The sequence below is a fragment of the Rhipicephalus sanguineus genome, unplaced genomic scaffold, assembly GCF_013339695.2.
Source record: "Rhipicephalus sanguineus isolate Rsan-2018 unplaced genomic scaffold, BIME_Rsan_1.4 Seq866, whole genome shotgun sequence".
Taxonomy (NCBI): Eukaryota; Metazoa; Arthropoda; class Arachnida; order Ixodida; family Ixodidae; genus Rhipicephalus; species Rhipicephalus sanguineus.
The window spans coordinates 1-60,001 of NW_023616164.1; the positions used below are offsets into that span (position 1 = coordinate 1).

The 60,001-nt window shown below is 47.1% G+C and overlaps 1 protein-coding gene across 1 annotated transcript; it reads left to right on the top strand.

Annotated features, from left to right (window-relative positions):
* Window positions 1–10,935: 10,935 nt before the first annotated feature.
* On the top strand, window positions 10,936–56,830 carry LOC119378544 (transient receptor potential cation channel subfamily M member 2; the record flags this gene model as incomplete). Its single annotated transcript, XM_049411774.1, has 7 exons — window positions 10,936–11,134; window positions 31,901–31,952; window positions 32,883–33,127; window positions 40,924–41,051; window positions 42,634–42,825; window positions 44,193–44,521; window positions 56,565–56,830. Coding segments are annotated over exons 1-7 (1,411 nt in total), but the record flags the coding sequence as incomplete, so codon positions are not given.
* Between the last annotated feature and the right edge of the window lie 3,171 nt (window positions 56,831–60,001).

The window sequence follows — 60,001 nt, forward strand, 5'->3', positions numbered from 1 at the left end:
TGACCATATGGGAACCTGAACAAAATTTTTTTCTGCTTATTCACAAGCGAGTTTATCTCTAATGTTTAAGACATCAGCGGTCTAATCCCGGCTCGTTGCATTGCACTGTTAACTGTGTGACACTACTCCGTGAGTGGAAGTGATTGTGAAATAGGTTCGCAGATGGCTGTGTGCAGTGAGTAACACACCAGATAGGCTACATAGTTTGGCGACGAAATATTACAAGTTTCTCCTAAATACTTGGGAAATATCTAATAGAATTTGTTCATTTTTTCTCTTGTTGATGGCGTAACCCCATGAGCTTTTGAAGGAGGCGGAATCATCATTCTTGTTTTAAAGTGTCAATTTATTTCCGGCGACCCAAATTCGTGGCCTAATAGCGGCTTGAAGGACTACAAGCTCGCGGCTTGTGTTGGTGATATTCGGGTTAGGTTTATTTCCCTGTTGGATTTGATTAGCTGGTGTAAAACTTCGGCTGTTACTTGTCAAACGACATCTACCTCACCTTTTCTTCCATATTCAATATTTAATTTACTAAAGAAATGAAGAGTACCCCTCACAAAGTGCGTGCATCAGCTGATGAAAACAAAATTTTTGGCCATGTTGAGCATAGCTGCTTCTCATATTTTGCAGTGTCTATAGGACTTCCGTTTTGGATTATTTATTAAGTTGTAATGTTTGTATTGAGTGGCTGCTGCGATTTTGCTTAGAGTTGCGAAATTTACCGCAAGTGTGACGTCCAAGGCAGTTTGCGGCAGGAATGTCCTTAATTTTCACCCTTAATTATTCTGTCACTGTTGCTCCCATTCAGGGCTGGGCAAATATACTTTGAAATTGTATCGCGATACGATACAAGATACTCAGGCAAGAAGTATTTGAGATACAGATACAAGATACTACAACACTGATTGTATCCGATACGATACATTCCAATTGTATCTTAAGATACTTCGATACATTCGCAAATTTATTATTATGTATCTACATGATGTCGCAATAAACACCTATGCGCAAAAATATTCGCTTGAAAATTTATTAACTGCGACCAGTTTTGTTTCATTTGAATGAAATTAGTATCTCAAAGGTTCTTTACTTCTTGCTCAAGGTATATTATTGTACTTTCCGAAACAACTTATTGGCGCTGCTTTAGCTGCTTAACGTGACAGCTCTTTCTTTATACACTTCGCTGACAGCGGTTTTTGCCTGTCGCCTTTGTAATTGATGGGAGTCGCTGCTCTGCTCGCGATCAGCTAGTGGGCTGCCACCTAATCACAAGAACTCCAATAAGAAGCCTCCGCACGATGGTGCAAATACCGCTGTGGAGTTTTAACTTGCCCGTAATCGTATTACGGTTTTCGCAATCACGGATCACCAGACAGGTGTACGTCACCAGGAACATGCATGTGCTGCCCAGAAACGTTTCAGACGCATTTTACATTTGTCCAAAGCACCACAGAACACCGCTGCTATTCACACTATTGCGATTACCTGGTGAATAGTAACAGTAAAATAATTTAGGGAAGCTTAAACAAGGAAAACAAACATATCTAAGTAAAATAGAAAAGCGGTTCTATATCAAACACAGCGAATATAAGTATAGAAACAGGATACAGGCGGCACCTCGAAGAGCTAATAATAATTGTTGCGTTTTAAATTCCGCAACCAATATATGATGAGAGTAGCTGTAATGGAGGGCTCCGGAAATTTCGACCACCTGGGCCTCTAAAACCTAAATATAAGCACGGCCTCTAGCCAATTACGGCCACCGCAACCTTCGGGTCAGCAGTCAGGCATCATAACCACTAGACCACCGCGGCGGGTAAGGCCTAAATGAGAATTAAAACAGTGGCTATGGAAAGTAGCGTAAAACGGCTCGTTAGGATGCTCATTAGAAAAACGGAGCATTTGGTACAAGAATGTTTTTCGAATACCTTTTGCTAACATATTTAAGATGGTTCTTAAGAATTTACGTTACTCTAATGCAAACTCAATATCGCTATTTTACTTAGTAGTAAGCAGAGTTTTTGTTACTGTGTACTCCAGGCGCGCCCGGATCCTCATATATTTGTTCTCAACATCGTCTTCACATAACAGTAAATTCAAATGGAATACAAGTATGTGGACAGAAGCAGAAATGACGCGGACAGTAAAAAGTAAGAATAAAGCAGAGAGTTTACCTTGGCAGCACGTTAAAGACATATTGCACTAATCAGACCGAGGAAAAAAACAATATAGAGACATAGGTAATGTATGGGACGGAAAAAAAGGTCAACAGAGAAATAACTTGTACCAGCACTCAAATTATGATCTTAAAAACTATTTGAATAAAAGGAAAACAGATGTACGCCAAGATAGCGCCTGTTAGGTGAATGCTTGTTCTGTTAGATCTAGCATCGGTACCGGTGGTGCTATAGCTGTTAGAATCTTGTTTGCATATAAGTCAACCTCATTGCATAAAAGTCGAATTTACTTCCACGAGATCCTTCAAATCACGTCCACATTTCTCGAACGGCCCACAAGTCAGTGAAAGCACTCTTGTGTTTTTTGAGAACGACGGGCTTGTGCGAACGCCTCTGACTCGTGGTGCAATCCCGCACACTGCAGGGAATGCACTGCATCTCTTCTCTCTCTCTCTCCCTTTTTTTCTCTCTTCCCTCTTCTCTATTTCTCGTCTTTCTATTCCCCTTCCCCGATCCCCCAGTGTAGGGTAGCCAACCGAAAGTGTTTCTGGTTAACCTCCCTGCCTTCTCCTTTTTCTGTTTCCTTCCTATGTGCGAAAGCAACGAGGCGCAATGCAATCCCTCCCCCCCCCCCCCCCCCCCCATTCTTGCCTTCTTCAGACTTCGTAACGGATCACCGCGCAAGAGAAACTTCGATAACGACACTACAGCGGCATCAGAATGTGTGCGAAAGGTGCCGCACGCATTGGAGTACGCGGCACAAGACAGTGGCTAAGTATCAAGTGTCATAACACTGGCAAAACTAAAATGAAAAAAAAAAAAAACAAGAGACAAGAGACAAGGAAACAAAAGGTCGGCCGGGCGTAGAAATTGCCGCGCTAGTTTGTCGAGACGCCGCGAGAGCCACCACGTGACCCTTCTTCACCAATAGGGAACGCTCAGAGCTCATCGCCTATCCTCGTTGGAAAACTCTGGCGGAGAGATAAAAGAATGCCACTGTCCTTAGTTTTATTCAGGTGGTTTAGTGGCAACAGCACCAGCTTGAGAAGCGGAATTCAGCCAACGTTTATTGTTTCGCACGGTGGTGCTGCGATCTCAGTATCTTGTATCTTAAGGTACACAATACATTCTTCAATGTATCGGAAATACAGATACTGATACATGACTTGCGAGACGTATTGCGATACAGATACAAGATACCCAAAGAGTATCTAAGATAGTATCTAAGATACATGTATCTTCAATACTGCCCAGCTCTGATCCCATTATACAAGTGGCAGTTTCACGATGTCGAATAAAAGCCTATAGTTTACCTGTACTTTATACCTGTAATGTTCGTTTATTTACAAGCAAACAATTTGCCTTTGTGCACTCGCAAGTAGTACATTTTCGAGAATGTTTAATTTCACGACCATGAAGGCGCTGTACGGAATCTATCAAAACGTTTTAAGTGGCGACTCAATGGTTTCTACAATGTGAGCTCAGTAGATTTTCACAGATAGAAATTTTTTAGATTTTAACTCGACAGCGTTGAACAGCTCGTTTCGCAGAAATGGCGGTGTCGGCGTTGGCGTCGTTGGTTGTGCGCGAAAAATCCAGATAAAGTTTTCTGGCGAAAATTTCAGATAGATGCAAATTAGTAAAAAAACAAAAAAGATCGGTTAGAGTGGGAATCGAACCCAGGCCTTCTGCGTGGCAAGCAGGTGCTCTACCACAGAGCCACGCCATTCCTTGGAACTGCTTCCGAAAAAAACTCTACATGAATGTCATGTGATGGGAGGAGTGTCTAAAACGCATGTAATGTTGCGTGACAGAAGCGTAGAACCGCGCCAGGCGTCAAGACTTGTGAATTGCACAGCGAGTAAGGGGTTCAGATGCCCACCCATTACAAAGCGCTCAGGCACATTCAATCATAATCATCAGCAAAAGCATCTACAAAGCAAGTAGCTGCGCAGATTCGCGTGTTGCCTTATGGACGCGTAGTGGGCAGTTCGCTGATTCGCAAAAGGAAGAATTATGGCGTAGTGGGCACTTCGCAACTGTACATGCCGTAGGCATTAGGACAGTTTTATGCGGCCAATGTCACTCGCACAGATGCTCCTTCTTTGCAGCATGGTTGAGGTTTCCACCGAAAAGCGGAGCGAGGCTACCGATTGAGAAGGCACGGGGCCCGATTTCGCTATCGCGTTCTACTCTTGAAGCGAAGCTCAAGCGTCCTCCTATTTTTGACCTTGTGGTGTACCTCCACGAGCGTGGGATGAGGCTTTTTCCCGTGTCGAAAGAAAATGTGATTTTGGTTATTAGTAAAACTGCTCCTAAGCCGTACACTCTAAATATTTTCACGCGTAGTAAGCGTGAAACGCGCCCCTCGGCCTCCTAAAATTCGTTTTATGTACCACGTGACTCAAAATACGCGTTGTTTTCCTCCACCCAAGCGTGACGCCGGTCGAGGACACGCACATTCGCTGTATTTTACGCGTGATGCGGGATTCTACGCGTAGAACCGGAAAACTCACGCTGAGGAAAGTTTGCGACGCCGATCGCGCTTCCCCTCATCACGCGTATATATATCCTAATACAATCGCCAAGACAGCCGTGCATGCGACGTCGCCGTTACTCACCTCTGATTTGCTGCTGCGACTTGCGCCTGCTTTCATTTATTTTTGTTTTTCACGCGAATGCCTTGAAAGTGGCGCTTGCTTCGATATGCTTTTGGCGGGGAAACGGGGTTAGAGTCGTTGGAGTCATTGACTTAGCAAGCTATTTGTGCATCGTCTCTGCCTGCCCTTCGAGCGTGTACTGTGCGGAAGGTTCGCTTTGTGGTGTTGAAAAGTGGTGAAGTCATGAATAACTTGACATGATTGACATGCGTGGTGTGCCGCGCGGTAGCTGCAAGAACACCGAATGCGACTGCCCGGAGTTCTCGCGCGACACGGCGCCACTCATTGCGAACTCTGCTATTCCGGCCGGATGGTGTGCATACTGCGGGCACTCGCCTGCCATTCACGGCCGCTTGGAATACCTGGGTAAGCAAATATTTCGAAATATATTTGCTCATAATATTTTACAACTATTTTCCCAACAGTGACATTCTTCCTATTGACCTCTGACTTGACATTAGTATCAGGCCAAGTTCTCTGTGTACAGTATGACGGAAAGAAAGGCGAAAATTTAGGGCTATGTATTCACGTACTTTCATTTTCGACATCTCCATTTCGTGTCATAGCGGCGTAATTTTGGCTCGAACACTTACATCGGAGCCAACATTAACTTTAGATGCCGGATTCGTAGCGATGTGACGTGGTTACCTTGAGTAATTGCTCATAAAGTATTTGTAGTAAAGAAGTGATGTCGCATTCAGTCCGAGAGTTTCTGTTTCACTCGGGTCGTGCGATCGACCGGGAAGGATTACAAGAAAGAAGGAAGGAGTGTTGCTCTCGGTGCCGAGGCTGCGAGCCGTTTCTCCTTCGCCGTCGGGTATCCACCGGTCCCCGCGTCTAGCGCTCGTTAGCTTGGCTTGTCGGCCAAATTTCGTGGCCGCGTCGCGGTTCGCGGCGGTGGCCATTTTCGGGCCAGGAGGCGGAACGCCGGTAAAGGGGCCGCCTGGCGCCTCGCGTGGTGAATAAACAGCGCCTGCTTCCTCCGTCCTCCGCAGAGCGCCTCGAAAATGACCAAAAATATATTGTATGCCGTAAATTCATGTAGTCGATGCGTACATTACGAAGCATCAAAATTGTGCCATATCCTGCAAAACAAGCGCGTTAAGGCCACAGTAAAATTGTGTGTTTTTGCTGCACGTCAAGGCTGAAGTTCGCTTTTTTTATGTGAGTGCGCAACGCATGAGTCCATAAGTATTATTTGAAACCGCTATTGCCAAGAGACCGGTCTGGTTACAGGCGAACTATTTATGCCGCAACCTCGCCTTTTATAGTAAGATACGATTGCGTCACCTTCAGGAATTTCAGGCTACTGGGTGGAGTCGCATTTTCGAATAGTGGCCCCAATGTTCGGGGCCCCAAAGCTCTTGCGTGGGCTCGCTTTGGGTCAAGCAGGAGTTATAGAGTTTTCGAATAGGGTCTGCGGGATTTGGGCACTCCCCCTATTCTAGGTCACTGTGGTCTTGGCTGAGAGCCGTCGCTTCGAAGTGAGTGCCGTCATGTTTGTTTGACGCAAAGCTTTTGGGTAGGCTTTGGGGCTCCCGCTAAATTCGCGAAATAGCGTCCCCAACGCCAAACCGAAGCTGTTTCGGTCTCCGCGCATGCGCAGCGGCCTCGACGCTATTCCTGGGGCCCCTATTCGAAAACCCCTAATATTTGCGTTACCGTAAGGAGCTAAACGTTTACCTTACGGTCCACTACGTGAGCCAGTGCCTCGGCGGACGCAGAGCCATATATACCCTTCGGGAGAGTTTGGGCGATTGTTTCATCTCGCCGCTCTCCGAGCTCCGCCCCAGCGCCGCCCTCTTCTCGTGACGTAAACCCCTCTCCTCGCCGCGGCGGCGGGCGGCGTGGCGACAGCGCCAGACAGCGCGGCGCGGAGACGCCCGGCGCTGCCGCGACAGAGAGACGCCCCGGCGCGTTTGGGAGCGCACGTGCGGTTCGGGCTTACACGATCGCTGAGGAGCGCGCGTAGGTTACGAAGCTCTTGTGCGAAGCCGCGCGTATTCATGGCGACTGCTCCTCGCATTCAAGCGTGAATTTGTTGCGTGCGATGGGCTGCTGTTGCGCGGTTGGCTGTTCAAACAGCACAGCTCAGGGTTTCCGCCTTTTTAGGCTTTCGAAGGAAAAGAAGCGACGACGCCTTTGGATCAGAAACATCACACGCAGCAAATGGACCCCGACCGACCTGCTCCGTGCTATACGAGATACCTACCTGAGTATTTAGCTTGAATATTGCTGGTATTATAAACAGCGTACCATTAACACAAACTTATTATTTGTTGTGCGATGGGGCCCTTTCAGGCGTACAAACTTTAAAAATAATTTTGTCGCGCTGAAAAAAAGGCGTTTTATGGTTCGCGTTTCGATCGCTTGGGCAGATTGAAATTCTGCAGCGATCACGCTATAAGCGTCAAGCGTGATGTGTTGCGTTTACGTAATTTATCGCGCGTTCTGAGCACGAGCTTGGGATGTTACCGTGATGTTGTGAGGAAAGATTTATTTCGATATCGCAGGTTAGTGCCGCCGCGCGTCAGCTGCGGCGGTTACCTGGCATGTGTTGTACGTTATGTGGTCTGCGTTTCTGTGGCTGTCAGCCTATGGTGTCATTTAGCGCTGTGTTGCCGCTTGTGTACTTGCTACCAGTTTCACGCTTATTCGCGCATGTAAATTAATCTGCGCCCTGTGCTAAGCGAATGTGCCTTGCGCTTTTTGGTCATGCAGGTATAGTGCACAATGTCTGTGCTCATGCAGGAAGCTCTTCTACTATAGCAAGGGGCCCTCATGTGCTCGATGAAATTTCGTGATTAGGAAGTATAGAGCGCGAAGAAGTTGAGCATAAAAATGATTTTGTAAAGTAAACCAACAGATGTCCGCTATCAGACTAGCCGAACGAGGTATTGTTTTCATTTAACACGCGCCCAAGGGGGGCCCTGCACCTGTTCTGACGAAAACCTTAGATGCCTCAGCAAACGCGAAAATTGACCGCCGTCGTCCGTGGCGTCGGCGTCCCGCGTCGGCGGCGTCAACACGAGGGATGTCAAAAATCATCACGTAATGACGTGACCATACGACCAAAGATTGTGACGTCATCAAGACGTCGAATAACGTGACTTCACGCGATGCCGTCAGCACATGACCAATGTGGGGTAGAAAGATTGCAGTGCCTCCGATCTTGGAGGCAGTGCAAGACAATGTTAGGTCACAAGCTTTCGAGGGGGGGGGGGGGGGCGTGAGGAACAGTACTCAACTGAAGAAAAGGAAGACGGCTTTCGCGTTCGAGAGGTCTTAGGCGAATGCATAAGGGACCCTGTGAGTTCTTTTTTTTTTCTCTTATTAGAGAGTTTTAGTGCCGGGGACTCCAAGCCGCTTCCTTATTCACCCTCTTACGTTCCCTTGTACACTCAGCCGCGCCCCATGGACTATACAAAGGAACGCAAGGGGCTTACGTACGCAAGGCACTTTGGGGTCCCGGTACTAAAATTCTCTAAGAGGGAATTTTAGGGCTCGAGATCCCCAAGCCGCTTGTGTACGCCCGCTTTTACGCTTTTGTGGCCTTAATACAATTACGTGCGCTGGTATCTCTGTTTCTTTAAAATCAGAGCTGTTTAAGCTTGGAGAATCCCGTTAGTGGCGAATAAAAATTGTCATCATCATGAACCGGCACGCAATCCGTCCTCTTCTTTATCTTCTGCTTTGCTGCCAGAACACGTGCACAGACTTTTCCGGCGCGGTATGCAATGAATCTCACGTAACACTTCTCACGTGACATGTTCCAAAAATCACGCCTGTTATATATGCGCGTCACAGAGTCACATCACGCAATACCAATTTTGGTGTATATCAATCTGGCGGAACGGCGCCATCGCACCATGAGCGTGGCACGTAAGTCATGATGTACATGACACGCGTGTCATGATATTCACATTAACTCCCGTTATTTAGTTTCGTCACACAGTCATGTCGCGCACTACCAATTTTGGTGTATATCAAGCTAGCACAACGGCCCGCCAGCGCACCATGAGCGTGGCACGTAAGTCGTGCTATACATGACATGCGTGTCACGATTTTCATAATAACTCCTGTTATTTATGTTCGCAATACGCTCTTGTCTAGCCATACCAATTTTGGTATATATCAAATTAACGAAACGGCCGCAAGAGCACCAATACTGTGGCATGTAAATCATGCTGTACATGACATGCATGTCATGATTTTCATGTTATGACCAGTCATTTACGTTTGTCATACAGTCACATTACGCCATACCAATTTTGGTATACACCCCATGTACGAAACGGCCAGGAGAGCACAAATTCGTAGGCGGCTAGATAGGTAGGTAGACAGATAGATACGCTCAAAGTCGCAGAAGTTCGCTAAGAAAGTTTCGTTGCATATAAAAACCAAGATAGACGCAAACGCACAGGTCTCATAGCTCGAAAAGTCCCGATGATCACGATACTCCCTCATGCGAATTCTGAGCGCAGCTTTGTGTTGAGCAACGCGAACTGTGTTTGAATTTCTGGCTATCCGCGTATTTGGGTGCAGAAGATTGCAGCAGGTTTCTTTGTTGTATAAGCTATGTATAAAAGTGTATGATACTGTGATGTCCTTTCAGCTGCTGCCATTGTTCACAAAGGGGGCGGAGGATCCCTCAAGCCGTCATTACGGCTTTTCCCTCCGCCTCCTGTTACACTGTACTGTGACGAAATAAAGCAATCAATCAATCAATCAACATTCGTTACATATTGCCACAGAAACTGCCAGTGCTGGATTGCTACGCGCACCACTCTGTGGATTGCAGGCGTCATCGCCATCCCCGTCACGACAAGCGAGACAGTAGCAGCGCACCCACCAGCCCTGCATGCGCACGAGCTCTGACCGAAGGGCGAGCACGCATGACGGAGGAAGAAAGCGATGTTAGAGGCCAGTGGCTCGTGATATCGACAGAATCCACGTTCGCTGTCTTTCGTCTTCGTTCGATCTATCGGTTACGCCGACTACGCCAACGGCGATGCCGAACAGCGCAGGAACAGACGCCTAAGAGCTGCGCTCTAAAAGCACAGCGTGTATCGTAGAACGTCGGGGACTCGAATCGGCGTGCACAACTCAGTTTCACGATGATTTGGACACGCGTAATTCACTCCATATTCTTCATTAAATTTGTCCAACAATGTTCTTGCACAATTTCGCTTTCGCAATTTGTTTAGGAGCGCTAGATTTGACGAATGAACAGCGCGTACATAGCCTCAGCCGTGCGCCCGTCGCGCGGAAAGACTATATATGGCGGACGCCGGCGGAGCGGAGGCGTGGCGGTGACGTGAACAGCGTCATCGCCGCGCCGCGACGTCACTGCCCCGCCCATTCGCCAGACTCTCCCCATCGACGGCTCTGGACCGACTTCCGGCGCCAGCGGAAATACGCTTACACCTTCGAGACTGTAACAGGCGTGATGGCAATCTCGGAGGCAGCAGCACGTGACCTTTGTTAGTAAGTAAGTAAAAGTAAGTAAGTAAGTAAGGTGTTCCTATTCCCTTTTAACACAGGACAGGCGTTTTAAGTGCCGCAGGAAGAAAAACCCGTTGCATCCGTTGCAGGCGTACGCTATAGGGGCGCTCGTGGTCTGACCGCGGTAGAGTTTTAGACCGCGGAGAAAAAAGAGGGAGAGGGTACGGAACCGGGTTACCGGACCACGCGGCGGGCATCTAGTCAAGGAGGCATTGCCCAAGAATACTAGTTGTCATCTTCACTTATGCCAAAGTTTCCAGAGCAGATTTATTCAGAAACAGCGTATTCAGTCGTCCACTGCCATCTCCGTTGCTTTAAATATTTTGTTTGGCCATACACGAGGATGGCACAGTTTTGCAAATCAATCAAACAGCGTCAATTTGAAGCCGCATCGACACGCGGCGCAGCGCAGCCTTTGCCTCGGGGCCCTGGAAGTACTGTGGCCGCCGGCCACGGTCTGTGTCCTTGTGGTGGGTCAGACACGTGTGAAGTGTTCTCTTGGGCTAAGTATAGTCCCTAGCAGTCTAACGCGAGACGCTCGCGTGGCATCTTAACTAATTAGTGTTACTACGCATACGTCCACAGCACCTATGGCGGCGTCCTCTGGCGGAGGCGACAAGGAAGGCGGTGTCGCCGAGCTGCCGCTCATCGCGCTGCTCGTGTCCGGAGGCGACGGCTGCGCGCGCCTTGTGCTCGAGCACCTGAAACGACAGCTGCCCGTCGTGGTGTTCGAGGGAAGCGGAGGACTCGCCGACCTGCTCGCATTCGCCTACCGGGAGGTCCACGAAGGTGCGCTGCCCTTCCTCCTATCTCCTCTTTGCATGTAGCCTCCGAGTCACCTGGTACCGTGTGTATAAGCCATGTGTATGCAGCATCCTCTGCTGGCATGCCTGCGCGAAACACGAAGACATTGTATTCGCACATTCTAAGCTGATTTCGAGGTAGTGTTGCTGACTGACGTTCTGTAATTACCGTGACAACATCCGATGCAACGTCAGTCTGGGCGGTTTAGCAACACAATAGGTAGACACGAAGCAGACTGTAGTGTTTATATTAAAGGTCCTGCTACACTTTTCCATTTAATGATCGAATGGCCTCACATCGGAGTTTATTGCTTCTCTGATCGTTTGCCTTAACATTTTTGAATCCGTCCAGTACGAGCGGGTTAGATAGATTTATGGCACGTTTCCCAGCGCTTTCTCTCTTCTTTTGTTCCGACCAGCGCGCTGGAAGCTACACAGGGAGGGACGATACGGGGGAAAGAAAAAGCATGCGTCAGCTCGTGTAACGACCGTTGTAGATGTTTCCTTTATGTTGCGAGAGCAATTGTATGAACAGTCTCCGGCGTTGTTGTGCCGTCGCCGTCATGCTCCATGTAAGTCCAAATTGATAACATCCCCATTGTATGGTCCTACGCGCGAGGTAAAAGCATTGCAAGCGCTCGGGATCGAACGCGGCTGAAGCAGGATGAAACGAGCTGACCATCTTCGTCGCACGAAGGGTGCATGGGATAACATCGCCCCGCGTGCGAGGCCTGCAGTCGACGGCCCATCAAGCAGAGAGAAAACACCCCGGCCGTGTTTCGGTAGGGGGGGGTAGACTGCGTCGCTCGAGCAGCAACTGCGAACTTTGCTGGGTGCGGTCGCGAGCGCTGGCGCGCGTGCTGTCTCGACAGGCATCAGGAGGACGGCTTCTAAGCTTGCTGTGCTCTGTACGCTTCGCGTTTAGAGGGACCGACAGCACGAAACCGCCTTGGTCCTCGGAGCGGCCGTATTCCCTTGACCCTTTGAGGGACGAATTTTTCGCGAAATCCAGTCCAAAAATGTGTATTTTTCATTGCTGAAATAAATTTCTTCAGGACGATTCTATTTGAGACAAAAATTGTCTAAATTTTTTTTCGTGACCCGTAAAGTGACAAAAAAAATGTTCGTGCTCTAACACTAAAAACTTTTCAAGCGTGTGATAGTCCTTTGAAGCATGGCTCGCCGCGCACGCTTTTCAGATGTCGCTCCTTGATGGTCATCGGAGTCCTGAACTCGTCAAAAAATCCTTTTCTGACAAACTGAAATGCAATGAATCAGATTCTGATTCGGCACTTGGGGGAATAGTCCGCATCGGAAGAATCGCTGCTCGGCTCACCGGCAGCAGAGCAACCGGCGCGCGCTTCCATAGCGTAAGCGAACTGCGTCAGTAGCGCACGGAAGAAAACTCTATGGTTGTGCGCCCGTCCGGAAAGCAAAACGAGTGAAAAAGCTTCAGTAATCCTTCGTCTTATCGCCAGCAAGACGTAGTTGGTTTTTCCGAGACCCCAAAACGGGAAACGCAATCACGGGCGGCGTTGTTTGTGTAATTTAGCGCCGAACGGAAGCAGACGTAATCGCGCCCGGGGAGCAATAAACGAGGAGAGTAGCAAGCGGTCACTCTTTGAGAGATTAGAAACCAAAACAGCCATCAGCTTCGCGGGCGCAAGGAGCGAAAACCACCCGAAGGACGAAACCGAAACTATTGAAAGCCGCCGCGCCGCTTTGGAAAGCAAAAAAAAAAAAAAAAGGAACAGAGAGACATTGGCCCACGGAGGTGCATCGGCGCATTAAAAAAATTCCACGTATCCCCGAAGCGTGGCAGCACATTCCAAGCAAGAGAAATGATCGAAGAAGGCGCTCGTTTGAAAACCAACCACTCCGCGGGCGCGCTCGGTTGCGCAAGCGATAGCCGGCGCGCCGTTTTGCGAAGCATAAAAAATGCAACAACGGAGAGACATCGGCGTATGAAAAAAACGCCAGGCCTGCGCGGAAAGCGCAGCACAGTCACAGCGAAAGCTGGAAGAGCGGCATTTCTAGAGGCCGTTATGCGTTTTAAAAAATAAACGCTATGCCGTACATGTAAGACGAAAACCCTTTGGTACCAATAAGCTTCTGCTGTACACGTACGGCGAAAACCCTCAAGGGGTTTAAAGCAGCGCTTCGTTTAGTTACGCGAGATCGGATTCAAGAGAGAATTAGCTGCTATTCTTGCTTCGTACTACATTCCAATTTGTTGCTATCGCATTCATTGCTTCGCCCTTGTGGCGAAACTATGATTTTTTTCTTTGAATGCATACGCACACTTGCGGTATAATGACGAGTGCGCCGTCGTGGCAGCACCAGGGCTTAAAGTCAGCGGGGGGGCTCGAGGGGGCCCGGCCCCCCCCCTTCAATTTCTTGAGGGGCTGTATGTATGTGTGTATGTATGTATATAGGTCGCCACCCTCAGAGCCCCCCCCCCCCCCTTCCAGTGAAGGGAGACTTTAAGCCCTGGGCAGCACCCCTTGTCTGCCGTGATACACGTGCAGCACAAGAAGCGCTGCTGTTGTGCGAAAGTCTGACCGAACTCTGTCAGTAACTGATGCGCAGTGGCTTTGTCCTGAGTCAGCTTGACCGCCGGATTATGGCCAAATCCAGATAGTCCATTTCGAGGTGAATTGAATTAGCCAAACAAAAAGCGATGCTGGCCAGCCGTCTTGATCGCGAGGCGCGTATAAGAGACAAAACATGCAATTGTAAGCGTACCGGTGGTTTTGGAAACGATATCTGTCAGTACTGTCATAATGGGCTCAATTCCAGATAGGTCACCGACTCAGGCACGCAGTGTTTGAAATATCACGGGTGTAGTATGCCGCGTGCCACCTCACATGAACGTAGGAGAAATTGAAACAACAAGCACGCGACTGATTGAGAATTGAGTTAGGTACTTATTCAGGGTTCCATGAACAGAGAAACATGTATGTATTTTTTTATTTATTGAACTCGAAACAAACAATGTAAATATTGCCGAGGTTGTTTTCGCCATCATGAAATCAGCCAATGAGCGTGTTTGTCCCGACGGCTACGCAGTCGCCCTTCGGCTGCGTTGTTTGCCGAGAGGAGAGAGCACGATATTTGGCTGTGGAAACGAAGTGATAAGTTCCCTGCTGCGTGCAATGCTATAATATTTGGCTCACATGTTTGCAGCAACAGCCTTCACTACTGATCGGCAGCGTTTTCTGACTACGTTCAAAAGCGTCGCAGGCCTCCTTTAATCCGCAAAAAATCGCGATAATATAATGTGCTCGCGTCTGCAGTGTGTAGCGAAATAGGTGAGTGGTCGTTCGCTCGCACAGTTTATTTCTCTTGGGCAATTTATTGGGCAATGTTGCTTGTAGTAACGGCCACTGTCTGAAGCGGCTCGAGAAGGAAATAAAAAAAAATACACGATACTGCCTAATGCGAATTCTGAGCGCAACTTCGTGTCTTTTTTATCTGATATTTAACGTATCGAAACCATGATATGATTATGAGAGACGCCGTAGTGGAGGGCTCCGGTAATTTAGACCACCTGGGGTTCTTTAATGTGCACCTAAATCTGAGTACATGAGCCTCAGACATTTTCGCCTCCATCGAAAATGCAGCCGCCGCGGCTGGGATGCGATGCCGCGACCTTCGGGTCAGAAATCGAGCGCCATAACCACGAGACCACCGTTGCGGGGCCAGCCTCGTGTTGGGGGCAAGGCCAGCTGTGTTTGAAGTTTTGGCTTTCCGCAGTCATAGCAGTGTAACATTCGTTACATATTGCCACAGAAACTGCCAGCGCTCGAGTGCTACGCACACCACCCTGTGCATTACAGGCGTCGCGAAACGCCGACAGCCCTGTTACAAGCGAAGCCAGCCGCAGTGCACGTGCCAGCCCTGCATGCGCACGAGCTCCGACTGAGGGGCCAGCGCGCGTGACGGAGGAACAAAGCGAGGTTAGAGACCAGTGGCTCGTGATATCGACAGACTCCGCGTTCGCTCTCTTTCGTCCTCGTTCGCTCTATCGCTTACGCCGACGCCAACGGCGACGCCGCTCAACGGAGGAACGGGCTCCTAAGAGTTGCGCTCTAAAACGCCAGGCCTGCGCGGAACGTGCAGCACAGTCTTACCGGCTGGAAGAGCGGCCTTTCTAGAGCCCGTTCTAAACTCTCTTGGGGCAACTAGGGAAGCATCCACCACGCCATTATTCGTGTTTCTGCGGATAAGCGAGGTACCCGCTACACATCTGTAAGGTATTATGTGCACTTTGTTGATGTTGCATGTGGCTGATGACGATGAAGAATTATGGCTGAGCACTTTGCAGTGGGTGGGAAGCTTTAAGCCACACACTCGTTGCACGATTAGCATTTTATGATGTCTGGTTGTTATTTTACTCTTCTGCCATATTACATAGGTTAACGCGATCACTGCCCGACATGGCACATGTATAGTGTCTTTCTGCAAATGAGTTTCAGTCACCGGCGTGGCTCTGTGGTAAAAAACTCTACTGCCACGCAGAGTACCTGGGTTAAAATGCCATTCAATCCAGGTTATCTTTTTCTCATTTTATTTTTTCATGTCTATCGGTTTTGCCAACGCCAATGGCGCTCAACGCAGGAACGGGCGCCAAAGAGCTGGGCTCCAGAAATGCAGGAATTTTGCACTAAGTTACGCGAAGACTGGCACAGTGAAGCTGCAGTTGATCTTCAGCTCGTCGTGCTGCAGCACGGGAATCCAATGCCGGCGGATCTGGCGTGCTTGGCCGAAGCAGCGGCAGCCAAGATACGGCGACGGCCAGATCCGGAATACGCACAAAGCTTGCCGCAAATCGCTGTCCCTGAGCCACGGTGTAAGAAACTGTGGCGGTTGCTATGGCGACGACTCGGCGGCGGCTTGGCTATTTTTAGCAATGTTGCCACCGGGTTGTTTTATTAACGGACGTCTTACTGCGAGCTTTAACAGCTTCGCTGTTGAAAAAAAATAAAAGAATATTCGGTCCATTTACTCCGTGAAGATGGTCGTACAACGAAGCTGTCTATGCACGATGATCCCCCTTGCGGCATCCGTTGCAGTGGCCTTTGCCGCAGTGGCGGCAACCCTTCGCTGCCGTATTGCCTCAGCTTCGTGAGCTTGCAGTTCGGAGTCGTCGGATCCAGGGGCGTAGCCAGAAATTTTTTTCGGGGGGGGGGAGGGGGGCTCAATTATACTTTATGTATGTTCGTGCGTGCATTTGTATGTGCGCGTGTATATATACGCAAGCAAAACCGAAAAATTTCAGGGGGGGGGGGTTGAACCCCCCGCCCCTGGCTACGCCCCTGGTCGGCTCGTCGGCTCGCCGGCTTTGCGAGCTCGCAACGCTGCGCCTTCAGCGTGGTACGTCCGTACACGCGAGTCTATACGATTGGCTAGCGAGCTCACATGTAATCAGGAAATCGTGCGCTTCTATATGATTGGCTGGCGAGATCGCGTGATGCCGTGAATCCGCCGCTTGATTTGAAATGCGCACGCTTACACCTGATTGGTCAAAGCGAGATCACGTGACCTGCTGGCTTAGCCAGTCCGTCCCCTGGCCAAACTACGCTCGGAGGACGGACGAGATAAGGTATGCATCACTGTGAAAGTTAAAGGCTGTTAAGTGCCAACAAAAGCGATATTATACAACGAAAACTCTGCCGGCAATTTCGCAGTGAACGCCTTTAATACTGCACGCATGTATTTTAAATGCGAAGCATTTCTTAGCGAACTTCTGCGACTTTGAGCGTATCTATCTATCTATCTATCTAGCCGCCTACGACTTTGTGCTCTCCTGGTCGCTTGGTTAATCGAATGTACACCAAAATTGGTATGGCGTAACAGGATTGTATGACAAACGTCAATGACAAGTCATAACATGAAAATCATGACACGCATGTCATGTACAGCATGATTTACATCCCCGCTCATGGTGCGCTGGCGGCCGTTTCGCTAGCTTGATATACACCGAAATTGGTATCTTCGGACGTGACTGTGTGACGAACATGAATACCACGAGTTAACACGAAAATTATGACACGCATGTCATGTAGAGCATGACTTACGTGCCACGCTCATGGTGCGCTGGCGGCCGTTTCGCTAGCTTGATATACACCAAAATTGGTATCTTGGGACGTGACTGTGTGATGAACATAAATACCACAAGTTAACAAGAAAATTAAGACACGCATGTCATGTACAGCATGACTTACGTGCCACGCTCATGGTGCGCTGGCGGCCGTTTCGCTAGCTTTATATACACCGAAATTGGTATCTTCGGACGTGACTGTGTGACGAACATAAATACCACGAGTTAACACGAAAATTATGACACGCATGTCTTGTACAGCATGACTTACGTGCCACGCTCATGGGGCGCTGGCGGCCGTTTCGCTAGCTTGATATACACCAAAATTGGCATCTTCGGACATGACTGTGTGACGAATATAAATACCACGAGTTAACACGAAAATTATGACACGCATGTCGACGTACAGCATGACCTACGTGCCACGCTCATGAGGCGCTGGCGGCCGTTTCGCTAGCTTGATCTACCCCGAAATTGGTATCTTCGGACGTGACTGTGTGGCGAACATAAATACCACGAGTTAACACGAAAATTATGACACACATGTCATGTACAGCATGACTTACGTGCCACGCTCATGGTGCGCTGGCGGCCGTTTCGCTAGCTTGATATACACCGAAATTGGTATCTTGCGACGTGACTGTATGACGAACATAATATCACGAGTTCAAATTCAAATTCTTTATTTTTTCCAAATACATTTGGAATGGGTTCCAGGGCTAAAAGCTGCGGTCTGCAGCTTGACAGAGGCCCGGAAACCAAAAAACACAAGGCAGGGCTTGACATCGAGGCACACGTGGCGCCCGTCCTTGGTGCACATACTAAATCTTGAACAGAAGACATGTCAGTAGCTAACATCGTTGAAGTAATATGGCATCAGCATAGTTAACAGCGAAATGTGTGAATAGCGAACAAAACGTTGAGCAGGATTGTTTTTAAATAGAAAACAGCAACGTTACAGTAATAAATATAGGACTAATGGTGATACTGAAATGTAGCTTAATTATACAAAAGAAGAAAAAACATATTGAAAAAGGGAAAAATACCCACAGTTTGCATCTATATAAACACATGCGCATGCATACATATGCACATATACGCATCTGTACAAATTTAGATACACATGTACGATACATAGGGAAAAAATATTCACTGCATTAAACATGCATGCATGCACATATATGCACACATGCACATACATGCACACATGGACATCTGTACAAACATAGATGCACATGTACAATATATAGGAAAAAAATATTCCCGGCATGAAACACAACATGAAGCACAAATGAAGACTGAGCGAGTTAGCTACTAAATTTATGCCGAACATAATGTATATATTTCATTAGAAATTGTTTTTGCTTGTTGCCTAATGATGAAGTACTCATATTGCCACGCCCACTTCTTGTTTTGATGTATTCGGGTTTGACCGGCAGGGACGGTTATCAACGCTCGACGCTGTCCGCGAAGTAGTGTTCTAGAAGCGTCGCGATTGTAGTAGATCGGTTTGTTAAGATTGCGCCCCGCACGCGAATGTTCCAGTTTTGTCTAGAGATAACGCCGCCACCAGCGATATTGCTGGAAAGTTCGATAGCGCCTGTATAAAAGCCGACGCTCTTGATCGCTTGTCAGTTGATCGACGGACGACGCCCTGTTCGCCGCTATCATTGTACAGCGTGCATTGCTGTAGTTCTAGTTCTCATTTTCCGGCCACAAGTTCGGCCAAATAAACAGTTTCATCCTACAAACGCCGACTGCTGTGTTCGTCGACGTCACGACCACGTGACATCTGGTGGAGGTGCTGCTTCTTCCATGATCCAGACGCCCCCGCGAAGCGCTGACCCAAGCCCAAGCCGCGAGGAGGACGACGGCAAAGAAAACCCGGATCGTCGAACAAGCCGCAGGCAGAAGGGACTGCAGCCAGAGTACGGGCTCCTTCCCGAAACACCAGGCAGCCCCAGGTCCCAACACCGACCGCAGCGACGATGACCGACCCCGTGCAGCCTGCGCCGATACTTCTCCGGCAGCCCAAGGAGCCGCCAACTTTCCGCGGGTCGTCATTCGAATACCCGGAAACCTGGCTCGAGACTTTCGAAAGGGTCTCAGCGTTCAACAACTGCGACTCCGAGGACAAGCTGCGCCACGTCTACTTTTACCTGGAAGATGCAGCAAGGACCTGGTTCGAGAATCGGGAGTCCACTCTTCGAACCTGGGACGCCTTTCGCAGCGCTTTCCTGGAGATGTTCACAAGCGTCGTCCGAAAGGAAAGGGCCGCAGCCTTGCTGGAGACACGGGTCCAACTTCCAAATGAAAGCGTGGCCATCTTTGCAGAGGAAATGACCCGGCTATTTCGCCACGCTGACCCTGCCATGCCCGAGGACAAGAAAGTCCGCTTCCTCATGCGAGGAGTAAAGGAACAGCTCTTCGCTGGACTTATGAGGAATCCCCCGAATACCGTCGAAGAATTTGTCTCCGAAGCAACAACAATCGAGAAAACGCTTGAGATGCGAACACGGCAATACAACCGCAGCTTCTCGACCACAAGCTACGCCGACGTTCAAGCACTAGGATCCGCCGACCTGCGTCAGACGATTCGAGCAATCGTGCAAGAGGAGCTGCGAAAAATCCTACCTTCGTCGCAACCTCAAGTGGATTCCATCGCCGACGTCGTGCACCAGGAGATCCAGCATTCACTCGGTGCGCCTCAGCTAGCAGAGCCGCAGCCGCAAGCTATGAGCTATGCTGCTGCAGCCCGCCGTCATGCTCCTCCTCCACGCCCACGCCAAGACGACACACCGCCGCAGTACCGTCGCCAGACGCCGCCAGCGACGCCCTACCGTCCACCTGTCGGCCAGACGCCGCCGCCGCCACCGACGCCCTACCGCCCACCTGTCGGCCAGCGCTACACCCCGAGGAAGACCGATGTCTGGCGTGCCCCTGACAACCGCCCGCTCTGCTACCACTGCGGGGAGGCCGGCCACACGTACCGCCGCTGCCATTACCGTCAGATGGGGCTACGCGGATTCCCCGTCAACGCGCCGCGCCCGCAGCCAGGCGAACGGCCTCGCGACATCGACGACTACCTCACAGGCACACAGTGGCAAGAACGACGACCTTCCCGCTCACCGTCGCCCGGCCGCTACATGTCACCGCACCGCCGGCAGTACACTGGCCCAAACCGGGGCCGGTCGCCTAGCCCGTATCCGGAAAACTAAGGGCAGCAACCGATGGAGGTGCGGTTGCTAAACGACGAAATGCTGAAGATCCTCCGCCGTCGACGACGACACCGCGACGAAGTTCCGAGCCCCCGCCGCACGCCGAACGACGTCGACGTCCCGAAGACGAAACTTTGCGACCGGAAGCAGACCTGACGACGCAACGCGGAAGCAGCGGTGCAAACCGACGTAGCCGTGACCCGACGCCGCGACGTAACCGCAACGCAAGACGGCGGACTAGCGACCTCGACGTTCTGATCGACGGCCACAACGTCACCGCTCTCGTCGATACTGGAGCCGACTATTCCGTCATCAGTGGGCCGTTCGCAGCAAAGTTGAAGAAAGTTAGGACTGCTTGGGAAGGCCCCGAGATCCGTACCGCTGGAGGCCATCTAATAACGCCGATTGGTGTCTGCACGGCGAGAGTCACTATCAACAACCGGACTTATCCTGCGAGCTTTGTAATCCTACAAAACTGCTCCAGGGATGTGATACTTGGAATGGACTTCCTAAGTGACCACGGCGCCGTCATCGACTTAAGAACCAAGTCGATAACCCTATCGTCGGAGAAAGTGACACCACCGGATACGAACCCATGTCAACATGCCCTGAGCGTGCTCGAGGATCAAGTCACCATTCCTCCTAGATCCAGCATCATAATTCCCGTCGGCACCGAAACGGCTGAATGCATCGAAGGTGTCATCTAGAGCGATCAGGGTTTGCTGCTAGACCGTGACATTTGCGTCGCAAGAGGCATTGCTCGGCTGTATGAAGGGAAAGGAAGCGTGATGCTAACGAATTTCAGCCAGGAATACAGACACCTGAGCAGGGGCACGACGATTGCATATATCGAAGAAATCTTGGCCGTCAGCGATGCGTTTGCCTTTTCAGATTCTGACGAAGCTACGACGACGATCCCTGAGCCACCCTTCGACGTAAACCCAAGTCTTCCCGCTCGCCAACAGCAACAGCTTCGACGCCTTCTGCAGGAATACAGGGACTGTTTCTCGTCGTCGTCGCGGCTCCGACAAACGCCCCTTGCTAAGCACCGCATCATAACAGAAGAAAATGCTCGACCACTCCGTCAGAGTCCCTACCGGGTTTCGACGCGGGAACGGGAGGCCGTGAAGAAACAGGTCGACGAAATGCTACGCGACGACATCATCCAGCCGTCCAACAGCCCGTGGGCGTCTCCCGTGGTGTTAGTGAAGAAGAAGGATGGGACCCTACGTTTCTGCGTCGATTATCGTCGCCTGAACAAAATCACAAAGAAGGACGTATACCCTCTCCCACGGATAGATGACACCCTGGATCGACTCCACAACGCGAATTACTTTTCGTCGATGGACCTCAAGACCGGCTACTGGCAAATTGAAGTCGACGAGAGAGACCGAGAAAAGACCGCCTTTATAACGCCGGACGGCCTGTTCGAGTTCAAGGTCATGCCCTTCGGTCTTTGCTCGGCACCTGCGACTTTCCAAAGAGTCATGGATACTGTATTACCTGGCTTGAAGTGGCAGACTTGCCTTGTTTACTTGGACGACGTCGTTGTGTATTCCTCGAACTTCGACGAACACCTCCAGCGACTTCAATCCGTACTTCAAGCAATCAAGAACTCCGGGCTCACCCTGAAGCCAGAAAAGTGCCGCTTCGCGTACGAGGAGCTCTTGTTTCTGGGTCACGTGATCAGCAAGACTGGAGTGCTCCCAGACCCGCAGAAAACAGCTGCCATCGCCGCTTTCCCGCCACCCACCGACAAGAAGGCCGTGCGCCGATTTCTCGGCTTGTGCGCCTATTACAGACGCTTTGTCAAAGACTTTTCACGGATCGCCGAGCCACTAACGCAGCTCACGAAGACCGACGTCGAATTCAGGTGGCAAACAGCGCAAGTCGAAGCATTTCGTGAACTGAAACGACGCCTGCAGACACCTCCGATACTTGCGCATTTCGACGAATTCGCCGATACGGAGATTCACACCGATGCAAGCAGCATAGGACTCGGCGCCGTCCTTGTGCAGCGGGCGGGCGGACTGGAAAGGGTTATCAGTTATGCTAGCCGGTCGCTGTCTAAAGCAGAGGTCAACTATTCCACAACAGAAAAGGAGTGCCTCGCCATCATCTGGGCTACGTCAAAGTTTCGCCCCTATCTCTACGGCAGGCCCTTCAAAGTTGTGAGCGACCATCACGCCTTGTGTTGGCTAGCTAACTTGAAGGACCCTTCAGGTCGCCTCGCACGGTGGAGCCTGAGACTTCAAGAATTTGACATTACATGTCGTGTACAAGTCCGGAAGGAAACACTCCGACGCCGACTGCTTGTCTCGTGCCCCCGTCGATCCACCAACGCCCGACGACCAGGATGATGACAGCTTCTTGGGAGCCATAAGTACCGAAGACTTCGCCGAACGACAGCGAGCCGACCCTGAACTGAAGGGTCTAGTGGAATACCTAGAGGGCAGGACCATCGTTGTCCCAAAAGTATTCAGGCGAGGATTGGCATCATTTTCTTTGAAAAACAACGTCCTCGTAAGAAGAACTTCTCTCCGGCCCGAGCCAGCTACCTTATCGTTGTACCTTCGGGACTGCGACCAGAAATTCTGCATGCCCTGCACGACGACCCGGCGGCTGGACACCTCGGACTTTCCCGAACGCTCGCACGAGTACACGAAAAGTACTACTGGCCGCGCCTTGCCGCCGACGTCACTCGCTACGTAAGGACGTGCCGAGACTGTCAGCGACGGAAAACACCGCCCACAAGACCAGCAGGCTTCCTTCAGCCGATCGAGCCTCCTCGGCGACCATTCCAGCAGATCGGGATGGACCTCCTGGGGCCGTTCCCAATGTCGACTTGCGGAAATAAATGGATCGTCGTGGCTACCGACTACCTCACCCGCTACGCCGAAACAAAAGCCCTGCCCAAAGGCAGTGCCGCTGAGGTAGCCAAGTTCTTCGTTGAGAGCGTCGTCCTTCGACACGGCGCCCCAGAGGTTCTCATCACCGACAGAGGTACGGCGTTCACGGCTGACCTAACTCAGGCGATCTTGGAATACAGCCACACAAGCCATCGCCGCACCACCGCGTACCACCCACAGACCAACGGCCTCACCGAGCGTCTAAATAAGACCATCGCCGACATGCTGGCCATGTACGTCGACGTCGAACACAAGACGTGGGACGCCATCCTTCCGTACGTGACCTTCGCGTACAACACGGCCGTACAGGAAACGACGCAGATGACGCCATACAAGTTGGTCTACGGACGGAGCCCGGCAACGACGCTCGACGCCATGCTACCAAACGTGACTGACGAGGAAAACATCGACGTGACCACCTACCTACAGCGCGCCGAAGAAGCACGACAGCTCGCCCGCCTACGGATAAAGAACCAGCAGACGACTGACAGCCGTCGCTACAACCTTCGACGACGCCACATGGAATACCAACCCGGTGACCGTGTATGGGTATGGACGCCAATACGCCGACGAGGACTTAGTGAGAAGCTTCTTCGACGATACTTCGGACCGTACAGGGTACTTCGACGCCTCGGCGCACTCGACTATGAGGTTGCCCCTGACGGCATTACGAACTCTCAGCGGCGTCGTGCGCGACCTGAAGTCGTCCATGTCGTGCGCCTTAAGCCGTTTTTTGCGCGTTAGCGAGCCTGGGGACTCTATTTTTTCCTTCGTTATTGTAATTTATTTGTGTATGCACCTGTTTTGTTTTGTTTTTTTCTCTTCTATGTTCTTTCATAAGCATCGGGACGATGCTTTTTCAGAGGGGGGCAATGCCACGCCCACTTCTTGTTTTGATGTATTCGGGTTTGACCGGCAGGGACGGTTATCAACGCTCGACGCTGTCCGCGAAGTAGTGTTCTAGAAGCGTCGCGATTGTAGTAGATCGGTTTGTTAAGATTGCGCCCCGCACGCGAATGTTCCAGTTTTGTCTAGAGATAACGCCGCCACCAGCGATATTGCTGGAAAGTTCGATAGCGCCTGTATAAAAGCCGACGCGCTTGATCGCTTGTCAGTTGATCGACGGACGACGCCCTGTTCGCCGCTATCATTGTACAGCGTGCATTGCTGTAGTTCTAGTTCTCATTTTCCGGCCACAAGTTCGGCCAAATAAACAGTTTCATCCTACAAACGCCGACTGCTGTGTTCGTCGACGTCACGACCACGTGACAATATTGATGATTTTAAAATTATTTGACGTAGTGAAGCTAGCGTGGGTTTCCCTATATCTTTGTATCGATTAAGAATTGATGGCAGGTTGTGTTTTAAGGACTGCAGTTTATAAAAGGTACGGAAACGTGGTATTAACCATAAGTCAGTGGAGCGTGTGCGAGGATTACTGTACTGCTGAAGCGATGCAATTGAGGTGATAAAATGCTTGATAGCGGGCGAAGACACATAAAATGAACGCATAATACGAAATGCATACATCTGATTTATTTTCATGATGTTGTACGACTCGAAATAATGTTCTGTGGAAGACAAGTAATCAATATTGGCGATGTTGCGAACAGCTTTCTTTTGTAATATGTAAATTCTCGCAATGTTTCGTTGTGTAGTGGTCAGCCATACCAAACTGCAATAATTAATATGCGATGCGAAGAGTGCATGATAAATTTGTATTTTCACTTGCAGTGGAAGAATAGTGCGACAACGCGACATAGCTCTTGCACTCACTGAAAGCTTTTTGAACAAATTGTCAACGTGAGTGTCCCATGAGAGATTCGAGTTAAATGTAACGCCAAGAATTTTATATTCATTAACAACTTCAATCATGTGTCCGTCGCAGTAAATAACTTGCTCTAACTTAATTGATTTATTTTTGGCACGGAAAAAGAGTACTTTGGTTTTAGTTGGATTAATTTTAAGGCAGTTAGAATGTGACCAGAATACTAGTTTTTCAAGGACGTGATTACACTTTGACGCTAGAGCTTTTTCATCAGGGCCAGAGAGCAGGATAGTGCTGTCATCCGCATATACAATAAATTTTGAGCTTGCATCAATACTGACTATATCGTTAATATATACGTTAAAGAAAAGTGGACCCAAAATACTACCTTGCGGCACGCCGTGTTTTATAAAAAGGGGTGATGAGCGATAATTGCCAATACACACACACTGACTCCTGCTTGTGAGATATGAACGGAATAATTCGAGCTGCTTACCGCGAACCCCGTAATCTGATAGTTTTAGTAGAAGGATGTTATGGTTCAGTGAATCGAAAGCCTTACTATAATCAACGAAGAGACCGAGAGTTACAAGCTTATTTTCAATGTTATGTAGCACACACTCTTTCAGAGTTAATAAAGCTGTTTCAGTGGAACGCCCTTTCCTAAAACCGAACTGTGCGTCAGAAAGCAAATGTATTTTGTCAAAGAAGTTAGTCAGTCGAGAAAACAATATTTTTTCTAAGCCTTTCGAAAAAACTGGAATCACAGATATTGGTCTATAATTTTTCGCGTCATTCTTATTACCACCTTTGTAAATTACAGAAACCTTAGATTTTTTCATTGCATCAGGAAATTCACCTAACTGGATAGCGAGATTACATATGTAAGCGAGGACAGGTGTGAGGTGTTCTATAACGTATTTTATAGGCTTTATCTGCAAGTTATCTATATCTAAAGCCTTGCTGTTCCTTAGACCTATAAATGTTCGAGAAACATCAGCTTCACTTATATCGTGCAAAGTGAAGCTATCAGCTGGGCAATTTATTGTCGGCCGGATAACCTCTAGGTTAGTATTTGGCAAGGCATGTTCTAAAAAAACTTGGTTGAAATGATCCGCAAGCGCCTGTCCGGCAGTTTCACGGTTATCAAGCCTTAGCTTTAGGGGCGCCTCCGATTTGTTTTCACGGCCCAGAACCTTATTTAACGTTTTCCACACGACTTCTGGTTGTTGCTTTTTAATATCAGAGAAGAGTTGCTGATAATATGCTATCTTTGCTGATTTAAGCTCGGCATTAAGTTTACTTCTGAAAGTCTTAAAATCTTTCAGATCCGAGGACATTCTTGTACGCAAGAAGGTGTGAAATAACTGATTTTTTGTATTGATAGCTTTCTTGTGAGCTGGCGTGACCCATGAAAATCCCAGTTAACATGAAAATCATGACACGCATGTCATGTACAGCATTACTTACTTGCCACGCTCATGGTGCGCTGGCGGCTGTTTCGCTAGCTTGATATACACCAAAATTGGTATCTCGTGACGTGACTGTGTGACGAACATAAATAATACGAGTTAACATGACACGCATCCCTTTTACAATACTGTATTCTTGTGCGTGCACGGCGCGCAGATATAATAATCAACGCAAGCCACGCGGTAATCAAGATATATTGCATAACAGCAGGGAAAAAAAAGCCGGCAGATCCCACGCATTGTGGGAATCGATGTAATGCGAAGCAGCCAGCAAGGAGCTGCATACATCGTCTTGTATGTCATTGAGGAAAATGCGTGTCATGGTTTTCATGTTAACTCCTATTGTTTATGTTCGTCACACAGTAACGTCGCGCAATACCAACTTCGGGGTAGATCAAGCTAGCGAAACGGCCGCCAGCGCACCATGAGCGCGGTACGTAGGTCATGCTGTAAATGACATGTGTTTCATGACTTTCATGTTAACTCGTGTTATTTACGTTCGTCACACAGTCACATCGCAAGATACCAATTTCGGTGTATATCAAGCTAGCGAAACGGCCGCCAGTGCAACATGAGCGTGGCACGTAAGTCATGCTGTACATGACATGCGTGTCATGTACAGCATGACAGCAGCATGTACAGCAGTTGGTATTGCGCGACGTTACTGTGTGACGAACATAAACAATAGGAGTTAACATGAAAACCATGACACGCATTTTCCTCAATGACATACAAGACGATGTATGCAGCTCCTTGCTGGCTGCTTCGCATTACATCGATTCCCACAATGCGTGGGATCTGCCGGCTTTTTTTTCCCTGCTGTTATGCAATATATCTTTATGCAATTATTTTTAGGCTATCAGAAGAGAGAAAGCAACGCATGAGCAGTGCTGGGCAGTATCGAAGATAGATGTATCTTAGATACTATCTTAGATACTCTTTGGGTATCTTGTACAGTGAACTCCCGTTAAGACGAACTCGGTTAAGACGAATTCTCACTTATGCCGAACAACAGAGAACCGTTTGTTTGGTTTCCCATAACTGTACTCTTCTGTTAAGACGAACTTTCGCGGTGATCGACAACGCTGGCGATTCTGCGAAACGAACACTGCAGTCTTGGTGGAGCCACGGCCGCTGGATTTTTATCCAGCGGCCGTGGTGGAGCATTCAGGCGACCGAGAAAAAGCAAAAAAGAAAACAAAAGCGCTTGCCGGAGCAAAGACGCGAAGCAAATCGCGACGCGGAGGGCGCGAGATAAAAAAAAAGAAAGAACTGTCGGCGGATAAAGCCGGTATCCCCCTCACCCCCAGCCGGTGGGTAGGGGAGGTGCGGGCTTTATCAGCAAACAAAGCAACAAAAAGAGTAGGGGGATTTACAACTGGGACCCTAAGCCATTGCGTCCTTTTGCATCACCCCCCTCCCCTCCCCGTTCTTCGGTTCTCAGCTGGAGTACAAAGGAAAACAGAACACAAGAGCTTGGGGCCCCTCGGCCCCTCCGCCGCGGTAAGAGGGGCAAACGCAAGGGGAGTGAAGGGGAAAAAATAAAGAAAAAGCGACGCGAACAAAAATTGTCTGTACGTTACAATCGAGTACGAAACCGAAACCACGTTTGCGGCGCACTCCCTTGACAGGGGTCAGGTGCATTGTCATCGCCATCATACAATAGTGGCCGAGCACATTTTGTGGCCGGTTCGCGTTGGTTCGCGTAGGACCTGTGCGCGATGTATTTGTTCCCAGTGAAGTGCAAATTGTGATGAGTCATTTTGATTATGGAAGTGCACGACAAGGGAAGGCTATTTTGCACACTGAATATAGCTGCGTCGTGTCTTTTTCGTGTGCGCGAGGCTTGTGACCGTGAGTAGCGCGATGGGATATCTTCAGCTACACGTCGATCTGAAAAAGTTACTACGGGCCGAAAACGGCAAAATATACGGACCTCGAAGAAAACCTTGCAGGCTTTCTTTAGCAACTCAGCGTATCATGACTTTGTCAAGGCAACAGCACGCCACCGAGGCGTATCCAGAAGCGATCTTAGAGCCAGCAAAACAGGCTCTCAGAAGAAAAGGAACTGCCAGGACAATCAATTTACATTATTTGAAGGAAAATTGTGCTTCTCTCTCTCTCTCTTTTGTAATCGTCAACATAGGAGCGTGCTACAGTTTTATCATTAAAGTGTGGTAGCTGTATCTTCATGAAATTTTTATTTTTGGACCCGCGAAATCAGGTGCTCGTACGATTCGTGTAAATACTCTGCTTGTAGTTTTTACCTAGATGAGTCAAGTAAATGCTTTTTGTTGTCTTTTTGCCCCCATTGTAAGTCTACTCCGTTCAGTGTTTTGAAATAACATATTTGGATGCACTTGGCCTGTTAGTATGTCTCTTTTTGGGGGCACTCCTGACAAGCCGAACTCCTGATAAGACGAACAGATGACCGCGGTCCCTTCCAGTTCGTCTTAACGGGAGTCTACTTATCTGTATCGCGATACGACTCGCAAAACGAGCATCTGTATCTGTATTTCCGATACATTCAATACCTAATGTATCATGTATCTTAAGATACAAGATACTTCTATAGAAACACCACCGCGCGAAACAATAAACGTCGGCTTAACTGCGCTTCTCAAGCCGATACTAAGCCATTTGAATAAAGCTAATGACACAGACATTTTTTTATCTTTCCGCCCTATTGGTGGAGCAGTCACGTGATGGCGCTGGAGCCATCTATAGTCGGGTACAACTTTAGAAAAAAGGAGAGGCCCCGCCCATATGACCGAAGCGCCGCAGCCGATTGCCTCCGCGGCAAAGAAATAGTCCCGCTTCTTCTCCTTGAGCGGAGTCACCGGCCGTCCGGCTCGTGACGTCAGTCTAGAGCGCGCGCCCATTGGTGGAAACGCGTGTGCATCCGCCTTTGAGGTGCAAATGCCGCTTTTTTCTAAAGTTGTACCCGACTATAGCCAAAAACATGTGCGCGAATGCTCTATGCCCATCCGACCATTTGTTTCCCCGATGTTTTCTTTCTTTTAATTTGTGTCGGTGCCATGACACTTGTTCGTAGCCATTGTTCTGTGCTGCATACTCCAATGCGTGCGGCGTCTTTCACTCAAATTCTGATGCCGCTATACTGCCATTATCGAAGTTTGTCTTGCGTGGTACTTCGTTGCAACGTCTCAAGAATATGCAAGAATGGGGTTGCTTTGCGTCTCGTGGCTTCCACACATCAGCGATTTGAAAGATCTCGCGGATGTAAGCTTGACTTACATACGATGAGATCGACTTATATGGAAATGAGATTCTAACAATCGTCGCACCACCGGTGCCGATGCTAGATGCAATAGAACAAGCATTTACGTAAGAGAAGATATTTTGGACGCACCATATTTTTGTTCTCCCTGCAAAATTATTCAATAAGTTATTTTAATGATAATTTTATTGTTAGCACAAGTGCTTTCTTTGTTGTTCTCCGTTTGCAGCCCATACATTACCTAGGCCTCTGTATAGCTTTCGACCGTCTGTTTACTGTGATATGTCCTTTGTAACCTGCTGCTAAAATGTGTTCTTTGCTTTATTCTTATTTTTTAACTGTCTCTGTCATTGCTATTATTTACATATCCACATTCCATGTGAGTTTATTGTTATATCCAGGCGATGTTGAGGTCAAAGGTAAAATAATCTGAGCGTGCCTAGAGTATACAGTAACAAAATTCTGCCTTGGTTTTAGTAAAATACGAAATTGAGTTTGCAGTATAATAATGGAAATTATAAGAAAAAGATCTTAAAGGGGCCTTCCAACACTTTTTTTAAAGCACCTACGTCGGTGCCGACTGCATCAACGCGTAGTGGCGCTCGCCAGAACTATTGCGGGCAGAAATGACGACACAGAGCGCTGGCCTGTGATTGGATAAATGTAATGTTAGAAGTGACCATGGCGTTGCATCAAAAAAGGGATTATTATTGGGTTCCATTTTTCTTTAGCATGTTTTTCACTAAATGCCGAATAGGCTGACGCCCTTAGGCTTTTTTGGCTTTAAAACTGCAGCGCCAGGCAAAGAATGCGCCGAACGCCACGGTCACGGAGGAAACACGCAGGGGACGCTCCAGGCGCCGTTGTCTGAAGAAACTGAAGGAAAAAAAAAATGTCAGACTGTCAATGTAGACGCCATCGCAACAAGAAAAATCACTAAAACTGCAAAACACGATAGAGGCGTTCGTGAGCTGCCTTGTTTCGCACGTGCGGGTCGCTCTTCATGCACCATATTGTTTGTTACTATCGCAACGGCGTTCTCAATACTTTGGAAATAACGGGCAACATGCTATGCAAGCTTCCCGTACGTAGGATGTTTCAGTTAATTTCATTGGGGCGCCATCAAACGTCACAGGGCGAGTGAAACGTGGTCAGGTGACCCCGCAAAAATCAAGTTGAGGGTAGGCCTCTATTTTATTGCATTTTGAGTTTTGTAGGCTGAATAACTTCGGACTGTGCGCTCCTATCGCTGCCGTTCTTGCTGCACTAATCTCTTCAGCCTTCAGTCTATGCAACCCGCAAGTAAAAAATGTAAAACAGTGAGGTCTGGAAAAGCGTTGGAGGGCCCCTTTAAAGATGTTACGATGGGGACTTGAGAAACATAATACCAAGCACTCAGTTTTTCCCATGAGTATACTCACGAGCCCTTTTATTCCATTTTCCATAGGCACTGAGTTTTCTATTGTCTGACCTTAAATACATCATGTTCTATTGTCATAGCTTTTAGGGGTGCCGCCTGTATCGTGCTTATACGAAGTGTTTCACGTAACTGGAACCAAATATTTACAAAGACTTCGTCAACCACGACTGAATAAAATCACCCACATGGTTTACTGTCATGTATGGCACTTTCGTGCACACTTTCCTGAATCTGGCTGATTTTCTGGTCTGGAACCAGGAAGAAATTATTTACCTTTATATCTGGAACCACGTATTCGCTTCATGGTATAGCAACAGAGAACAGTTGCGAATTTCAGCTCTTGAGTTGCGACCACACGACGAGTCCTTGCCACGAAAGCTCCTGGACTGATTCACCTGTGACATCCTGGTCTGTGAACACTTGGATTTGCGTTGCTCGCCACTTTCACCACACCGTGAGCTCGTTCTGCAACCTCCACTTTGGTTCCCAATCCTCAAGGATGGTCTATTCCGGTGTTCACCTCTGTAATTGTTGCTGGTAGGAGCTTTGATCATGGACATCACATGAGCAACTGGGGCCTGACACTGTGATTTGAAACGTGCCGTATGTATTACATACAAGAACAAAAGGAGCTGGTGAGCAGCAAAACAGGCAACCAGGCGTCAGTGGCATGGTGGGTATGGGGTCATGTGAGCTATATGGAAGAGGGCACACATGCAACTGGCAAGCAGATGCCACTGACCATAGCTTTTTTCGTTCTCAGTGGTTAGCCATTGTCACTCGGGTGGATGTAACATAAGATTTGCCACTTTTCGCTGTGCCTCTGCTAGTGAAAGAGTCGTCAGCAACGGGCACTGGTGGGCCCCCGCCGCACTTTATGATTGAAAATGGAGTGTTCGACCTTAAGGTGCCAACGCCACAACAATATAGTACTGCAGCTATGTTTAAAACAAAAGTAAAAGAAAGGAAGAATTGTCTTTTTGGAAACCCGACTTGAAGACAAGTCCTCACAGTAACAATCGCAATTCATGATTTTATGCAGCACCATGAAAAATGCACCAACAAAACTATTGAAAATTATTGAAAGAACATTATTCAAAATCTGGGAAAGTTCATTACTTCAGAATATACAGACATTTCGCTTGGTGTGGTCATAACTGTCATGTTTCGGTACCATAATTAAATGGAAATTTGCATATGCACTATACTGTAGATCTCTGTGTTATGCAGTCTTGTGTCACATTGCCTTGTGGAACCAAGATATATACAAACTACATTATCTTTGCCTGGTCATGGCATTTGCAAGACAAGGAGGTTTGGCTCAGAAACCCTGATGATGTCTTTAATAAAAGAAGTTCGGCCATCAACCATACACAGTGACTTCAGCAGAACATTGCCATTAGTTCTCGGAGTGAGGCTTGGGGCTGGCTTCCTGTGAAAGAAGCCTCATAAGTGACCGTGGACAAGGAGCAGTGACTGTTGGCTTTTCAGCTGCAATATTTAGGACTGCACAACATTTAGAGCTGCATAAGGCAGCTGCTTGGAGATGGCTTGTTTCATGTTGAAGAAGCTGCCTTGAATGCATCTTGTTCTTCATGCCCAGGAGTCCCGCCGTGTGGGATGCCGAGTTCGTGGAGAACTTCCTGAAACCCGAGCTAGCCTCAATGCTGTGCCTGCTCTACCCGGCATACCGAGACAATGCCTTGGCTCGGAACATGCTGCGAGACCGCATCGTCGAGTGTGCCCGGCTCTCCTGCCAGTCTCGCTGTCTAACACTCGTCGACATCCGAAGCCGCTCCTGTGACCTGACACGCCTTGATGAGATCCTACTGAATGCGTTCTTCAAAGGTACGTTAACTTTTGCACGGTCTTCTCTGCGAGCATGCATTATCACGACCATTTTTGCCCGTTTTGTTGGATGTACAGCGACACCACCTACAGGCCATGAAAGTTGCGAATAGTTGCACTTTTCATAGTATGCCACATTTTCTGTTAGCCTGAAGGCACTCCAGCTGTGCCAGAGATCTCAGTGCATAGATTCCTTTGATAATTACTAAAGAAAACTCTGGCGCAAGTGCCTGTGGGACAGGGGTGGAAGCTCTGTGCCAGAACAACATTTTAGTACACATAAAGCTAGTGGCGTAGCCAGGGGGTGGCTGACCGGGCTACAGCCTCCCCCCCACCCCCCCAAATTTTTTTCTGCTGTCGTGTACCACTGACCAAAACAGCCACCTGCGCCTGAAGTCATCCTGGATTTTTTCTAGAATTGCTTTACATGATCGAAAAGACTTCTCGGTGCGAACATTGCTGATTTGACTGGCTGTCCTTGCAGTGCCCATGGCAGCCCTGTAACTGGCTGTGCAGCGCATGACCGTGAGAAATACCTTGCAGACAGAGGTGTAGTGCCATGGATTGTCATTTTGCGGCGCAGCGAGACGCTGATTAACGGGCTCCGCTCTCCCATGCTGAGCTGTGCTACCGTGAATGAGTAACTATTGTTGACTAGCCGGAAGCTCGGGATTAAGCTATAGAGACGGTATTGTAAATACTACACCGTTGTGGCGGGGACATCTTGAACACGAAAGGATCATATAAAGCTAGCGGAGTGTTCAAAAAGGGGGTGGTCACATACTTTTTCGTCTTGTTACCTAATATACCTTACATGTGGGCATAAAGTACAGTACTTCACAGTAAGCCCATTTTGTTGCTCTGAAAGACATACTTCACAGTAAGCCCATTTTGTTGCTCTGAAAGACAATTTGCAGAAAAGTTGCACTGATGGCATACGGCACCGCACAAGTTCCTTAGGTGGTTCGTGGCCTTCACAATTAGCCCCGGTCTCTCAAAGGAGCGCCACAAAAGAAGAGGCACTGCTTGTTAAATCACCAGGAGAGAAAACATTAAAAAAAAAAACACGCTGTTTTAATTGGGGTTTTTGTTGACGTGTCCACTGTGCAGACTACAATGCACCACACTATTTACAAAGCAAATGACACTGCCGGAATTCGACATGGCAGCGCTAGCAACTTCATGCGGGTGTACAGAGGGTGACGTCTCTACCTTGACAGTGCATTTTTAGGGGGTCACGCACAACTACATCATAGAGGGGATTAGGTGGCACCTACAGAGCCTTCGTTGAAAGGCTGCATTGTTGAGTTGTGCACGCTGTGTGTGAGAGCCAAGATTTACATTCGAAAAGTTGATGCAGGATCTGCTTTCCCGAAAAGGAACATTGCCGGGAGGAAGACAGTCCTTTGTCGTGTGTCACTGCACATGAGCGCCTATCCGGAAGATGTCCCCTCATGTAAAGGACTTTAGAGTGCCCTTGTGTCAAGGCTATAAGATGATGAAATGGCCGTGTACCATGCGAGCTGGGAACGAAGACGTTGCTTTGTTTCCATGAGAAAAATCGCAGATGCAGGATGCATACATCTCTTTAGACGCAAAAATGTTCCAAAAGACGATTGAATTCATGATTGTAAAAGGTTTACTCTGATGTAACAAAACAATTATTAAAGAAATGACATAGGCATTTCGCCACCTATGCACTGTTGTGCCATCGCCTTGGCGGCCCCGACTGCCGATGCCACTCGCCGTTCTCCCATGGTTTTCATCGACTGAGAACAATATTTCTGAGTGGGATCGAGGAGACAAACAGTAGCACTCCGTGCACTTGTGGTGTTGCCTCTCCGACGCCGTGCAGATCCTCTCACCAGCCTGGCCTTATCCTGTTCAGTTGCGACTAAGTGGAGTCAACGAGCTGCCAATTCCCCAAAAAAGGGTCATCCGAGGTGTCAGTCTTCTGGACATTGACTTTCGAGGTGCGGGTGTACTTTTCATTATGCACCTACCAGTGCTGCAGCATTGGTGGAATCCTGGCCACTGCATGGAGAGAAGAAAGAGGGGGCGGACCCCTACCATGTTATTTAATCCAGCTCACCGAAGAGCGCAGGTGCATGTTCACTGAGATCGAACAGTGTAAATACTTGTACATAAAGTATTTTCTTCCATCAATTTGTCCTGCTGACTGCTCCGGGCACAATGTCCACTTGTGTCCACACTGGCCGCACTACCCAAGTCGCAACAGCACCCATGCACACCTCTGCACAGGACATAGCTTCGACCTAAGCGATGCGATGACGTTGGCTCGGGAACAAAAGTGGGGCAAAAGAAAACTCCTGGAATCGTGGTTCATACGTATTAAACCATTGGCTTGCAACAACAATGGCGGCCCCCAACCTGAAGTTTACAAGGACGTATGTGACACTGGACAATCTGCATTCATTTGCTGCCAGTGTATACAGAGAATGCCACCTGCATAGGTGGCGAAACTGGACTCCCAGGTAAAGCTGCTCTACAATCATATCCGACTCAAGACTTGCCAGCACTCTGCATGCGGGACTGCTTGACTCATGGCTGCCGGGACATACCACCGTCGCCTGTTCATTCATGCCAGCTTTCATTTACTTTTGAGCTGTTAGCGAATTGTAATTTGAGCATTTCCACACACACACGCATGCACACAGGTATACGGACACAAGAGAGAAGTCAAGACACCACAAAGTGTCTGCAGGACTTCTCTCTTGTGTCTGTGTTTGCACTCCCCGTCTCTTCAACGTGCAAGGCCGCATCACTTAGTTGTGCCTTCCTTAAAGTGACTTTATCGACAACCCATTTGTCTTTCGCATGAAATTCTCGTGGCTGGCGCAGCGAAACCACCTTTCATGTTTTCTCTTTCTCATCTGCTGCTGCAGCAACACGGTTCTGTTGGCACGGTTCATCGGCGCACGTGGGTGTACATCAAGTGCGAGCACTAAGTTCAATATATCCGATATACAGTTCATTATGGAAAGCGCATTTCACGTGAATAATGTTGAGACAGCTTCGCTTGTTCGGTATAAAGCATAAGTCATTGTACGAAGTTCGTTAATTGTTATAAATGGGTTTGACTATATACTAGAACTCGTACCACCGTTACAGTTCCATACGGTTACAAATTGATCTGATTTCTTTTTTTAAGTTGCTTGGCAAGAAGAACATAAGATCTTATTACTAGGGGTGTGCGAATATTCGAAATTTCGAATATTTTTCGAATAGTGTTTGCTATTCGATTCGATTCGCACTGAAATTTTACTATTTGAACTATTCGAACTTGCCTAAGACAAATGCAGTCAACGTCCGGTTGAAAATGACCCCTTCAGATTTTCAGTATGCTTCACCTCATTACATTCTCGTATTGCGGCAAAGCTGCCTTTCAAGCTCCTTACGGTCGAACTTGGCCAAGAGACAAAGTCCGGTTGGAAGTGGTCCCTAGATTTTCAATATGCTTCACCTCATTACACCCTCGTGTTGCGGCAAAGCTGCCTTTCAAGCTCCGTTACGGACAAACTTAGGCAAGAGACAGTCAACGTGTGATTGGAAGTGGTCCCTAGATTTTCAATATGCTTCACCTCATCACACCTCCGTAATGCGTCAAAGCTGTATTTTAAGCTCCGTGACGGTCGAACTTAGGCAAGAGCACGACCTCCTCTATAAACTTACGACCTGCTCATGCCGCCGCTCCCCGTGTCGCCAGATTTGCTTTTGCTTGTTTGCTTTTTTTTAGTTCTCCAAAGTGCCGCAGCACGCCTTGGCGCCACAACTTACCCCCATCGCTGCAGCCGCCAAGCCGCTGTTCTGCTTGGGGCGCGCGTGCGTTCGCTTGACGTTGTGGCACTCGAAGGCTATCGCTTGTCACATCTATCTTTAATAGAAAAAAAAGTAGACCTGGGCAAGCAATGTAGTGCACAGGACCTATAACCAACGTGTAGCGAGAGCGACGGAGTGGATATCGAGGGATGGCTATGCGCAGCCGAGGTAAACAGCCGAGTTAGGTGGCTTGATGAAATTCAAAAATTGATAATTGAGGGATAAAACGTTATTGGCGTGTGCAAGACGGGGCAAGAGATCATTGCGAGAGGTCTTTACCCTGCAGTGGACACAGAATAGTCGGGTCATGATATTTTTCACCCCTGCATTGAGATATTTGAAAGTTGTTTGATATCTGGGAGATTTTGTCTGGTCCCAAAAGCAGTGTTTACTGGATCCTCGGGCAGTATTTTGCTTTGAGCAGGGCTGAATTTTAGTTCTGCCAGTAGTTATTGCAGATGGAATGCTGATGGACTGTAGGAAAAGCGTGGGACGTGCTAGGTAGAATGTGCATATATATATATATATATATATATATATATATATATATATATATATATATATATATATATATATATATATATATATTCCTTTATGTCCTTTGTTACTTGTACTGCTCACTTTTTTTACTAGAGGTATTGTTGATTGTACTGTTAATGTTTGTGTGCACTAATAAATTGCATTTTGCAGGTATCAACATTTTCGTTGCAGATTAGATTTTCCTGTATTGGTATCTAATGCTTCAAAAGCAATGTTTAGACTAGATTATTATTTACTACTGGTGCTGCAGTGTACCATTGATTCTGGGAATAAGACATTCGTTTGAACCATAAGCTTACTTATCTGTTTCTTGCCATTGTAAAGTGTGAATACAGCCACTTACAAATGTTTTTCAGCGTTAAACTTGTAGGAAAATTCCAATTTTTAGCACTGAGCAAGCAATTTATGCACATTTATCGCCATGGGCGTCGGGGGGTGCAAAAGGGGCACTTGCCCCCCTCAAGCCACATCAGCACTGTCTCCCACCCAACCCACACCATCGCCCCCCCCCCTCCCCCAGCCGCTATGTAACACGGTTTTGCACCCCCCAAGACAAAATCCTACTGACGCCCATGTTTATAGCGGTCATAAGGGACTTTGTCTGCTAAGCATTTTATTGTAAGGGTGAAGGCATCAGGTGAAATAAAATTTCGTTCTTCAATCTCATGCTACAGAGGCTTTTGATGTGTGTCACATCATGCATCACACGCATGATGTTTGGCGTGCGCAGGGTTCCCTGGGGGAGGGGGGGGGGGGCGAAGGCTCATCGATGTGCCCCCCCTCCCTATTAAGTCAATGTATTGGGCAGACTTTGCGTCCCCTCTTCTTAGGTGACTAGGGGGGGGGGGGCGCCTCCCTGCCCTCCCTCTGCGCACGCCTATGATGATGTGAAGGAAACAATTGGCAGCTGAAGCCTCAGGCAGCATCAGGAAAAGTACATCATTGGTGGGAAATATAATGTGGGTTAATGCTAAAAGTTCGTGGAATATAGGGAGAGTGCAAAGTGATTTAGCCAGTTAAAAAGCATGCTTTAGATTATAAAAGAAACTCGCGTTTCTATACATCGTTATTCCTATGATGGAAATAGAGCACGCAAGAGCTGTTGTCTCGTAAATGTGAATGTTCCAGCAGTAAAAGCGTGGTCGCATCGCCGGTGTGAGACGCGGCAATGCCAGCTACGCTCGAACAGAGGCCATAACTGCAATAAACTGTGTTTGATAATATTTGTTTGTGCGAGAAATTGCTGTAACAACGTTATGATATCCGCCGGTTTTGTCGCACGCTTCCATCGTTAGACGTTCGCTAGACCCAAAGCACCCAGACGATAGCACGTCTGCGCCCTTCTGTTGTCATCCGTGCACAGTATGACAACGATATACTTGAAGGGCGACGGGCAGGTCATGAAAACTTACACGGGTCATCGCATGCGTCGTTCGTACCTTATGTCGTCTTCATTTGCGTCGTATGAACTTCGGTTTCAATTCGTTACAAGATCGCACCGTCTCGCCCACGAACGAACTATTCTTGCGGCTGCTAGACAGCGGTTAAGTAAGGCGCCGCTGCACAAAATAAAGTGAGGAAATAAGGCTTACGTTCTCTGGGTTATGTGTCGCATATTGCTTTCGTTTGCCTGCACTTAGATCGGGACGCAAAAGCGCTCGCGCAGAGATTGAGATCCGGTAACGAACTTCCCGGAGCCATCCACCACGGTGCGTCTCACAGCCAGAATGTTGCTTCGAGACGTTAAATCAGTGGATTGCTCGATCCACGCGTTAGAGACTAGAAAAACAATGAGAGAAACGCGCACACACGAGTGCGCCACAACGGTCGTGCGTCGTCTGCTCTGGGGGAAAGTTGTGGCGGCACCTGGCGGTACCTCCGGTCCCTAGACGCCAATTTTAGCTCCACACGCCTCCGTAGGGATGGCGCCGGTGAGCAGGTCGTAAGTTTATAGAGGAGGTCGTGGGCAAGAGACAGTCAACGTCCGATTGGAAGTGGTCCCTAGATTTTCAATATGCTTCACCTCATCACACCCCCGTAATGCGGCAAGGCTGCCTTTCAAGCTCCGTTACGGACGAACTTAATAGGCAAGAGACAGTCAACATGTGATTGGAAGTGGTCCCTAGATTTTCAATATGCTTCACCTCATCACACACCCGTATTGCGGCAAGGCTGCCTTTCAAGCTCCGTTACGGTCGAACTTAGGCAAGAGACAGTCAACGTCTGATTGAAAGTGGTCCCAAGATTTTTAATATGCTTCACCTCATCACACCCCCGTTATGCGGCAAAGCTGCCTTTCAAGCTCCGCTACGGTCGCAAATGTATTAACTCAAGAAAACGCTGGTTCCAATATGGAGATGAAAGATGTGGCAGAGTTGGGGGCTCAATTAATGCTGTTTTGGACCTGAAATTTGGGCAGGAAGTCCGAAAAATCGGACGCCGAAGCTTTTTAGCATCCAAAATTTCAGATGTTACATATCGACGTCTACGAGGCAGATTTGGAACTCCGGACTTGAAGGGAGCGCACCCTTGTCTGCCACATCAGTTGGCCTTCCACAGAAGTTGAAAGAGAAGGAGAGGCTGAAGAAATGGCATCTCTGCCTATCACGTGTAAAGTGTTGTCGGCAACACTTTGGTTGCACCAAATCATGTACGTAAATACAATTCGGCCTCTACATTGCCTCATTCTTGATAAGAAAGACAACTATGAAATATGACCCCACCAGCGCTTCATCAACCTAGCGAAAAGAAACACTTTCATGTTGCTATCTCACAAGAACATACTTAGGGATTCTCCGCAACTTTTTCTGTAATTTCACTTCGAATTATTCGAAAAATGTTTGAGAAATATTCGAAAATTATTCGAAATTATTCGATTCGATTCGCACTCAATCTTTATTATTCGAATTCGCTTCGCACTCAAAGTTTTGCTATTCGCACAGCTCTACTTATTACGTAGCTTCGCACATAAATCTTTCTCTCTTAGAATTCCTATTTTCTTTAAAGTAAAAGCTTGCTAATTTGAGTGTTCCCAGGATGGCAACTGCTCAAAATTCACTTTCTCTGCTACAAAGCTACAAATTTGTTCTGAAGCTGCTCAAAAACAGCATAATGCCACGTGTGCTGGACAATATTTGCTGCTTCAAAGCTGTTCCAAGGGAATCATTTTTCTGCTCCCAGCCCTGCTCCAAAACGTTAGAGCCTGGTGGGTACCCTTGGGCTACTTAATTGTTTGCATAATGGAGGTCTGTAGAATAGATACTTTAATAAATAAATGAACACATTTAATGTCTATTCCTGGTATCACTGACAACTCTACCTGACACATCTGTGAAGGAAAAGTAAAGTGTATAAACGCGCACATTTGACTTGGTTTCAGTCACGTGTAACTGTGACTGATGTTGCTTAATTTCCAGCCCAAAGGCCCGAGAGGGTATTGCGGTACAACCAAATGAAGAAGGACCTCATGCTCACCATCGACTGGAATTGTCCTGACGTGGCAATGTCACAGGTCTTCTTGAAGGACCCGTCTTGTAAATTTCAGGTGAGCAGACGTGAACTCTGTGCAGCTGAAATTTGGGGTTGCTAAGGAACCACTTAAATCTGTTTGTTTAGATATATGCTAAAAGCTGTTCATGTAAATCTTTCAAGTTAGAGCGCAATGGCAAAATAAGGTTTTTTTGTATTCACTGATGCATTTAGAGGTGCCTGCTGCACTTTCATGCACCACAGAATGCAGTCAATGCAGCTGGTAATTTGCTTTCGTGCATTGTCTGTTTTCGAAACAGCTATGAGTAGGTGTGATGCCTTTCGGGCAAGTGATGCATGCAGTGAATTTTGGAAAAGGGCATGCAACAATGGGCAACACACTGAAGGGAGACATAATACACACCTGCCATGTCTCTTTTTTCCTATACTTCTTAAACGCGTGCCTTTTCCTAAATGAACGGATGCCAAATTGCCCAGCAATACTACAGTAAAATACCACTTGAATGAACGTCATTTAAACAAACTATTCAGTTGTACGAACTTTTTATAAATCCCCTGCCGAAGCACCATTGGACACAATGCTAACGCGTTTCAGATTAACAAAATTAGTGCAGAGCACATTTCACTTCTACAAACATATTTTGTGACACCATCCTATACCTCTATTGATCAGAAATTGTCTGAAGTACTGCATGGTACAGATAGTGCTGTGTGTTTTGAGGACTGTGTCACCTGTGACTCTTGCATTCGGACACGCACCACTCTTTCTACAGAATAGATTGTAATGAGCAGCCTACCTCAGAAGGAAGAAGAGGAGGAAAAGTAACCTTTGTACAGGAAGCATCAATAATTTCAGCTAAAGAAGCACTGATGTACTTGGAAAAAGTGAAGCCCTTTGCTGCTCAGCATGGTGTTGTGCCAGAGAAGGTTTATGAGAGCTTGGATGGACGCAATGACTCCGTTCATGACCACTGCAGTCTGCACAAGTGCAGTGAATGATTTCTACATTTTTCAAAAGATGCTAAATAATCAGAAATACACATTCAAGCAAACAGGATTGCAAATAAAAGGGCTCAAATTTCATTTCAACAACTGATGTTTTCTTCAGCTCCTGATAAGAAGTTGTAACATAGCCATTGAAAGATCAGCGAACTTTCACTTTAACAAACATTTTCCTGGTGTCCGTTGAAGTTCGTTCAAGTGAAGTTTCACTGCATTGCATTTTTAAAAATAAATAAATAAATAAGAAGCAACACCTAATGGGATTGAATTCGACAATATGTCGAGTTTGCATTGGGAATCTTGTTTTTGTCAGTTATATGCACATCTATGAGTTTATTTGGAACAAAATACTGCCACGTATGCTTGTTTGTTTATTTTTGTGTGCTCGGGCTTCACCCATGAAAACTGTTAGGCATGTTGCCACTGCTTGGTGCAGGCTGCGCCTGAATGCTTGGGAAACTACATTTTGACTTTTAGCTTGCCATTTAGCTTAGTGGAAGTAGCAGTTAGGTTTAAGCAGCCTAGCAGCAGGTCAGCTAATAAAGGTCAGGCCTTGTTGAGTGCGCTGAAGCTGCATCATGTCAGTACGGGTCAAGGAACTGCAAATTGCATTCGCAACATTGTGATGGCGACAGGTGGACCGAGACATCTTCGAAGAGGCCCTGATACGTCCTGGCCGCGAAGAGTTTGTGCTGATTTTTCTGGAGCGGGGCTTTCGTGTCCACAAATACCTGACGCCCCGTAGGCTCAAGCAGCTCTTCAAGAAAGTTCAGGGAGAGCAGTTCTTCCGATCCGTCTGCTGGGAGGGCGCCCTGGGACGCAGCCCCGTAAGTGACCTCTTCGCTGGTGCTTCTTGTGAGGCTGAGTGCCCTTAAAGGCCAACTCCAGCGATTTTTTGGCCATGTCAAAGTAATGGTGCTTTTATGTTACTGAGACGCTCCCGTCACGGGCCCGATAGCAGAAATACTCGGCAAATTGGAGAATAATTTTAAATAAGCAAAAAAGCGCAACACCGAAACCGAAACCCAACCGAGCATACCGTCTTTGCGTGACGTATAAGTGGGGACAAAACCGGAAATCATGCAAGGCATGACGGTCCCGCCAGCACGTAGTATGAAATCTGCGAAAGCAGCGAAGAGCAGACGCTCAGTTGAAAGGTGACTCCGTCGGAAATCTTGTGTGTGACTGACCGTGTCACGTGCACAAGCTGAGCTGTCGGAAAATGACAGCTGCGATTTTGACGCATTTGGAGGCCAACTATAATGGTCATTCCTCTTCGATGAAGTGGAACACACCTGTTTAGCTCTTTGCCTGGTTGCGCATTCCACCGCCAGATGGCACCACCTGTCCAGGCAGCTCAAGTTTGTGAGGCCGTGATCGGGTAAAATGCTATCGCTGAGAAGAGACGCAGGGTAATCGTTAGGTGCGAGTGTTTCGTGACTGCCAACGGGGAATCGTGTGCAGCCCACAACGCGACACCACTTGCCACCCATCGCACGCATTACCACAAGGAACTGAAATTCACACGCCCAGCCATCGAAGCGCTCGCCAGACACACGCGATTGTTGCCTTGTGGATAGCAGACGCTCTAGGGGCCCCTCGGTTCCGTCACTTCCGCTTTAACAGAAATGGCGTCATGCACACAATGTTGCCAATAATTCTGGGAAGCGAGGTGGGGGGAGTCGGGGCAATCAATAAAATTCATTTGCAATGAATCTGCGTATGTCTGCAGCTTGTAATTTGGCATAAATAACGGGAACGTGAAAAGGAATGTACCCAGTGAATTTTGTTGAGATCCATGGACCTCGAAAAATCATCGGAGTTGGCCTTTAATGACACTGCCTGAACTGTCTGCACGTGTCACGACTGCATAAGCAAATGTAGTAGCATCATATTAACATTGTGGCCCAAACTTTGAGATAAGCCCATTTTTGATTAACTTTTGGTTCCTTAATTATGTTTGCCTCTCACTTTAATGTTTTCCCTGAATACTTGGTTTGCCTTTTCAGAGGACTAAATATCTGTTTTTCCAATTCCATCTGATTCTTGGCCAATCTTCGATAGCACATGCGAGGCATACCAAATAAAATTGTCTGCTCATTTTACCTGTAGTATCGCTAATCTCTTAGGTCCATTAGCTTACGAACATGCACATTTTGTATAATTGCGTCAATATTTTCTTTCTCGTGAACAGTTCTCCAAGCTGGGGAAGCACTTTGTTGACACTGAGCTGAACTGGCTGATTGAGACTCTGACCGGCCTGCACAACTTTGTGGACAGCCAGGAGCTGTCCATGAATGCAGCAGGCATCTACACGTTGGACCCTGGGGCAGCCGAGCGCAAAGCTCTGGCCCTGTTGGCATTGTGGTGTGCGTTCACGCAGCGCACTGCACTGGGCAGGCGCCTGTGGCAGTGTTGTGACCAGCCCATCCACCTGGCACTGCTGGTGTCCATGACGTACGGACGGCTAGCCAACCTAGTCCACGAGGGCAACACCAAGAAGGACCTGTCGGATGCTTGCGAGTGAGTGCCAGCATTATAATTACTGTCTGGCCCTCACTGTGCATTGCTGTGCTCACCGAGCAGAGGTGTGACCACAGGAGTTCATGAGTAGCGTAATACAGGGGCGGGTATATCTATAGGAACGCTTTCCAGGAGTTCGCATCTGCTGTGAGACGTGTAGAGTGGTTTTTTTTTTAAATTTTTTGTGAATGCAAGGCACTTTGAGCATTTCTATCTACGTATCTATCAATCTATCTGTCTATCTGTCTAGCCGCCTATGTCTGGGGGCTCTGGTGATAGCATCCTTAGCTTTGTGTAGACCCAAATTGGCATGGGAATGTAAGAGGGTTTGACCAATATGACTGTCTGGTCATGACATGAAAAAGTCACAGTTTCACCGCAACAGTGAAGCAATGAATGCGATAGCAACAAATTAGAATGTCACACGAAGAACGACAAGCAGCTCGATACTTGCAATGCGCTGCTCTAGTGCAAAGGACTGACAAAAAGAACATGCACAGGACGACCATGAACTAACAACGGTCAAAGCTCGACACTTGCAGCGCACCGCTCAAACTCAAGGAAGGACACTCGAAAAGAACGCACAGGTATACACAGAACAAGCGCGAACTAACAACTGTTACGGTTGTTACTTCTTTGTGTTTGAGCAGCGCGCTCCAACCCAACGCTCTTAGACTTTTTTTCTTTAAAACTACGGCGCACAAAGTGACCCCTCCATGTCTCCTGCTGCACGCTGGCGTTCAATGCATTGTTTACTCGGCGTTCCACATCGTCAGTGGGTACAGAAATGGGCCACATTTTAGTGCATGTCCCTAGCAAAAATCACCCATAGAAAAACCAATAGCCTATCGGATTATTGAACATATTGGTCAATTGGTATCATATTGGTCTATTGGTATCATATGGGTCTATAGGTGGCATGCTGGTCTATTGGACCTCTATTTGTTCATTGGTGTATTTGTCTATTGGCACTCTATTTGCCTATATTTGTCTATTGGCATTCTATTTGCCTATTAGTACCGTTAGTACTGTATTTGTGGATTGGAAATCTATTGGCCTATTTCTCCGCTGGGAGCCCGCAATTTTGGCATATGAAATAATGGGCATTTGAGGACTGCAACATAGCAGCGCCTGTATAAAACGAACAAATTCTATTTGAAGGGAGGCATGTGCTATATTTGTCATTATTACAGGATAACTTCATCAAATCGGCGATCTTCCCTGCAACAAGCTTTCCAGCTACGCATGCTGTGCTTCCTTGTCGAATATATGCCACTGCACCGCTTCTTTAGCTGGTGCCTGAAAAAAAGAAACAAACATAAAATACTAAAATACCAGGAAGTAAGAAAGAAAATATTTAGATGCGCTACTGAAAGAAAACTGAAGCATTAGAATAAAAAAAATATGCAGATACGACACACTGTAGAATCAGCATAAGGGAAATTCCGGTGAGCTGGCTGTAGGTAACAGCTTAACATGACAGGGACGGATCTTTTGTCAAATTCGTACAGCAGATTCGATTATACTTGTATCCCAGAAGCATAACCGCAGTCACGTGTGTGGACTTCGGACACTAGTGGGAAAGGCCAAACAGCACTAGCACCAAACCGATCGCAGCGTGTGAATTTCGGGACTTCACGCAGAAATCTTCATTAAATATAGTGCCTCTCTACTGCAACCATGTGTGTCATAGAATGGGGTTCAGTCAGCATGACTAGTAATTGATGATGGGACAGCCACACAGGATTTTTATTGCCAATAAACTTCTTCCCTCTCCCATAAGTGTATTATTGAGGGTGAACGCAGGCATGATTACATATTTTAGTCCATTTAGATTATCGCGAAAACAATGCGCAAGTCGATAACGTACGTCTATGCCAGCGTCTGTATATGCGAACAGCCCACACGATGTTCAAAACTATTGTACTGTGGAGCGGAAAAACTAGAACAAGTTCTCACACTTATTCCATACCAGTTACAATGCTAGGGACGTGAGAGCTGGGCACATGCAGCGACAAAATCATTTTACATGGCTAGATCTATTGTTTCAATACATCTGCAAAGAACCGTAAGTGAACACTGATTTATCATTCTTGTCCTCCCTGTCCGGTAGGCACGCTGGCAGATGTGCGAATTAGTAGCACAGCAAGAGCAACATTTACTGACTAGCAAATATATAAAAAACAGTTCACTTACCTAACATCGGCAGGGTGTGCCCTCCGAAGCAACCACCTTTGCGAGCAGCATCCTGTCAGCACACTCGGTAACACTTACTGCTGAAGTCCGAGACGCTTTTAGCGCTGAAACGTTTAACTTCTTTGACGCTCATGAACGACCTTGCATTGTCGTCGCGATTACACACGTGCGTTTTCGTGCAACCTTCAATAGACACAAACATACAACATTTCTAAGCCTGACTTAGACCACGAACATGCCGCACCACACACTCGTGACTCAACCGAAAACACCCACTGCGGCTGTGGCTGGCTGTAGTCTGCTCGCTTGCTGGCTGGCGCTCGTGCCGTGGCCATACCACAAAAACAAGATTTTATTTTTTGCTATTGTATTGCAATATTTTGCTCTATTTCCAACCCCTCGAAAATATTCAGCTGCTGACACATTGGGAGGAAGGTTATGGAAAGCGTAGCGAACCGAAATTTCAGCTGCGAAACGAAAAAGAAAATATAAGACATACAGCGCCTTCACGCGACAGCTATTATTTATCTTCAATGAGCTCTTTTGGCAAGCCTGTATCACTTTGGTTGCTTGGCTAGGGTGGCTCGGCGTTGGTTGCTCGTGATTTTGTTATCGTTATCGTGTTTCCGCATGTTTTGAACTTCAGGTTTTTCTCGTTTTTATATGACACGCATTACGGGTGACCCCGCAGGTACAGTAACCTGCGGCAGCGAACGCGATGTTCACCGTCGTAAGAAGTGCAAGCGCTCGAGCGAGCTTGCACTTACAACCTACCACCTACTACTTACAAAGGCGACGAAAAGAAACGCGAACAGCGCTGTTCGCATTTGTTTTCTCCGCGCTCTTAGCTTGGTGACAATAAAAATACGCTAGTCTCGTGAATGTATCATGGATAACTTGTCTTATTACCAGCCAGGCTACAACTGTTTTGAAAAGTAATGCGACCAGCGGAGCTGGTAGATGCCGTACTGTTCGCGTTTGTTTCCATAGCGTGCTGTCGAGAGAGAGAGAAGGAATGTAGGAAAGGCAGGGAGGTTAAATAAGAATCGCAATAGCCCACCGGCTGAAAACAACTGTGTATACATTATGTGCACACATTCAAGCAGGAAATGACGACTTCTACCTTATATGCTGACTTTGCTTATTTTATTAGCAGCTTATTTTCCCACCCCGTTTGCACCATGCAAGGATAGCAGAGTACAAATTGCTGCCTTTACAAGAACATTGAGTACCCCAGTTAAAACATTACCTATACTGTGGCGTTCCCTTTTCAACTATGATAACTTTCTCTTTCTGCAAACCTGTCTTTTTGCGGGTTTATCCCACAAATATTGCATAACCATAACCTTGAGTACAGAATGAAATTGCACTACAGGCGTCTGTGTAATTATTTTGGTGAGATTTATGAAAAATATGGCTGCGATATTTTGGAACACTTAGGTAAAACGGCTGCCACTTTGCTCAAATACTGAACAAATCAAAAACTGCCGTTTGGCTGAATTCGCTACTGCATGACCCTGTAAGTGAATTAAATACATATGGGTGGCCTTTTAATACCATGCATAACCCTGTGACTTTGGTGGCAATTCACACCTGCTAGTTCTATAAATGACAAATAGGTGCTATTTATTGGTTCTATAGGTGACAAATAGACGTCGCCTATTAAAGCCTATTGGTGCCTACTGGTTCTATAAGTGACAAATAGCTGCCACCTATTGGTACTAACATATACCTATTGGTTCCATTGGTGACAAATAGATGTCTCCTATTGCACAAATAAAAAATTTATTGGTCCTATCGGTGACAAATAGATGTTGTCAATTGGTCTCTATTGGTGACAATAGAAATTGCAGCGATGGCGTAGTGGGTAGAACATCAGCTTCGCATGCAAGAGGTCCGTGGTTCGAATCCCGGTGCCGGACAATTGCCAACCGGATTAAAAAAAAAAAAAGAAAAATCCGCGTGATGATGGAATTGTGTAAAAGGCCTGGGGTGCAGCCTCACTGGCGACCACAGCCAGCAATGCACTCCCTCACCAGAGCAGGATTGGCCACCCTGGTGTAGTACTTGGCCACTACCTCCCACATGAATACACCAATTAACCCCCGGCCCTCAGTCCCCAGCGGCTGCGAAGCAACTGACCAAGGCGGCGGTCAGACCTGCGACGCAGCAGAGGGTGCTAAGAATCTCTGGGTCCGGACAGGCCGCCATTGGAATCTGAACTTGGCTACATATAACGCTAGAACTTTATCTAGTGAGGCGAGTCTAGCTGTACTATTCGAGGAATTAGAGGGTGTTAAATGGGATGTAATAGGGCTCAGTGAGGTTAGGAGACCACAGGAGGCTTATACAGTGCTGAAGAACGGACACGTCCTATGCTATCGTGGCTTAGCTGACAGAAGAGAACTAGGAGTGGGGTTCCTTATTCATAAAAATATAGCTGGCAATATAGAGGAATATTATAGCATTAATGAGAGGGTTTTATGTATCGTGATTAAGTTTAATAAGAGGTACAGGATGAAGGTGATACAGGCCTACGCGCCTACATCGAGCCATGATGATCAACTGGTTGAACGCTTCTACGAAGACGTAGAATCAGCAATGAGTAGGGTAAAGACACAGTATACTGTACTGATGGGCGACTTTAATGCAAAAGTAGGCAAGAAGCAGGCTGGAGATCATGCAGTTGGGGAATATGGCATCGGCTCTAGAAATGCCAGAGGGGAGTTACTAGTAGAGTTCGCAGAACGCAATAATTTACGGATCTTGAATACCTTCTACAGAAAACGGACTACTCGTAAGTGGACGTGGAGGAGTCCTAATGGCGAAACTAAAAATGAAATAGACTTCATAATGTGCGACCACCCGGGCATTATACAGGATGTGGAAGTAGTTAACAAGATCCGATGCAGTGACCATAGAATGGTAAGATCTAGAATTCAACTAGACGTGAGGAAGGAACGGCAGAAACTGATACGCAAGAAGAAGCCGATTAATGAACTAGCTCTGCGAGGGAAAGTACAAGAATTCAGAGTTTCACTTCAGAATAGGTACGCGGCTTTAACCGAGGAAACCGGCCTTAGCGTTGACGCAATGAATGATAATCTGACTAGTATCATTAAGGAGTGTGCAGTGGAAGTCGGGGGTACAGTCGTTAGACAGGACACTGGTAAGCTATCCCAAGAGACGAAAAAACCTCATTAAGAAACGTCAAGCTATGAAAGCCTCAAATGCAACAGACAAAATAGAGCTGGCGGAGCTTTCGAAGTTGATCAATAGGCGTAAAGTAGCCGACATAAGAAAGTATAATATGGAGAGAATTGAGCATGCTCTAAAGAACGGAAGAAGTCTCAAAGCTACGAAGACAAAACTGTGCATAGGCAAAAATCAGATGTATGCATTAAGAGACAAGGATGGCAAGGTCACAACCAATATGGATAGAATAGTTGAGGTAGCGGAAGAGTTCTACAGAGATCTGTACAGCAGCCGAGACAGTCAGGATGATAATGTAAGAAGCAGTAATATCCCAGAGGAATCTGACATCCCACCAGTATTAACAGGAGAAGTAAAGAAAGCCCTAAAGGGAATGCAAAGAGGCAAAGCCGCTGGTGAGGATCAGATAACATCAGACCTGCTGAAAGACGGTGGAGAGATTATGTTAGAGAAACTGGCCACCCTGTATACGAAGTGTCTCTCGACAGGGAGGATACCAGAATCTTGGAGGAATGCCAACATCATCTTGATCCATAAGAAAGGGGACGTCAAGGACCTGAAAAATTACAGGCCCATCAGCTTACTGTCCGTTGTCTACAAGGTATTCACAAAAGTAATTGCTAACAGAATTAATAGGACATTAGAGTTTAATCAACCAAGGGACCAGGCAGGATTTCGTACAGGCTTCTCAACAATAGACCATATTCATACTATCAATCAGGTGATAGAGAAATGCGCGGAATACAACCAACCCCTATACATAGCCTTCATAGATTACGAGAAGGCATTTGATTCGGTGGAGACATCAGCAGTCATGCAAGCACTGCGGAATCAGGGCATCGACGAAGCCTATATAAACATAATGGAAGACATCTACAGCGCATCCACAGCCACTATAGTCCTCCATAAAGAAAGCGACAGAATCCCAATAAAGAAGGGCGTACGGCAGGGAGACACGATCTCTCCAATGTTATTCACCGCGTGTTTACAGGAGGTTTTCAGGGCCCTAGATTGGGAAGAGTTAGGGATAAGAGTTAATGGAGAGTATCTCAGTAACCTGCGATTTGCTGATGACATTGCATTGATGAGTAACGCGGGAGACGAATTACAGCTCATGATTACTGAACTGGATACGGAAAGTAGAAGAGTAGGTCTGAAAATTAATATGCATAAAACTAAAGTAATGTGGAACAATCTTGGCAGAGAACAGCGCTTTGCGATAGGTGGCGAGACGCTGGAAGTTGTAAAGGAGTACGTCTACTTAGGACAGGTAGTAACCGCGGAGCCGAACCATGAGAGTGAAATAACTAGGAGAATAAGGATGGGATGGGGCTCATTCGGCAAGCACTATCAAATCATGAATGGTAGTCTACCACTATCTCTCAAGAGGAAGGTATATAACAGCTGCATCTTACCGGTACTTACCTACGGAGCAGAAACCTGGAGACTTACAAAGAGGGTTCAACTTAAATTGAGGACGACGCAGCAAGCGATGGAAAGGAAAATGATAGGTGTAACCTTAAGAGACAGGAAGAGAGCAGAGTGGGTCAGGGAACAAACGGGGGTTAAGGATATCATAGTTGAAATTAAGAAGAAGAAATGGATATGGGCCGGCCACGTAGCACGTCGGCAGGATAACCGGTGGTCATTAAGGGTAACTGACTGGATTCCAAGAGATGGCAAACGCGTGAGGGGGAGACAAAAAATTAGGTGGGTAGATGAGATTAAGAAGTTTGCAGGTATAACGTGGCAGCAGAAAGCACAGGACCGAGTTGATTGGCGGAACATGGGAGAGGCCTTTGCCCTGCAGTGGGCGTAGACAGGCTGATGATGATGGTGACAATAGAATTCTAATAAGACCTATAAAGCTCCAATTGAGCACTTATACAACAAATAAGATTTTTCTATAAGACCAATAGAAAATTCTATTGGCATTTTTGCTAGGGGTCTCAAGGGTAGCTTTCAAACTGAAGGAAAATGTAGGAACGTTGCCTTAAAGCACATCCTTTGGGCAATTTTGCGGGTGATACTACACGAACTGAAGCACCTCCCAGCTCTGCGTGCAGTTAGCGTTAAATGGCGTACTTAAATAGCTCGCCGTTGTTATGCTAAAGACCCGGTGGCGCGTGGCCAAGTTGTTTAAAGCAGCGCGCTGCGGACGAAGGGTCATAGGTTCGAATCCTGGTGGCGCACTTCGGAAATTTTTTTCTTCTGATTTATTTTTCTTTGTGGCTTTTATTTATATATACATACGTATACATATCCGGGACATGACGGCGACGGCAAGAACCAGCCAAGAGTGTCCATATAATTGCTATCACAATAATAACGTGAAAATCCTGTCGCATACGTCTTCAAACCCTTTCCTCCAGACACGTGCGGCACATACCCGTATACCACGGGCCACAGTAAGTGGCCATGCACCACAGGGGATTGACACTTTATATCTTCCCTGGAACGGTGAGAACAGACATTGGTAACTTAAATGCGAGAGCCTAAAGAAAAACCGACATCGGAAGCGTTGACCCAACGAATGCAAAGAATAAAAATCAGGATCCCAGCAGGAATCGAACCCAAGCATTCTGCATGGCAGTCAGGTATTCTATCACAGAGCCACGCCATGTCTTGAAACTGCTTCCGAAAAAGACCCTATGCAGGCGTAATGTTGGTGCAGCGTCAATTGGGGTTGCAGTGCTGGGTCTCTAATTTTACAACAAAGCAATAAACATTACATTTGTACTTCTATGATGCAGGTGTCATGTTGGCATAACGTCACTTGTGGTTCTAATGTTGGCTCCGCTTTCATAGAAGTCTAAAACGTTACATTTGTGTTCCTACGATTCAGCAAGCTATATTCAAGCGTTGCTCCACCCCAGAGGAATACACTAACGAAAGTTAGGTATGATAGCCCCATCATCACACCATAAAGTGCACTTCGTTTCGATAATACTGACGTCTGTGCTCTAACGTGAGTGCTGATGTTACGTCAGACCATAAAATACCCTTTAAACGCCAGTGTAGTCGGCGTGCCTGGTTAGGCCATGATGTGCACACAACTACCGTATAAACGCGTGTAAGGGCCGCACTTTTTTTTTCAAGAAATGAGGGCCAATTTTCAGGGTGCGGCCCATACACGCGACATGTTTTTTTTTTAAGTAAAAACGCACCAGTTAGCGAACGAAGAGCGTTTATTGCAGTATGCGACATTTCTTGCGACATACGTGCTCAATCGTCGTCACTCGGCGAGTCCTCAGACTTGGAGTCCGAGATGAGATGGTGTGCTGCGAAGCGCCCTCACCCCACAAGCAGTCATCTTCCGTGCCATCCAAGCTGTTAGGTATCCCGGCGACTTTAAAACTTCGGGACACAATGTCCGTCGACACCGAGCTCTACGCAGATAGGATCCACCCAAGTACAGCCGCCAAGGCTAATCCCTTCACACGCAGCATGTCCGTTGTGAGTGCAAGACCACCATTCCGCACTTCAGTCACATAGCGGAGCAAGTCTTCTTCCAAATCGGGAAACTTGCACTGCTCTCCTCGGAAAGCGCGCTTAGTGCTGTTGGTGTTTCGCAAGGCTTCTTTTTGAGCACACCAACGTCGAACACACTTCTCGTCAACGTCGAATTTTCTGCCGGCGGTACGTTTCCCATGCTCGAGAGCATACTCGATCACCTTCAACTTATAGCCAGCAGTGTAGCTATTCAGGTACTTGCCCATTTTGCCAAAACGTGAACGCCGTGTAGAAAACAAGCTAGCACGAAGGTCATCAAACAGTGCAGAAAACTACAGCAAATGGCTGGCTGAACTGCACAAACAGAACAACGCGAACGCCATGCTATATATTCTAGGCACTATAGCCATGCCAAAGTTGGTGATGCTAATGCCGATACGGATAGCGCCGATAGCGCGTTTGTATAGAGATGTGAGAAGCTAAAGATAAAATCCTGCTTTAACCTTTAGTTGGCGGGTCTATGAATACTAATAAAAAAGTTAAAATTTTTAGCCCACTTCACGAACATCTTAACACGAATAAAATCCAAAAATATATATATATACTCTGGTGACGATGATGATGGTTGCGTTTCCTTGCGCCATCTATCGACTACGCCTAGAAGCTTACGTGCGCGTTCAAAAAAACGGGGTGCGGCCCTTACACGCGTTTATACGGTAATATGCTTAGAAAAACACGTCGATCCACCTCGTAACGCTTGGCTCATAGCCAAAAAATATGCAGCATAGACAACGTCTCACTGACTGCTTCGCATGAAGCAGATTCACACAAGGCGTAGGGTCTGCCGAATTTTTTTAATGGTGGGCATTGCTCTTGTTTAAATCATGGCGGAAATGTACTCATTTTGTTTGCCATTTTAATCACAGGTGTACCTGTAGGTGTGCATATTTAAAAGCAGGACAGCTGACCAATTTTGCCATTGCCATGGCAAGAGCTATGGGAAATGGGTGGAATTCCTGTTTCATTTGGGCCTCTGGTCCATTTGAGTTTTCCTGCTCCATCCTGCTCCGCCATTTGTGCCAGAAATAAAAGCCTGCACCGAACTGTGCCACACAAGAAATTTTGCTACAAATAAGGGCACTCGGGCTAATTTCGGTTTCAGTTCATTGGCAAGCTCCTCTTCTGTCTAAAAAAAATTGGTGAAGCTTGCACTAAGCTGCGCAAGGCTTGAAACAGCGAAACTGAACGATTCTGAAGACTAATCTGGTTGCTTCTAGGTTGTTTCTAGGCCTTAGCTAGGTGATGCAGGTTGTTTCTAGGTTGCTTCTAAGTTGTTGCTATGCTTAAGTAGGTGATTCTAGGTTGTTTCTACGTTGATTCCCAGTGCAGAGAGGTTTTGGCTTAAACCGCAGACAGAGACACGGCACGGTTGTCCGAACTCCAGAGACAGAAACTTGTGCTGAAACAAAGTGTTCACACCTCTCATAGATCTACAGGCAGGTCATCGTTGGTGTAGGCCTTCCATCGCTTCGGGGCCTTCTTGCAGCCACCATTGCCTTTCCCGTTCCCTAGTGTTGGGCTAACTGTTGCCTTCTTCCTTTTGAGTGGACCAGTGGTGAGTAGCGGGATTCACCCAATTTCTGTGGCACATACCCGTTTATGATGATAGTTTTCTGGATCGACTCGCAAGGAACGATTTGCTAAACAGCTTCGCTGTTAATATGTGGGGTTTTACGTGCCAAAAGCATGACATGATAATGAGACATGCCATAGTGTGGGCTCCAAAAATTTTGACCATCTGGGGTTCTCTAACGTGCGCTAACGTTACGCAGTACACGACCCTCTAGCATTTTGCCTCTATTGAAATGCAGCCGCTGTGGCTGGGATTAACCCGTGACTTTTGGGTCAGCAACCAAGCACCTTAATCACTGTGCCACGAGGCGGACTCATCTTCTGTCTGCAAAGCTTGCTTTAGTCTGGCTACGATTTAGCTATCTATAGCTTTTTTTTTTTTTTTAATTACATGGCCGTGGTCTAGTTTAGTTGGTGGCGACTGTCGTTATGCACTGGAAACTCCAGGACTGAAAAATTGCCAAAAGTACCATTTTCCTTTTATGTCTTGTGTAGCCACAACAGAATGTGCAGTTACAAAGGCGTAAGGCTGTTTTTAATGCATCAGCTAGCTTGGAGCCAGCAGTGCAACATTGAAAGCGGCTGGAAGCGGGTAGTATGCCTTTAGCCCTTTCTCCGTGCTTGCTTGTTTTCGTTACTTGCCTTAGTTGTTGTCAAAAAGTACCGTCTCAAATTACACGATTGTAGGTCATCCTGGTTTATTTGAATTTTAAAATAACAAGCTTGAGGGTCGACTTACAATCAAAATCAATACATAAACTACCAGCAATGGCAAGAAAAATGGGGAATTAAGGATGCTACAGCGCTGTTGCAACTTCATGTTTTCTTTCTGGCTGTACACATAGCATATGGTTGTTCAGCACTTTTGTTCGGAAGGTTCATTTTCTTTTTCAACATTTACTGCACATACACCCTGGGGTTGATGTACGGCGCGCACGGCTCATGTCAGAGTGTCAGTGGTTGATGAAGCAGCTACTGTTCCAATCAGCAGTGGTACCCCTAGTGACAAACAATGGTGATTTGTTCGGTAGGGCAGGTAGTTGGCGGATTCCTTTTTTTTCTCTTCAACATGTTGCTTTCGATGGCCACCTGCCAATGTTGTGCTTAATCATCGTGCTTTAAGGTCATGGGTACTCCAGGCCCTTAACGACATTTTACGCTAAATTATTCTCTGATCATTACAGCAGCCTGTCTGCCCTACGAAGGAGCGACCATGGTTGAACTTAATACACTACGACAGTACGATACAGTATTCCATAAGTTTATTAGTATGTCTTAATAAATGCATGTCTGCCACAATGAGACGTTTGAGTTTATAGGCACACACACCATCTGTATGTCAAAGCTGAAATTTGGGCTAGTTGGTCTTGACTTAAATACATAATATAGCGGAACAAAACAAGGACAGAGAAAGATGCACACAGGTCGTCCTGTGTGCATCTTTCTGTGTCCTTGTTTTGTTCCGCTATATCATGTATTTAAATCTGCATGTCCCTAAACTCTCTCTATATATAATTCACTGCAATTTAATTTTCCCTAACCAATGCAGGGAGTTTGCGAGCATGGCGACAGGCGTGCTGGACTGCAGTTACCAGGAGGCCACGTGTCGGGCATACGACGTGCTGAGTGAGGAGAACCCAGACTGGGGACATCGCACGGCTGTGGACATTGCCGCACAGGCCAACAACCGCAAGTTCCTGGCCCACCCGTGCTGCCAGCGCTGGATCACCAATCTCTTCATGGGCCGCATCAGTGTGCGGGACCTCACTTGGGGACCCCTGGCAGTGCCCATGTGGCTCAAGGTGTGTGCCTCAAGTCTTTGCATTCACACCAGACTAATGCAACTGTCATTTGACTCGAATGTGAATTGGCACCCTGTATTGCACACCTATACTCAGACGCGTGTGAACTATATCGAGAAGCCAACGTACGGATGAACAAGCTAAATATATGGTTAAACGCTAACAAATTTCAAATTAACATCGCTCAAACAAAGTACATGCTCTTCAAACCTGGAGGAGTAACAAACGTTCCATGCATCCCAGTTTACTTCCAGGGCGATTCAGCGAATGACGGCAACACAATTCCTAGGAGTTCAATTCCAAGAAAAACTTTCTTGGTCCCCTCACATTGACACGATGAAGAAAGATTTTTTCAGAAGAATCGGCCTTTTAAATAGACTAAGGTACTACGTTCCAACAAATATCTAGCTACAAATTTACTATTCTCTAGTGCAGGGGTCTCAAACTCACCTCAGCTAGCGAGCCACAGTCATGAAATTTAGTCCCACAATGGCTGGCACTGTGTGAAAGGGGTTGAAGCGGGGGAAGGGTAGGGGGGGGGGGGTGTTGAACAAAATGTCACCTGACGCTGCTATTTGAAAGAAAGCATTTCCCATATCTCATTATGGATCATTTCTGAAGGGGATCTGGCATCAGGATTTGAGAAACATATCAATACTGATCTCTAGAATGACTGAAATGTGGACACCTGTCCTGAAATATAGAGATTTTGTTCCACGGTTTTGTTTCAACACATGGTGACCCCATGGGGTGCCTCACGAAAAAAGAATGCTTGAGACCGGTCCTGCCGCTGTCATGATCATCATTATCAGCCTGACTAAACCCACTGCAGGGCAAAGGTTCTGCCAGTCAACCCGGTCCTGTGCTAGCTGCGGCCACGTTGTACCCGCAAACATCTTAATCTCATCTGCCCACCTAACTTTCTGTCTCCACCTCTCGCGTTTGCCTTCTCTTGGAATCCATTCTGTTACTCTTAATGACCAACAGTATCTTGCCTACGCGGTACATGGCCTGCCCATGTACATTTCTTCTTCTTGATTTCGACTAAGATGTCCTTAACACCTGTTTGTTCCCTGACCCACTCTACTCTCTTCTTGTTCCTTAAAGTTACACCCGTCATTTTCCTTTCCAATGCTCCCTGCATCATCCTCAATTTAAATTGAACCCTCTTTGTAAGCCTCCAGGTTTCTGCTCTGTAGGTAAGTACCGGTAAGATGCAGCTGTTATATACCTTCCTCTTGAGGGAAAGTGGTAGACTACCTATAATGATTTGAGAATGCCTGCTGAATGTGCTCCACCCCATTCTTATTTTCTAGTTAATTCAGTCTCGTGGTTCGGCTCCGCTGACACTACCTGTCCTAAGTAGACGCATTCCTTTACAACTTCCAGTGCCTCGCTACCTATCGCAAAGTGCTCTTCTATTCCGAGACTGTTGCACATCACCTTAGTTTTTTGCATATTAATTTTCAGACATACTGTTCTGCTTTGCTTGTCCAATTCAGTAATCGTGAGTTGCAATTGGTTCCCTGAGTAACTCATCAATGCAATGTCATCGGTGAATCGCAGGTTACTAAGATACTCTGCATTAACTCGAATCCCTAACTCGTATCCCTCTTGAGGGCGAAGCTCAAGCGTCCTACAAGTTTTGTAAAACTTTTCCTTGAATAAACCAAGCCAAACCAAACTTAAAAAAGAAAAGAAAAGAACGAAAGTAATAGCCTAAACACGCGAGTATATTCTTCCACAGATATTTACTGACGTAGCTGACTGGCTGCAGTAGGGAGGCTGCACTCAGTGAAGCTTATCTTTTTGCCTGTGATCATGTTTGACCACTCTTGCAAAATTACTGCTCAGCACAAGATGCAGTTACATGTAACAAAACCTTTCTAAATGTTGTCACTGGTTAAGACCATCTAATCAGGTTGCAAGTGATCGTTGTGATAAATATCCGTAAAAAATGTGAGCACCAGCAATTACACTGCAATGTAAGGTGAGCCGCGTATAAATAGCTGATGCATTTGGATTGTAGATGAGATTTTCACAACTGATGATTGGGCTTGCTGCTATTGTTGTACTTTGAGGGCTGCAAGGTACAACCAGTGGAGGGCTCCTGACATGCAAGAAGGAAGCGACTCTTTCAATTGAACTTAAGAAATTTGCAAATACTGGTGCTGTTTGAAGGTTTTGAGGGTGTGAGTCTGAAACACAAGGCTCAGTCAAATATGATAGTACATCTCACCTTATTTGCAGCTTATTAGTTGCTATCAAGTGCTTCATGCTGGCAAAGGGCTTGCTAAACTATAAGAATAGACTGTTGGGTGAGATGATAATATATGATGATTAAAAAGAGTGTGAAAAAACGTGGGAAAAGAGGAAGAGAGCTATAGGGACAAGTGCATTCCTGTACTATGTATACATTTGTATGTATGTATTGTATATTTGTATGCATGTACAGTAAGAACTCAATCTAACGAAACCCAATTTTATGAATTTCCCAATCTAACAGGGAAATTTTCATTCCCCAGCAGGTACCCATAGGTTTGAATGTTCTCATCAACTTGAATTAGCGAAGCTATCATGGCACCAAACCCGATTTAACGACGTTTTTCATGAAATAAATGAGTAAAAAACTGTGATCTTTTTTTAAATTTTGACACTGATAGGTTTTTATGTGGGTGTGCTTTGTAATGCTATCACACTAAAACATCTAGCTGCCCTAAAGTCCATATCACAAGCTGGTTGCAGCACTGTGGAAGCTACGGGGCTGCTTAGCCAATAGGAAGAGTCAACACCCCTCACGATATATTCAACCGTGTCGCGTTGTCTGCTCGGCGTCCCCATAGTGTTTACGCTCACGCGTTGGGCGAGGAGAGTGAGCACACGGTAGCAACCAACGCTCTCAGCGTTGGGAAGTAGCAGTAGCCCCGGAAAAAACAACAACATGGTGGCACCCGTCAAAGCTGGCTCCTTGCACCTCGATATTATGAAGTCGCCGTCGTGAGCTGTGTGGCCCGTAAGTCCTAAACCGACGCTTGTGTTTGCAATATATTTACATCCTGATGCTTTGACAGCAATGTATTTGTGTCTATTTTGCACTATTTCCAAGATTTATTCTAAAATTCTTGGGGACAAGGCTTAGCAGGCATGGCTGAACAAACAGCTAATCTCAAATAATAAGGACAAA